This window comes from Rutidosis leptorrhynchoides, chromosome 5 (genome assembly GCF_046630445.1).
Source record: "Rutidosis leptorrhynchoides isolate AG116_Rl617_1_P2 chromosome 5, CSIRO_AGI_Rlap_v1, whole genome shotgun sequence".
Taxonomy (NCBI): domain Eukaryota; kingdom Viridiplantae; phylum Streptophyta; class Magnoliopsida; order Asterales; family Asteraceae; genus Rutidosis; species Rutidosis leptorrhynchoides.
Window position 1 is genome coordinate 83,428,945 of NC_092337.1, and position 72,089 is coordinate 83,501,033.

At 33.1% G+C, this 72,089-nt stretch overlaps 1 protein-coding gene across 1 annotated transcript; it reads right to left on the reverse strand.

The window, feature by feature from the left end:
- Positions 1-33,836: 33,836 nt before the first annotated feature.
- LOC139848791 (transcription factor bHLH148) lies at positions 33,837-36,952 on the reverse strand. Its single transcript, XM_071838486.1, is given in 3 exon segments — positions 33,837-33,873; positions 33,875-34,565; positions 36,856-36,952. Coding segments are annotated over 3 exon segments (825 nt in total).
- Positions 36,953-72,089: the final 35,137 nt, after the last annotated feature.

Consider the following 72,089-nt stretch of genomic DNA (forward strand, 5'->3'; position numbering starts at 1 on the left):
CCTAAGTTTTCAAAACGATAACCATACGTAACGTTATTTGACATAAATACTTATGACCTATAATGTTTATACATATATCGTATAAGTAATGTATTTAATCACTTTTAAGGACTTAAATACATAAAACAATATAAGTATATTCACAAAAGATAGCTATATTTGAATTCTCATTCCATTTTTCACAAGATTTCTATACGTATATCTAGAGTACATGTACTCGTATCATACCTAACCTCTATACGTATTTACTATTGGTATATACACATCAAATCACCACCAACCAGCCCTTGTTCAATGCCTTATGTATAAGGTAACTACTTTTGTTATCTAGTATGACAATTTCACATGATTAAAAGATTTTTTTCACAAAATTACAAACTTATACACCTTTTACACCACCATTTATACTCCATTCCATTTTTATTTCACTACACATTTCCTTTAACTAAAACACACTCTTAAGAAACTCCATAACCATTCAGCTAGTATCCATGAAGATCTAGCCATAAAAACATCACTTAAACACCATAAGAAAAACCTTACAAAAACACTTCAAGAATCCTTTCAAGAACACAAGTTTACTTCCAATCTTTCATCCAAACTCCACCACTCTTTTGGTTCTAGGTCTTTACTCCTCTTTTACAGCAATCTTGTCTAAGTAACTTGAGGTAGTAACTTTGTTCATAACCTTATTCAATTCATATATATATAGCTATCTTATTATATGGTATAAAATTTTAACAACAAGAACATAGTTTGAATGTTTTCAAACTTGTTTGCAAACTAAATAGATCCTTCTAACTTAACTTTTAAAATACTTCAAGACCTGTAATATATCATAAATATATGCTAATTTAACAAGGTATAACTTGGTTTTTCAAAGAACACCTTAAAAACTGAATTTACGACGGCGGAGTGCAACCGGGGGGCTGTTTTGGGTTGGATAATTAAAAACCATCTTAAACTTTGAATTGGAGGTTTATTTTTTGTAAAAATGATTTTTACTATGAATATGATAACACATAAAAATTTCATGATTTAACTCAAAGTATAAGTATTTTTAGAAAAATAATCATTTGAGGTTGTTTACATGATGGAAAATGATTAACTTCATAAGTTTCACTAAAGTTTGACCTATGACCTGTAATTTCGAATACAAACTAAGGTATTTACAGTTCATAGTCTTAAAGAGGGACTCGATACAAGGAAGTGGCAAGTTGAATCAACGAAAACGGAGTTGTAACGAAGAAACTATGACCAAAACGAGATCGGATATCTAAGACTAGTTTAGCTACGAAAATAATTGGAGAAAATTAAATAAATCACATCTTTTTAAAATAACATGATATTTTATATATATGTACTCATAATTTAATTTTATATGGTTCAGGATCACCCGTAAACAATACGAGAAGATTAATCATAAGATCCCATGATTGTACGCAACACGTCATTTGACAACACCGGTACTTTATGTACGCAACACGTCATTTGACAACACCGGTACCGTGGGTCAAGATTAATCTCGACCAATACATATACGATGGGGGTTTTTATTTATTTCATTGGGGGTTTATTAAACACCTAAAAATGAACTATTAAAATTGAATTACTAACATCGGACTGCTAACTACGGACTAAGGAATTATTAAAAGTATTAAAAGTATTATAAGTATATATATGTGACGTTTGTTTAAAAAGAAAAGGTATTGATATATTATATATGGATAGGTTCGTGATATCAATCGGAGACCAAGTCAAAATTACATATCTTCAAGACGAAAGTGAGTATATAGTCCCACTTTTAAACTCTAAGTATTTCGGGATGAGAATACATGTATTTTATGTTTTACGTTATGGACACAAGTAACTGAAAAATATATTCTACGTTGAGTTGTACCACTGGCATACTTCCCTGTAGCTTGGTAACTGTTATTTACAGCGGTATTGTAAATGCGAATCCTGTTGATAGATCTATCGGGCCTGACAACCCCAACCGGACTGGACGACCAGTATTCAACGGTTGCACAGTACTTCGTTTCGTGACTACACTTGGTACGGTGTAGTAAGATTTCATAATAAAGGGAATATGCGACGTGATTAAATGTTAAGTATGGTTACCAAGTGCTCAACCACTTAGGATATTTTTATTAAAATGTTTATATGTGAAATCTTGTGGTCTATATATATATTGCTGCCGGCATTAAACCTATATCTCACCAACTTTATGTTGACGTTTTAAACATGTCTATTCTCAGGTGATAACTAAAAGCTTCCGCTGCAACATGTTGAATTTAAACAAGATCTTGAGTATGCATATTTGTGTCAAAAATAAAACTGCATATCGGAGGATTTGTAATGTAAAATATGCTAGAAATCGTATTGTTATCATCACATGTAAAGTTTGTAAGTCTAAGATTATCGCTAAACGATAGTCATCTTTTTATTGTCTAAAGCTTGTATTAAAATAAGAGTTATGGTTTGTAATGTAAAATAAATGCAGTTGTTCTTTTAAAAATGTCGCATATAGAGGTCAATACCTCGCAATGAAATCATACGTTATCTAACTCGTTCTTATGGTTAAGGACGGGTTATGACATGTGGTATCAGAGCGGTGGTCTTAGCGAACCAGGTTTGCATTAGTGTGTCTAACCGATAAGTCGTTAGGATACATTAGTAAGTCTGGACTTTGACCGGGTCTGATTTAAAAACCATTGCTTATCATTGTTGGTTAAAATTTATATGTAAATATTATGTAGTACTAATGGGTTAGTTGTTGTGTGATAGATGTCGGGCTCAAAACTTGTTATCACATTCAGCGACTCCGAACCAGAATCTTCAGATGGTGTTCCAGTCATTAACCTATCCGATGACGAAAATGATATCTTTGGGGAAGACTCACAAATTCCGGATGAACCGACTATAGAGAACCCGGAAAGTGAACCCGAGGAGGAAAGTGAACCCGAGGAGGAAAGTGAACCCGAGGAAGAAATACAGGAAATTACAAAAGACAAGTTCGAACTAGGAAAGAAACGAAAGGCTAATGAATTAGAAAATTCAAATCCCGAGTTTAGTGAGGATGATGTGGCACCAACTCCACTAAACACTACCACCCCTATTCCCGCTATACCTATTCGTTCTATCCCGGCATCCAGTTCTTCAGCCCCACCGCCAAAATATAGGCAGACAGCTAGGATAAGCGTTAGGCCATTCCTTGAACCTAAACGTCCTAGAAAATAGACCAAACGATGCGCTGCCGTATTAAACCATGGGATCATATAATGTTTTGTATAATATTATTAGAGTGGTTTGCTTAATGTTCGATGTAAGATAAGCATATGTAAAAATAGTGAAGTATGAAATGCAATAATTTTCCATGGTTAAGTATTATTTAGATTGTAGTAATTGATTTTCGTACTAAGCTATTAAGTATGAACTTTAACGGGTAGGTACTACCCTAGATATAATTATAAAATGCTAATAAGAAGAAAAGGCTTTTATAATAATAACTGGTTCATATTATTAATAAGCTACGATGTACTGTAAATACATACTACATCTATAATATTCCATGTGAATAATTATTTTTTTTCTTATTGAAGATTATGGCGCGATTGAACCGAATGACGGAACAAGAAATCCAGGAACTCATCAATCAGCGAGTGAACGATAGAATGTTATGGGTCGAGGCTGCAAGAGCTGCTGCAGTTAACCCAAATCCTCATGTAGGATGTACCTACAAAACTTTTCAAGCTTGCAAGCCCTCATCATTCAGTGGAACGGAAGGACCAATCGGTTTAACCCGGTGGATAGAAAAGATGGAGACTGTGTTTAAAATAAGTGGTTGTGTTGAAAAGGACATGACCAAGTATGCATCGTGCACTTTACAAGATAGTTCACTCACGTGGTGGAAAAATTATGTGAAGGCTGTAGGAGGAGATGTAGCTTATGATACTCCTTGGGAAGAATTCAAAACAATGTTAATCAACGAGTATTGTCCAAGGAACGAGGTTAGGAAGTTGGAAGATGAATTACGAAGCCTGAAGGTTGTTGGTACTGAAATCACCAACTACAATCAGCGATTCATGGAATTAGTTTTGCTATGTCCTGAATTGGTTCCAACCGAAGAACGGAAGATTGAAATGTACAAAGATGGTTTGCCCAAAAAGGTCAAGGCAAATGTTACAGCATCGAAACCTAAGACAATTCATGAAGCTATAACCATGGCAAACGAGCTAATGGATCAGGTCATCTTGGATAAGAAAGCATCCAATACTGATGTGAAGGTATCAGGTAACAAAAGAAAGTGGAATGGAAGTTATGATCGAGGTAATCAACAACAATCTTTTAAGAAACAAGAAACCACGCAAGGTGCGGGTAGTGGTTCAGGCTTTGGTTACAAAGGACAAAATCCTTTATGCAACCGATGCCACAAACATCACTCTGGTTACTGTAATGTGGTATGCAACAAATGTAATCGAAAGGGTCATCTTGCTGAAGATTGTAGGGCTCTCGTTACAAATACAAACGGTACCAAGACTCCTGCCACCAATGCAAATAGAACTGCCTTGGCCACTGTTACTTGTTATGGGTGTGGGAAACAGGGTCATTATAAGAGCCAGTGTCCGAATCCAGAGAAGAATAATGGATCTGCACGTGGAAGAGCATTTGTTATTAATGCTAGAGAGGCGTGTGAAGACCCGGAGCTTGTTATGGGTACGTTTACCATTAATAACTTATCCGCATCTATTATATTTGATACTGGTGCTGATAGAAGTTACGTGTGTAGAGACTTTCACGCTAAATTGAATTGTTCATCATTACCTCTAGATGCTAAGTACATGATTGAGTTAGCTAATGGTAAACTAATTAAAGCCGATAAAATTTGCCGTGATTGTAAAATAAATTTAGCCGGAGAAACATTTAAGATTGATTTGATACCCGTAGAATTAGGAAGTTTTGATGTAATAGTCGGCATGGACTGGATGTCCAAAGTAGGAGCTGAAGTTGTGTGTGCCAAGAAGGCAATTCGCATTCCTTGCAAGGATAAAATGCCGGTGATGATTTATGGAGAGAAGGGTAACTCAAAGTTAAAACTCATTAGCTGTTTGAAAGCCAAGAAGTGTTTAGAAAAGGGATGTTATGCTATTCTAGCATATGTTAATAAAGTCGAAAAGAAAGAAAAAGAGAAGTGCATCAACGACGTGCCTGTGGCAAGAGATTATCCTGAAGTTTTTCCGGAAGAGTTGCCAAGATTACCTCCATTTAGATCTGTAGAATTTCAAATAGATTTAGTACCAGGAGCTGCACCAGTGGCTCGTGCGCCATATAGACTTGCACCGTCCGAATTAAAAGAACTTCAGAGTCAGTTAAAAGAATTACTAGACCGTGGATTCATACGACCAAGTACTTCACCGTGGGGAGCTCCAATTTTGTTTGTTAAGAAGAAAGATGGATCTTTTAGGATGTGTATAGATTATCGTGAATTAAATAAGTTAACTATCAAGAATCGGTATCCACTACCGAGAATTGACGACTTATTTGATCAACTGCAAGGATCATGTGTGTATTCAAAAATTGACCTAAGATCGGGCTATCATCAATTACGTGTCAAAGAAGAAGATATACCGAAAACTGCTTTTCGGACACGTTACGGTCATTACGAATTTTTGGTCATGCCGTTTGGATTGACGAATGCGCCAGCTGTATTCATGGACCTCATGAATCGAGTTTGTAGTCCATATCTAGATAAGTTTGTTATCGTTTTCATTGATGATATTCTTATCTATTCCAAGAGTGAGCAAGAGCATGAGCAGCATTTAAAGTTGATATTAGAGTTGTTGAGAAAAGAACAGCTATATGCTAAATTTTCTAAGTGTGCTTTTTGGTTGAAAGAAGTGCAATTTCTTGGCCACGTTGTTAGTAGCAAAGGAATTCAGGTTGATCCAGCAAAAATTGAAGCCATTGAAAAATGGGAGACTCCTAAGACACCAACGCAGATACGCCAATTTTTGGGTTTAGCCGGTTATTATAGAAGGTTTATTCAAGATTTTTCCCGAATAGCTAAGCCGTTGACAGCGTTAACGCAAAAAGGGAAGAAATATGAATGGACTTCTGAGCAGGAGAGTGCATTTCAATTACTGAAAAAGAAGTTGACTACGGCGCCTATTTTATCGTTACCAGAAGGGAACGATGATTTTGAAATATATTGTGACGCTTCGCGACAAGGTTTTGGTTGCGTTCTTATGCAACGGAAGAAAGTTATTGCATATGCATCCCGACAATTGAAGATTCACGAGCGAAATTATACGACGCATGATCTAGAATTGGGAGCAGTCGTGTTTGCATTGAAGATGTGGAGACACTACTTGTATGGGGTTAAATGCACTGTGTTTACTGATCATAAAAGCCTTCAACATATTTTTGATCAGAAACAGCTGAACATGAGGCAACGTAGGTGGGTCGAGTTAATAAACGACTATGATTGTGAAATTCGTTATCATCCCGGGAAAGCGAACGTGGTGGCTGACGCACTAAGCAGAAAGGAACGAGAACCAATTCGAGTACGAGCGATGAACATAAAAATTCGCATGAATCTCAACTCACAAATCAAAGAAGTTCAACGAGAAGCACTTACTAAATAAAATATAGGAAATGAAATAATGAAGAAGTATGAGAAGCAACTCGTTATACGGGAAGATGGAATTCGATATTTTGCAAATCGTATTTGGGTACCGAAGTTGGGTGGATTAAGGAAGTTGATATTGAACGAGGCACATAAGACAAGATACTCGATACATCCTGGAGTTGGAAAGATGTACCAAGATCTTAAGACACATTATTGGTGGCCTAATTTAAAGACAGACGTTGCAACATATGTTGGGGAGTGTTTAACTTGTTCCAAAGTCAAAGCAGAACACCAGAAGCCGTCAGGGTTACTTCAACAACCAGAAATCCCAGAATGGAAATGGGATGGTATTACCATGGATTTCATCACGAAGTTACCAAAGACTGCCTGGGGATACGACACCATTTGGGTGATTGTTGATCGTCTCACCAATCTGCACATTTCTTGCCTATAAAGGAAACGGATAGGATGGAGAAACTATTACGATTGTATATAAAGGAAATTGTTTCAAGGCATGGAATACCTATTTCCATTATATCTGATCGTGATAGTAGATTTACCTCAAAGTTCTGGCAATCACTACAGGAGGCACTAGGAACTCGTTTGGATATGAGTACCGCATATCATCCGCAATCTGACGGGCAGAGTGAAAGAACAATTCAGACTCTTGAAGACATGCTCAGGGCATGTGTGATCGATTTTGGAAACGGATGGGATAAGTATTTACCATTAGCAGAATTCTCGTATAATAATAGTTATCATGCGAGCATTAAAGCTGCACCATTCGAAGCACTGTATGGAAGGAAGTGTAGATCTCCTATCTGTTGGAATGAAGTAGGAGATCGACAATTAACTGGTCCCGAGATCATACATGAAACTACTAAAAAGATAGTACAAATCAAGGAGAGATTGAGAACGGCCCGTAGTCGCCAAAAGAGCTACGCCGATGTTCGAAGGAAACCATTAGAGTTTCAGATCGGTGACATGGTTATGCTAAAGGTGTCACCTTGGAAAGGTGTAATACGTTTCGGTAAAAGAGGTAAACTGAACCCAAGATATGTAGGCCCGTTCAAGATCATCGAACGCATTGGACCGGTAGCTTATCGACTCGAGTTACCGCAACAACTCGCCGGAGTACATAATACCTTTCACGTCTCGAACCTTAAGAAGTGTCTTGCAAAGGAAGACCTCACCATTCCTCTTGAAGAAATCCATGTCGACGAATAACTACAATTCATCGAAGAACCAATCGAAATCATGGACCGTGAAGTTAAACAGCTCAAGCAGAGCAACATACCGATCGTTAAGGTACGTTGGAATGCTCGAAGAGGTCCTGAGTTTACTTGGGAACGGGAAGATCAGATGAAACAAAAGTATCCACACTTGTTTCTCGATGACGCAAAATAGGTACAATCTTAAAATTTCGGGACGAAATTTATTTAACGGGTAGGTACTGTAATGACCCGCACTTTTTCGATCGTTCTATACTTATAAGATTAATATTTACATAAATTAAACCTTACCAACATGATAAGCAATCCAAATTGTTGAGACTTATGCCTTCGAAAAGAGTTTTACACAACGTTTGACCGTCTAGTTTGACCGACGATATCACGAACTATATAACATATGATAATTATACGTTTGTGTATATATATGTATATATACATATTTAACATGATCTAAGAATGTTTTAATACCTCATTTTGTATTAATAACAATAAGTTACAAGTATATTTTGAAACTACTAACCTAAGTTTTCAAAACGATAACCATACGTAACGTTATTTGACATAAATACTTATGACCTATAATGTTTATACATATATCGTATAAGTAATGTATTTAATCACTTTTAAGGACTTAAATACATAAAACAATATAAGTATATTCACAAAAGATAGCTATATTTGAATTCTCATTCCATTTTTCACAAGATTTCTATACGTATATCTAGAGTACATGTACTTGTATCATACCTAACCTCTATACGTATTTACTATTGGTATATACACATCAAATCACCACCAACCAGAACTTGTTCAATGCCTTATGTATAAGGTAACTACTTTTGTTATCTAGTATGACAATTTCACATGATTAAAAGATTTTTTTCACAAAATTACAAACTTATACACCTTTTACACCACCATTTATACTCCATTCCATTTTCATTTCACTACACATTTCCTTTAACTAAAACACACTCTTAAGAAACTCCATAACCATTCAGCTAGTATCCATGAAGATCTAGCCATAAAAACATCACTTAAACACCATAAGAAAAACCTTACAAAAACACTTCAAGAATCCTTTCAAGAACACAAGTTTACTTCCAATCTTTCATCCAAACTCCACCACTCTTTTGGTTCTAGGTCTTTACTCCTCTTTTACAGCAATCTTGTCCAAGTAACTTGAGGTAGTAACTTTGTTCATAACCTTATTCGATTCATATATATATAGCTATCTTATTATATGGTATAAAATTTTAACAACAAGAACATAGTTTGAATGTTTTCAAACTTGTTTGCAAACTAAATAGATCCTTCTAACTTAACTTTTAAAATACTTCAAGACCTGTAATATATCATAAATATATGCTAATTTAACAAGGTATAACTTGGTTTTTCAAAGAACACCTTAAAAACTGAATTTACGACGTCGGAGTGCAACCGGGGGCTGTTTTGGGTTGGATAATTAAAAACCATCTTAAACTTTGAATTGGAGGTTTATTTTCTGGAAAAATGATTTTTACTATGAATATGATAACACATAAAAATTTCATGATTTAACTCAAAGTATAAGTATTTTTAGAAAAATAATCATTTAAGGTTGTTTACATGATGGAAAATGATTAACTTCATAAGTTTCACTAAAGTTTGACCTATGACCTGTGATTTTGAATACAAACTAAGGTATTTACAGTTCATAGTCTTAAAGAGGGACTCGATCCAAGGAAGTGGCAAGTTGAATCAACGAAAACGGAGTTGTAACGAAGAAACTATGACCAAAACGAGATCGGATATCTAAGACTAGTTTAGCTACGAAAATAATTGGAGAAAATTAAATAAATCACATCTTTTTAAAATAACATGATATTTTATATATATGTACTCATAATTTAATTTTATATGGTTCAGGATCACCCGTAAACAATACGAGAAGATTAATCATAAGATCCCATGATTGTACGCAACACGTCATTTGACAACACCGGTACTTTATGTACGCAACACGTCATTTGACAACACCGGTACCGTGGGTCAAGATTAATCTCGACCAATACATATACGATGGGGGTTTTTATTTATTTCATTGGGGGTTTATTAAACACCTAAAAATGAACTATTAAAATTGAATTACTAACATCGGACTGCTAACTACGGACTAAGGAATTATTAAAAGTATTAAAAGTATTATAAGTATATATATGTGACGTTTGTTTAAAAAGAAAAGGTATTGATATATTATATATGGATAGGTTCGTGATATCAATCGGAGACCAAGTCAAAATTACATATCTTCAAGACGAAAGTGAGTATATAGTCCCACTTTTAAACTCTAAGTATTTCGGGATGAGAATACATGTATTTTATGTTTTACGTTATGGACACAAGTAACTGAAAAATATATTCTACGTTGAGTTGTACCACTGGCATACTTCCCTGTAGCTTGGTAACTGTTATTTACAGCGGTATTGTAAACGCGAATCCTGTTGATAGATCTATCGGGCCTGACAACCCCAACCGGACTGGACGACCAGTATTCAACGGTTGCACAGTACTTCGTTTCGTGACTACACTTGGTACGGTGTAGTAAGATTTCATAATAAAGGGAATATGCGACGTGATTAAATGTTAAGTATGGTTACCAAGTGCTCAACCACTTAGAATATTTTTATTAAAATGTTTATATGTGAAATCTTGTGGTCTATATATATATTGCTGCCGGCATTAAACCTATATCTCACCAACTTTATGTTGACGTTTTAAACATGTCTATTCTCAGGTGATAACTAAAAGCTTCCGCTGCAACATGTTGAATTTAAACAAGATCTTGAGTATGCATATTTGTGTCAAAAATAAAACTGCATATCGGAGGATTTGTAATGTAAAATATGCTAGAAATCGTATTGTTATCATCACATGTAAAGTTTGTAAGTCTAAGATTATCGCTAAACGATAGTCATCTTTTTATTGTCTAAAGCTTGTATTAAAATAAGAGTTATGGTTTGTAATGTAAAATAAATGCAGTTGTTCTTTTAAAAATGTCGCATATAGAGGTCAATACCTCGCAATGAAATCATACGTTATCTAACTCGTTCTTATGGTTAAGGACGGGTTATGACATAATACCATGATAATAATAATGATAATTATACTAATTATAATTATAATTATAATCATAGTAGTAACCATAATAATAATCATAATAATTAATAATAATGATAATAATAATACTAGAAATTAAAATAGGAGTGTATACCCTTGTAAAAGCTTTTCTAAAAAGAAATTGTCCCAAACCGGAATCAAACCCAAGACCTCTAGTTCCATGCCAACACCCCTAAACCATTACTTCGTCTCTCCATTTCCGTTTTAATTCACAGAAATAAATTATATAACGTATAATTCTAATCGTTTCTTTTTCTTCATTACCCTAATTCGACCAACTCCATTACCATCGCTAAACATCATCAAATCATTATCTTAATCATCTTATCGTTAACTATAATCATCTTCATTATATTTCGCGTAACATCATCATAATATCATCGTCTTTATGATCTTTTAATATCACCATCATTACAACGAACATCTCCAATATCATATACTTCACTTCTCATCATAAAACATTATCTTTTTCATGATCATCATCACTTCATCCTCATAACCTTTATCATGATTATCATGGAATTATAACATCACATAGGTTTCGAAACAGGTATAGTCATCGAACCAGTTAACAGCTCAATGGGCTGGCAATTCGTGGCCCAACATGTTAACAGTTTAACAAGCTCAGAAAATATGTGGATGTATGGTTTTCTTTGTAGCCCAGCAAGAAATGGAAGTCACGGCCCAAAATTTCCTCACAAGCCCAACAGGAAATAGAGTAAGCCCGAGAAAAAAATAACAGCCGAATAGAATATAGGGAAAAACTGTCGGTCACTAGTTTTCGAATGGTCGAAGCATAAAATAACAACGCATGCATCAACACTCAATATGGTTGGCCACGATGTATTATTAAGTCCCACTTGCACTTGATAATGAGTCTTGTAATATACTATATATATTTACAAGTTGATGAACTCCAAACAAATAGTGGTTGTATTCAATTCTAACCAGAAAACACACAAAAAAAAATATAACAGCAGTGAGTTTGAAGATGTTTGTCAATGATGATGGTGAGGGGTGGTCGATGGTTTTACGGTGGTCGTGGATTGGATCAAAGAGAGAAAAGAAGGCAGTAGGTTATGGTTTTTATTGGGCGGGTTTCAAGATGATGTTAATTATGGTGGCTTTGGTTACTCAGAATACAGAAACAGGAACACGAAGGTACTTTTCGTGTTGGTAATTAAAGAAATAGAAATGACAATACTAGATGATTGTGGTTCGATGGTGTTGCAACCCAAAAGAGTGAAGATAGCGATTTTGGTTTGTGATGATTTACGAGGTTTAGAAATCATAAAGTGAACGATTCGTATTGGGAAGCTTCAGAAGTAAATTTGTGATTTTTTTTTTGGGTCTTTAGAATGAGTAAGGATCGTGAATTGTAGTTTTGATGTTTCATGAATATGAAATTCTTGAGTTGAATATGATCATTGAATATGTAATCGTAATCAGGCTAGTCTTTGGTTTTGTGGAATTGTGTTTCTATTTGTTATAATGATGAACGATGAAAGTTGAAGATGGTGATCGAATATGGTTACTTATGGTTGTGGGTTGATGATAGTGGAGTTGTGTTGAAGTAGATGGGCAGTAGTAAATCATGATATGGTAACCATATTTGCTTGTTGAATACAGATCAGTAATTGAATGAATTCAACTCAAGGACAGAAAGAAATATATAAAAATATAAACTTGATAAAGATGGCTAATAGATTTTGGAAGATACTAAATGGATCGAATCTTAATTGTACGAGCTGAATGTGATGTTTAACAAAATAGAAGACATAAACAAAATCAAATAAAGCAGAATCGTACTATTTATCTGATTTGAATAAAATACACAAACTTTATTCTATAATTAATATTAATAATTAATATTAATTAATATTAATAAAAATAATAATATTACTTTTAATATTTTTAAGAATATAAATATAATAATTAATAATAATTATACTAATAATAATAATAATCATAGTATTATTTATAGATTAATAACAATGATACATAAAAAAAGAAATAATGATAATAATAATAAAAATGTTGATTTTTAATAATAATAATAATAATAATAATAATAATAATAATAATAATAATAATAATAATAATAATAATAATAATAATAATAATAATAATAATAATAATAATAATAACTATCATTATAATCCAATAATAATATTAGTAAAGATATCAATTTAAATGTACTAGTTTTCATATTTATATATCATTTATCGAAAATAACAATATAATTACCACTGGTATTAATATTAATAATAATATTATCAAATTAGTAATCTTAATAATAAATGTAATAATAATATAATATGATAATAAGTTGTATCTTAATAATAATAATAAATTTTAATAATAATGATTCTTAATGGTATTGGTAATAATAAAGATATAACAATTACTTGTTTTAAATTTTATGTCAAAATATTATATATTAAGATAATTGATATTATTATAACTATTGATATTTATTTTAAATGATAATAATAAAAGTAATAATGGCAAACATTAACATAATAACTAACTCACTTAATTTTTCATTAATATATTTAATTTATAATATATAAGTAATTACATGTATAGTTATTTACATCTACATTTCTATTTACGATTTAAGGTTCGTGAATCGTCGAGAATGGTCAAAAGGGTAATTGATTTCATGAATATAATTTCAAAACTTTCAAGACTCAATATTACAGACTTTGCTTATCGTGTCGAGATCATATAAGAATAAAGTTTAAATTTGGTCGGAAACTTCCGGGTCGTCACAGTACCTACCCGTTAAAGAAATTTCGTCCTCGAAATTTGATCGAGATCGTCATGGATAACAATAAGTATGTTTTCATGACTCATATGAGTTGATAAATAGAGTTTTATTACCATTGAGTAATAATGATAAAATAATTCGATTATTCGAAAAATACAAGTGAAGCTATCACAAAAGTGTGAAATGAGTAAATGTAGATTCGTCTTAACCAGTGACGTAGTCATGGTTGATTTCTCGAATTCAAGGGGTTTAGAGAAAATCTTTGTAATAAGATTTGATTTTTCGGTAATTAAGGAAGTTAGGATCCTCTTTGGTTTAATGCAATAATCTGTTTTGATTGCTCTGTAGGATATTTCACTATAAATCCACCTCTTCCGTTTTCTTTATTTTCACCACTCTTAAAACTTTCTTCCACAATTTCTACTTTTATTTTCTCATCTCGACTTTAAGTAGCAAATAATGATCCAGAATTCGTAGATATGAACATAGTTAATATTCTAAGGAAGAAATGGAAGTAGCACGATCTTGATTTATCAATTTACTAGAAGTCACGGGAAAGATAGAACTATCAAGAAAATATGTTCTTGATATATTTGGAGATTAGGTAAGATGTAAGAGTCGTGTAGCATGGCACATGATGACGTTATGGTCTGTGAATCATCACGTTCCATTAGAAACTCAGCATGACTTACTGTAATATAATCACGTTGATCAAGTGTCATTATATTATACTAACTCATGCATCAGTTCCCAACACTACTTAAAAAACATTCATATTTTAAACTCAAAGGTTTCAGAATTTAGAAATTATAATAGTTTCTTTTATGATGTAACACAGATAGCGCGAAAAGATAAATGATTTCGGATAACAATAGTTATGAAGATATCTTCAGAAATATCGAGGATATTTATAATGAAAGATACGATGATATCTTAGAATTTCTAATATCGATGGATGATGGATAAGTTTTGTCCATAAAAATGTAGAGTCATGAGTAAGGTATTCGTTAATGATTACATCAGAAATAGAATCATCAGGATTCCTTATAGGCAAGTTTAGTCCTTGTGATTTGTTCAGAGTCTCCTTCATGGGTTGCTCAATCCATTTTTCCAGTACAAATTTTTCATTGAGTGTTTCCAACACTCCATTCTTTATAATTAACTTTTGACTGTTAAGGCAGTCTTCAGTTTTCACTGCTTCATCAGCTTTTTCAAAGTTCAATGTATTGATTCGTAGGCTGGGTGCTTTTCAGAATTTTTAGAATGGAAGATCATAATTCTAAGAGATAAATGTTATATGTATTCGTATAATCGTTGATGTAGAAATGTCGCGAGATTCAAAATACTTATTGCCGACTTTCAGTAATTGTTATGGCAATTCTTGTTACAAGATGCGGGTGAGTATATGATATGGTTTCAATGAATATAATAATTTTTCGAAAAGTCGAAGATCAATGAAGTTGCTGGTGATTTTACTGCTATTGTGGTGGAATGTAATACGGTTTCCATTATCGATGATGAAAGGCAACTTATATATCGAGGTTATAATAAAGCAATTTCGAATGAAAGTCGAAGTTGATTTACTGGAGCTGTGACAAAATTGGCTAATTTGGAAAGGAATTGTAAAGTTAATTTCGGTAATAACAACACCAAAGGAATTAGCACAGCTGCGTGTTAAACGTTTACTCAGGTTCTGAGAGTTTTTTTTTTAGGTGCATAACTATATGCATAAATCTTTCCTTCCGTAGATGAAGTGCGGTTGGTTCATCCTCTCGGTTGAGGTGTTTTCAAGAATCATGAAAGGTTTGAACGTAGATTGTAATCATCATGATACGAATGAGGTTTAAGATGGAATCAAGTGGCAAACTTGAAGAAATGTTTAGTTTCATATGTTATAATCAACATTTTAATTCATTTTAATTGTCCAATGTTGGTAGTCCACAACTAGTAGTTCACAATTCATATATAGTTTAATATATTATATTCAAATTAATTAATACATGTCGTGACCCGTTATATACATGTCTCAGACTCGATCACAACTCAAAGTATATATATTATTATAGAATCAACCTCAACCCTGTATAGCGAACTCGAGCATTACAGCATATAGAGTGTCTATGGTTATTTTAAATAATATATATAGATGCATCGATATGATATGTCAAAACCTTGTATACGTGTCCAAGTATTTATAGTGCGTAAAATAAATAACAGAAATTAAATGACGATAAATAAAATTGCGAGAATATAAATCGCGATAAATAAATTGCGATAAATAAAATATAATCAGTTAGCTAAGATTTTGTTAGCGTGGATTCTTAATAAAATTTCTCATACTTAATTGGTTTGTTTCTAACAAATCTTATTTCGTCCGATGTTTTCTTCATTATGCCACTTGTTGGATTCTGATAAGTCAAAATCCAATATGAAATTGAATGAAAATGGTTATTCTGTGGTGAACGGATTCGTATATCTGTGGATGTGAGTAGGATAGTAAATGACTTTTGAATTAGATTTGAAGAATGTACATTGTAACTCATTAATGTGAAATCTAAATATTCCTCGGGTATTACCTACCCGTTAAAATATTTTTACCATTAACGGTTTATACAAAAGAACTTTTAATAACAGTCTTTATGAAAATATACTTACATATATATTTTCTTCAGATGTAGTAATGGATTTAATGAGTTAATATGATATTAAACTCATATGATTTTCGGTTTGAGCTAGAATAAGTAATCTCTAAAACTATTAGGAGCCACATATTCTTCGCAGAATATTTCTTCAATGAAGTTATGGATCAATACTTCATCGTTAACTATTAGGAACTACATATTCTTCGCAGAATATTTCTTCAATGAAGTTATGGATCAATACTTCATCGTTAACTATTAGGAACCACATATTCTTCGCAAAATATTTCTTCAATGAAGTTATGGATCAATACTTCATCGTTCATTGTTGTTGGTACTCCTTGGTATCTATGGTGCGTATGATATTGATGTTCGTGGGACAGATTGTGAAATTGAGGCTTGGGATGCGGATGTTGTTGTTAGTGGTACTGGTGCTGCCGGTACTGACGTTGGTGGTACTGTTGGTGTTGCTGATGTTGCTAAAGCTGGTACATTTTGCACCATATTTTCCAAATTTATTACTCGAGCGCGAAGTTCGTTGACTTCTTCCATTATTCCGGGATGATTGTCGGTTGGAACAAGCGGATGAATAAGGTTTAGAGTTTGGGATATCATATAATTGTTGTGAAATATCCTGGCAATGAGGGTGAGTATGGTGTTTCGGACAGGTTCGCCGGTAAGTGCTTCAGGTTCTTCACCATGAGGTGAATTCGGTTGGTGGAAAGGATCGCCTTCTTCGCGTCTTCATTGATTAAGTCGACTACAAACTCAGCCCCAATTCATCCAGAATTGATGATGGCTAATTGGCTGATCCATACCGGATATACTGCTTTCGGAGCTCAAGTGTGTATCCATATCGGAATAGCTGTCGGAATCCGAGGAATTTGAACTAGTTGAGAGTTCTGTCTTGTACGGTTAGATAAAGGGTTTTCGATATGAAATAATTTTTAGATATTGGATGATATTCTAATTACATAGAATACCTATATATAGTGCAGGAGTCCCCGTAGATTACGAAGGAATTTCCGGAAGCTGACAGGCAAAGTTTACAGTAACAGATACGCTAAGGTACGAATTTATCTATACACTATCTATGCAATAGAGGCAGTAAGATGTGTCTAGACTTTAAGATGATAAGCAAATAATTTTCGACACGAAATGATAAGCAAAACTTTTGACATGCAGACACGGTCGAAGTCCAGACCCACTAATGCATCTAAACAACTATCAGTTAGACACACTAATGCAAGACCTGGTTCGCTAAGACCACCGCTCTGATACCAACTTTCATGACCCGTCCTAATCCATCCAGACGAAGTCTATATCGATTATAAACGATTTACAATAGTTGGTTACATCGCGAGGTATTTGACCTCTATATGATACATTTTACAAACATTGCATTCGTTTTTAAAAGACAAACTTTCTTTTCATCAAAAGTTGATAGTATGCATACCATTTCATAATACATCCAACTATAATTGACTTAATAATAATCTTGATGAACTCAACGACTCGAACCAACGTCTTTTGAAATATATCATGAATGACTCCAAGTAATATCCTTAAGATTAGCTAATGCACAGCGGAAGATTTCTTTAATACCTGAGAATAAACATGCTTTAAAGTGTCAACCAAAAGGTTGGTGAGTTCATAGGTTTATCGTAAACAATAAATTTTATCATTTTAATAGACCACCAGATTTAATATTCCCATTTCCCATAACCATTATGCATAAAATTCATTCATATGGATTGAACACCTGGTAATCGACCTTAACAAATTGCATATAGAATATCCTCATCATTCCGGGATAACTTCGGACATGATAAATTGGCCATCATTCCGAGAAAACTTCGGACATGATAAATTCGCCATCATTCCGGGAAAACTTCGGACATGATAAATTCGCCATCATTCCGGGAAAGCTTCGGACATGATAAATTCGCCATCATTCCGGGAAACCTTCGGACATGATAATTTCGCCATCATTCCGGGAAAACTTCGGACATGATAAATTCGCCATCATTCCGGGAAAACATCGGACATGATAAATTCGCCATCATTCCGGGAAAACATTGGACATGATAAAAAGGGCACATTCGATTTCGATAATTCAACCATAGAATGTAGTTTCAATTACTTGTGTCTATTTTGTAAAACAGTTATAAAAGTATTACATGTATTCGCAGTTCAAAATATATTTCAAAAGCATTTAACAAAACAGTTATAAAAACAACGCATGTATTCTCAGTCCCAAAAATGTAAAGAGTAAAAGGGAATCAAATGAACTCACCATAATGTATTTTGTAGTAAAAATACATATGACGATATTGAATAATGCAGGGTTGGCCTCGAATTCACGAACCTATATCATTTGCATATTTATTAATATACATATTTGTAATCGAACAATATAAATTTATTAGTTATATACTTTTTATATTAATAATATATATGTTTCATATATTTATTTTGTTATAAAATAATACTTTTCGTTATGTTATATGTATTAAATATATATTTTTATATATGTGTATATCATTTGTTTGTCAAAAATAGTAATTTTAGTAATACTATGATAAAAATGATAATAATAATTTTGTTAATAATAACAATAATAGTATATAAAAAAATGATATTAATGCTAATATTTATAATAATAATAAATTGTAATTGTATTATTTTGATAGTAGTTATAATAATAGTAATAATCATAATCATAAAAATGATAATAATACTAAAATGGTAAAATTAATAATAATTATATAAATAATACTTATAATAATACCATGATAATAATAATGATAATTATAATTATAATAATTATAATCATAATAATAACCATAATAATAATCATAATAATTAATAATAATGATAATAATAATAGTGGAAATTAAAATAGAGTGTATACCCTTGTAAAAGCTTTTCTAAAAAGAAATTGTCCCAAACCGGAATCAAACCCAAGACCTCTAGTTCCATGCCAACACCCCTAAACCATTACTCCGTCTCTCCATTTCCGTTTTAATTCACAGAAATAAATTATATAACGTATAATTCTAATCGTTTCTTTTTTTTTCATTACCCTAATTCGACCAACTCCATTACCATCGCTAAACATCATCAAATCATTATCTTAATCATCTTATCGTTAACTATAATCATCTTCATTATATTTCGCGTAACATCATCATAATATCATCGTCTTTATGATCTTTTAATATCACCATCATTACAACGAACATCTCCAATATCATATACTTCACTTCTCATCATAAAACATTATCTTTTTCATGATCATCATCACTTCATCCTCATAACCTTTATCATGATTATCATGGAATTATAACATCACATAGGTTTCGAAACAGGTATAGTCATCGAACCAGTTAACAGCTCAATAGGCTGGCAATTCGTGGCCCAACATGTTAACAGTTTAACAAGCTCGGAAAATATGTGGCTGTATGGTTTTCTTTGTAACCCAGGAAGAAATTGAAGTCACGGCCCAAAATTTCCTCACAAGCCTAACAGGAAATAGAGTAAGCCCGAGAAAAAAATAACAGCCGAATAGAATATAGGGAAAAACTGTTGGTCACTAGTTTTTGAATGGTTGAAGCATAAAATATCAACGCATGCATCAACACTCAATATGGTCGGCCACGATGTATTATTAAGTCCCACTTGCACTTGATAATGAGTCTTGTAATATACTATATATATATATATATATATATATATATATATATATATATATATATATATATATATATTTACAAGTTGATGAACTCCAAACAAATAGTGGTTGTATTCGAGTCTAACCTTAAAACACACAAAAAAATATAACAATAGCGAGTTTGAAGATGTTTGTCAATGATGATGGTGAGGGGTGGTCGATGGTTTTAAGGTAGTCATGGATTAGATCAAAGAGAGAAAAGAAGGCAGTAGGTTATGGTTTTTATTGGGCGGGTTTCAAGATGATGTTAATTGTGGTGGCTTTGGTTACTCAGAATACAGAAACAGGAAAACGAAGGTACTTGTGGTGGTTTTTGTGTTGGTAATTAAAGAAACAGAAACGACAATACTAGATGATTGTGGTTCGATGGTGTTGCAACCCAAAAGAGTGAAGATGGCGGTTTGGGTTTGTGATGATTTATGAGGTTTAGAAATCATAAAGTGAACGATTCGTATTGGGAAGCTTCAGAAGTAAACTTGTGATTTTTTTTGGGTCTTTAGAATGAGTAAAGATCATGAATTGTAGTTTTGATATTTCATGAATATGAAATTCTTGAGTTGAATAAGATCATTGAATATGTAATCGTAATCAGGCTAGTCTTTGGTTTTGTGGAATTGTGTTTCTATTTGTTATAATGATGAACGATGAAAGTTGAAGATGGTGATCGAATATGGTTACTTATGGTTGTGGGTTGATGATAGTGGAGTTTTGTTGAAGTAGATGGGCAGTAGTAAATGAAAGGACCCGTTCATATACATTATAAACGATTCACAATAGTTGATTACATCGCGAGGTATTTGACCTCTATATGATACATTTTACAAACATTGCATTCGTTTTTAAAAGACAAACTTTCTTTACAACGAAAGTTGATGGCATGCACACCATTTCATAATACATCCAACTATAATTGACATAATAATAATCTTGATGAACTCAATGACTCGAATGCAACGTCTTTCAAAATATGCCATGAATGACTCCAAGTAATATCCTTAAAATGAGCTAATGCACAGCGGAAGATTTCTTTAATACCTGAGAATAAACATGCTTTAAAGTGTCAACCAAAAGGTTGGTGAGTTCATAGGTTTATCATAACAATCATTTCAATATATTAATAGACCACAAGATTTCCGTTTATAAATATATGTACACTCGCAATTGTATAAAAGTATTCTATAAATTGTAGGCACCCGGTAACAAGCCTTAACGTTCATGTTTTACCCTCTGAAGTACACCAGATCAGGTGTGTTTAAAATAACCTCGAAGTACTAAAGCATCCCATAGTCAGGATGAGGTTTGTCAGGCCCAATAGATCTATCTTTAGGATTCGCGCCTACCGTACATAGACAAGTAGTTTAATGTTACCAAGCTAAGGGTATATTTCTGGTTTAAACCCACGTAGAATTAGTTTTAGTACTTGTGCCTATTTCGTAAAACATTTATAAAAAACAACGCATGTATTCTCAGTCCCAAAAATATATATAAAAGGGAGCAAATGAAACTCACCATACTGTATTTCGTAGTAAAAATACATATAACGTCATTTAACAAGTGCAAGGTTGGCCTCGGATTCACGAACCTATATTAATTATATATATTTATATGTTGGTCAATATTTGTCTAACAATTTTTGGTCAAGTCATAGTGTACCACAATCCTAATGCTCGAGACTAATATGCAAAAGTCAACAAAAGTCAACTTGACCCAAAATGACTTCTAAAATTTATACGTGTTTATTATATAACTTAACTATAGTTGTTTTATATATTTAAATATATTTATTAGATTTTATAATAATAAAATTCATTTATTAATAAAAATTTATATTAACGTTTATATATGATAAAATATACTTTTATATATCTTAAGTAGTAAAATTTATAAAGTTCACTTAATATCGTAAAACTATAGTGGTAAGTATTATTAATGTAATTATATTACGCGTGGTGAAAAATATCTTTGTATCCCCTATTTATTTGATAAAATAATATTGATCATAATAATAATAAGTAAAAGTTGTATTATTTTATAATAATAATTATTATTATTCTATAAAAAAATAACAATATTTATATTTACTAAAAATGGTATTATGATAAAATGATAATACTAACATAATAGTAATAATGATATTTTATAATAACAATGATATTTCTATTAAAATAATAACGACGATAGTAATAATAATCATTTTAACAATAATACTAAAATTCAGTTGACTATAACTTCTAATCCGTTCATCGAAACCATTCGATATCTAAATGAAAAGTTCTTAATTTTTCGCTAGCTTTCCAATGACATGCATATCATATACCTTATCTTAGTAGCATATGTATCTAATTCAGGATTCAACAAACCTATCTAAGGACAATATCGAATGTACAAGCATGCATAATCCTATATACTCGAGCACTAGTCAGAGATACACTATTGATATATAAAAGTAAAGTTATGAGTGCTCACGTATCAATATTGAGATTCAATATTGTAGGAAAGTACGTAGTCGCAACAGAGATGATAAACACTAGATTGACCTCACGAGCATACCCATGAACCATACCCATCACCTCCATAGCTATAACCCATAATTTCCTTAGCTTCGACTCATTCAAAAAAACTATTTTGAAATCACTCGGACATCACTCTGTCGTAATATTTTATGTATACTAATAATATCTTGAAATAATACAGAGCAAATATATATATATATATATATATATATATATATATATATATATATATATATATATATATATATATATATATATATATTTAAATCGATTGAGAGAGTTTAGCGAAATATATTTTCAAGTTTCTATGAAATAATGAAACCTATTGAATTCTATTTATAATAGATTTTTGAATTATTAAAGTGAATTATTAAAATATGAATTATTAAAGTGAATTATTAAAGTATGAATTATTAAAGTGAATTATTAAAGTATGAATTATTAAAGTGAATTATTAAAGTATGAATTATTAAAGTGAATTATTAAAGTATGAATTATTAAAGTGAATTATTAAAGTATGAATTATTAAAGTGAATTATTAAAGTATGAATTATTAAAGTGAATTATTAAAGTTAAAGTAAAGTAAAAGTAAAGTAAAGGTAAAGTTAAAGTATAGTAAAAGTATAAAAACTTTGTATGTATAATACGCGTATAAATATATATAATATTAATTTAAATCGTTATATATATTTAATGAAATAAAATATAAATATCGTTATATTTATTATACTGGTTAAGTAATGAGTTGTCAAAAGTGAGTCTAGATATTTAGAAAAGTTATATACGTTTTAATAATAAAGTTCTTTTTAAACTGAAAACGTTTTTGTACGTTTGAAAATAGATTAATAGAATATTATGGAAACCAATTCTCCACTAGCTTTTGTCTAACTTTCGTAAATGACACTTTTTATTTTTATTTATAAATAGCTTTACAAATTATTCCGAATATCGTTAAGAGGAATAGATTTTCTCAAATCATAGTGCACCTCTCAACAGAGACTTGTAATCATAATTCAATGTTTCTGATAATCCAATCATTTAATATATTATTTTTTTTTAATTTCATCGATAATCATATTGAAACAAATACGTTCATATAAAGCATTATACGTTTAAATACTTTGTTGATATTTTCAATTTATAACATATACACATATACATACATATTCATATATGTTCATTTAATGGTTCGTGAATCATTGGAATTTGGTCGAGGTTTAAATGAATGTATAAACATAGTTAAAATCCTTGAGATTTAACTTAACAAACATTGCTTATCGTGTCAGAATAATATAAAGATAAAGTTTAAATTTAGTCGGAAATTTCCGGGTCGTCACAGTACCTACCCGTTAAAGAAATTTCGTCCCCGAAATTTGATAGAGGTCGTTATGGCTAACAATGAGAATGTTATTATGACGATTATGAAGTTTTATCATGTCTAAGAAGTATGGATAAAATAATTCGATTACTCAAAGCGTATGAGGGAAGTTATCGCAAATGAAGGAAATAAGATTATAGTGATTCGTCATATCTTTTGACGTCATCACAATTGATCTCCGAATTTAAAGAAAATCTTTGTAATCTATGTTGGATTTGATGCTTCGGTGATTAAGGAGATTATGATTCTCTTCGAATTAATACGATAATCCATCTTAATTTCTCTGTCGGGTATTTCACTATAAATCCACCTCCTTCGTTTCCTTACAACTCACACCTTCTATTCTTTCTCCCTCAACTCATATTTTAAAGTATTTGTCAATATGCTTCATCCAGTACTGATTTTCGATATACTCCTCACTTTCATATATGTTGTTCTTCTTTTTCATCTGCCTCCGGAAGAATCTATTTACTTCTACTATACTCTCGATTTTATAGTGTTTTTAGTTCTTCCGTGTCTTTATATTGCTATATGCATCGATATATACGGTTTATAATTTTTGGGTGATTGTTGGGTTTTATATCTTCCCTTATATTTCAAAGCCCCTGCTTTTGTCTTCTATAATCATTGACATCCACAGTTAATGCTCCCTTCTATTTGCTGCAATTTATACTCCAATTTCTATTTTGGAGTTTTGTCCTTTCGTTTCTTCTTCTTGCGATTAAGCAACGTTTGTGATGGTCCAGTATTCGCAGATATGAATTTCAGAATGAACATAGTTAATGTTCTAAGAAGGAAATGGTAATGGCACGATCTTGATTTGTTAATTTACCAGAATTCCCTGAAAAGACCGAATCATCAAGAAAATATATTCTTGATATTTTTAGAGATTAAATAGAATACAAGAGTCGTGTAACATGGAACATGATGACGGCATGGTCTGTGAATCGTCATGTCCCATTAGAAACTCAGCATGACTTATTGTAATATAATCAAGTTGATCAAGTGTCATTATATTATACTAACTCATGCTTCAGTTCCCAACACTACTTCAAAACATTTATAATTTAAACTCGAAAGTTTATAGAATATAGAAACTAATAGTTTCTTATATGATGTAACACTGATAGCGCAAAGAGATAAATGACTTCAGATAAGATTAGTTGTGAAAATATCTTCAGAAATATCGCAGATATTTATAATGAAAGATATGATAATATCTTCGAATTTTTAATATTGATGGATGATGATGAAGATTTTTCTGTAAAGGTTTAGAATAAAGAGTAAGGTATTCGTTAATGACTTTAGCAGGCACTGAATCATTTGGATTCTTTGAAGGCAGATTTAGTCTTTGTAATTTGTCCACAGCCTCCTTCATAGTCTGTTCAATTCGTTTTCCAGTTCCAAACCTTCTCTTTTTCTCAGCTTTACCACCTTACTATTCTTTGTCATCAAACTTTTTAGTGTAAAGATCGTTTACAGTTTTTGATGCTTCGTCAGCATTTCAAGAACTAGTTTGCAGTTCAAAATATTTTTCAGAACTTCACATTCAAAGTATGTAAGTCCAGGAGATAGACGTTTTACATACACATATAACTGTTGGCGTAGACATGCTGCGAGATTTCAAAATACTGGTTACTGTTTTTCGATGATTCGTATGACAATTCTCGTTACAAGATGCGAATGAGTAAATGATGTGATTTCAATAAATATAATGATTTTTCGAAAAGTCAAAGATAACTGAAGTTGTTGGTAAGTTTATTGCTAAGGTGGCGAGATATGAAAGGTCCCCAGTAACGATGATGAAAGGGCAACGTATCTATCGAGGTTATAATAAGACTAGTCCAACTGAAAAGTCAAAGTTGACTTGCTGGAGCTGTGACAAAACTGTCTACTTTGAAAAGGAATTGAAAAGTCATTTTAGCTAATAAATGCCAAAGGGTCTGACACGGATACGCGTCGAAATATGACTTTGGCTTCGAGAGCTTTTTAGGTACATAAATGTGGTAATATGTGGTTGGATCATCATCTCGATTGTTCATTGTTTGAAGTGTCTTCGAAAACTTCGGAGAGTTTGAACACAGTTTGTAATCGTTAATATACATATGATGTTACACAGTTTTGAAGTCAAAGTATAGCTTTGAAAGATGTAGGAATCTAAGAGTGATGTCTTCTGTTAAATCATGACTTGGATTTTGATTTGTCAAAATCAGAATGCGTAATCAAATTTGGGTGAGAATGGTTGTTTTGATTACTATACAAGAATGTATATTGTTCTGAGATTTTGGGAGTATAGTTGATGATTTGCTTAATCAGATTCGAAAAATGTAACATATTAATTGTGAATTTATATATCTCTCGGGTATTACCTACCCGTTAAAAAAAATTTCACAATTAATATTTTGTACAACAGAATTTTATTACAGTCTTTATGAAAATATATATGTGCATATTTTCTTCAGATGTAACATAGATTTAATGAGTTAATATTAAATTAAACTCATTTAATTTACGGTTGAAACTAGAACTGAATAATCCCTAAAGACTTTAGAAATTACATAACTTTTACGGAGTATTTATTCAATAAAATTGAAATTATGAATTAATACTTCGTTATTTGTTGGTGTTTGTAACCTTCGCACCATATTCTCTAAAGCCACTACTCGAACACGAAGCGCGTTGACTTCTTCTATTACACTGGGGTGATTGTCGGTTCGAACGAGCGGATAAATAAAATCTAGAATTTGATGTAGTATATAATCGTGACGAGATACTCTGGAAATGAGAGAGAAAATGGTGTTTCGAACCAATTCACTGGTAAGTGCTTCAGGTTCATCGCCAAGAGGGCAATGTGGTGGATGGAAGGAATTACCTTCTTCTTGTCTCCAATTATTGAAGAGACTACGAACCTATCCCCAATTCATCCAGAATAGATGATGGCTAATTGGTTAATCCATTCCGGTCACACTACTTTCGGAGCTTGAGTGGGATTCCATATCGGAATTCGAGGGACTTGAACTAATGACGAATTCCATTTCGTTCGAGTGAATAAAGGATTTTTCGATATGAAATGATTTTTTGGCTATCGGGTGGTATTCTAATTACATAGAATATCTATATATATAGTGCAAAAGATTTCGTAGATTACGGAGGAATTTACGGGATATGTCAGGCAAAGTTTACAGTAACAGATACGCTAAGATATGGATTAGCAGATACGCTAAGATATGAATTTTGTCTATACACTATTCATGAAATCAATGCAGTAAGACGTGTCTAGACTAAGAATGATAAGCAGGCAGTTTACGACAAAAATTATAAGCAAAACTTTTGACATGCAGTCACGGTCGAAGTCCAGGCTCACTAATGCATCCTAACAATTATCAGTTAGACACACTAATGCAGACCTGGTTCGCTAAGACCACCGCTCTGATACCAACTGAAAGGACCCGTTCATATACATTATAAACGATTCACAATAGTTGATTACATCGCGAGGTATTTGACCTCTATATGATACATTTTACAAACATTGCATTCATTTTTAAAAGACAAACTTTCTTTACAACGAAAGTTGACGGCATGCACATCATTTCATAATACATCCAACTATAATTGACATAATAATAATCTTGATGAACTCAATGACTCGAATGCAACGTCTTTCAAAATATGCCATGAATGACTCCAAGTAATATCCTTAAAATGAGCTAATGCACATCGGAAGATTTCTTTAATACATGAGAATAAACATGCTTTAAAGTGTCAACCAAAAGGTTGGTGAGTTCATAGGTTTATCATAACAATCATTTCAATATATTAATAGACCACAAGATTTCCGTTTATAAATATATGTACACTCGCAATTGTATAAAAGTATTCTATAAATTGTAGGCACCCGGTAACAAGCCTTAACGTTCATGTTTTACCCTCTGAAGTACACCAGATCAGGTGTGTTTAAAATAACCTCGAAGTACTAAAGCATCCCATAGTCAGGATGGGGTTTGTCAGGCCCAATAGATCTATCTTTAGGATTCGCGCCTACCGTACATAGACAAGTAGTTTAATGTTACCAAGCTAAGGGTACATTTCTGGTTTAAACCCACGTAGAATTAGTTTTAGTACTTGTGCCTATTTCGTAAAACATTTATAAAAAACAGCGCATGTATCCTCAGTCCCAAAAATATATATAAAAGGGAGCAAATGAAACTCACCATACTGTATTTCGTAGTAAAAATACATATAACGTCATTTAACAAGTGCAAGGTTGGCCTCAGATTCACGAACCTATATTAATTATATATATTTATATGTTGGTCAATATTTGTCTAACAATTTTTGGTCAAGTCATAGTGTACCACAATCCTAATGCTCGAGACTAATATGCAAAAGTCAACAAAAGTCAACTTGACCCAAAATGACTTCTAAAATTTTTACGTGTTTATTATATAACTTAACTATAGTCGTTTTATATATTTAAATATATTTATTAGATTTTATAATAATAAAATTCATTTATTAATAAAAATTTATATTAACGTTTATATATGATAAAATATACTTTTATATATCTTAAGTAGTAAAATTTATAAAGTTCACTTAATATCGTAAAACTATAGTGGTAAGCATTATTAATGTAATTATATTACGCGTGGTGAAAAATATCTTTGTATCCCCTATTTATTTGATAAAATAATATTGATCATAATAATAATAAGTAAAAGTTGTATTATTTTGTAATAATAATTATTATTATTCTATAAAAAAAATAACAATATTTATATTTACTAAAAATGGTATTATGATAAAATGATAATACTAACATAATAGTAATAATGATATTTTATAATAACAATGATATTTCTATTAAAATAATAACGACGATAGTAACAATAATCATTTTAACAATAATACTAAAATTCAGTTGACTATAACTTCTAATCCGTTCATCGAAACCATTCGATATCTAAATGAAAAGTTCTTAATTTTTCGCTAGCTTTCCAATGACATGCATATCGTATACCTTATCTTAGTAGCATATGTATCTAATTCAGGATTCAACAAACCTATCTAAGGACAATATCGAATGTACAAGCATGCATAATCCTATATACTCGAGCACTAGTCAGAGATACACTATTGATATATAAAAGTAAAGTTATGAGTGCTCACGTATCAATATTGAGATTCAATATTGTAGGAAAGTACGTAGATGCAACGGAGATGATAAACACTAGATTGACCTCACGAGCATACCCATGAACCATACCCATCACCTCCATAGCTATAACCCATAATTTCCTTAGCTTCGACTCATTCAAAAAAACTATTTTGAAATCACTCGGACATCACTCTGTCGTAATATTTTATGTATACTAATAATATCTTGAAATAATACAGAGCAAATATATATATATATATATATATATATATATATATATATATATATATATATATATATATATATATATATATATGTAAATCGATTGAGAGAGTTTAGAGAAATATATTTTCAAGTTTCTATGAAATAATGAAACATATTGAATTCTATTTATAATAGATTTTTGAATTATTAAAGTATGAATTATTAAAGTGAATTATTAAAGTATGAATTATTAAAGTGAATTATTAAAGTATGAATTATTAAAGTGAATTATTAAAGTATGAATTATTAAAGTGAATTATTAAAGTATGAATTATTAAAGTGAATTATTAAAGTATGAATTATTAAAGTATGAATTATTAAAGTGAATTATTAAAGTATGAATTATTAAAGTGAATTATTAAAGTTAAAGTAAAGTAAAAGTAAAGTAAAGGTAAAGTTAAAGTATAGTAAAAGTATAAAAACTATGTATGTATAATACGCGTATAAATATATATAATATTAATTTAAATCGTTATATATATTTAATGAAATAAAATATAAATATCGTTATATTTATTATACTGGTTAAGTAATGAGTTGTCAAAAGTGATTCTAGATATTTAGAAAAGTTATATACGTTTTAATAATAAAGTTATTTTTAAACTGAAAATGTTTTTGTACGTTTGAAAATAGATTAATAGAATATTATGGAAACCAATTCTCCACTAGCTTTTGTCTAACTTTCGTAAATGTCACTTTTTATTTTTATTTATAAATAGCTTTACAAATTATTCCGAATATCGTTAAGAGGAATAGATTTTCTCAAATCATAGTGGACCTCTCAACAGAGACTTGTAATCATAATTCAATATTTCTGATAATCCAATCATTTAATATATTATTTATTTAATTTCGTCGATAATCATATTGAAACAAATACGTTCATATAAAGCATTATACGTTTAAATACTTTGTTGACATTTTCAATTTATAACATATACACATATACATACATATTCATATATGTTCATTTAATGGTTCGTGAATCATTGGAATTTGGTCGAGGTTTAAATGAATGTATAAACATAGTTAAAATCCTTGAGATTTAACTTAACAAACATTGCTTATCGTGTCAGAATAATATAAAGATAAAGTTTAAATTTAGTCGGAAATTTCCGGGTCATCACAGTACCTACCCGTTAAAGAAATTTCGTCCCCGAAATTTGATAGAGGTCGTTATGGCTAACAATGAGAATGTTATTATGACGATTATGAAGTTTTATCATGTCTAAGAAGTATGGATAAAATAATTCGATTACTCAAAGCGTATGAGGGAAGTTATCGCAAATGAAGGAAATAAGATTATAGTGATTCGTCATATCTTTTGACGTCATCACAATTGATCTCCGAATTTAAAGAAAATCTTTGTAATCTATGTTGGATTTGATGCTTCGGTGATTAAGGAGATTATGATTCTCTTCGAATTAATACGATAATCCATCTTGATTTCTCTGTCGGGTATTTCACTATAAATCCACCTCCTTCGTTTCCTTACAACTCATGACAGAATTGATAAATCGTATAGTGTAACAACATGTACAACATATAAGTCCAAGAGTCCATCCTTTTCTAAAACTAATTGGTGATAGAGGGACTTCCCCTTTGACTTATATGCATACATTTGTTTTTGTCCATGACCGATGTGAGATAACTTCCCAACACGCCCCCTCACATCGAGGCGTGGAACGGTTGTAGAGATGGCGGCAAGAGAAGAAGAAGAAGAAAGCCTGACTCAATCTCTTTGTAGCGACGGTGGCACACTCATGGGGGCCTGACTCGGACTCGCTGTAGAACAAACCATTCACCTTAGCTCTGATACCATGACATAATTGATAAATCGTATAGTGTAACAACATGTACAACATATAAGTCCAAGAGTTCATCCTTTTCTAAAATCAATTGGTGGTAGAGGGACTTTCACTTTGACTTATATGCATACATTTGTTTTTGTCCTTGACTGATGTGGGATAACTTCCCAACACGCCCCCTCACATCGAGGCGTGGAACGGTTGTAGAGATGGCGGCAAGAGAAGAAGAAGAAGAAAGCCTGACTCAATCTCTTTGTAGCAACGGCGTCACACTCATGGGGGCCTGACTCGGACTCGCTATAGAACAAACCATTCACCTTAGCTCTGATACCATGACAGAATTGATAAATCGTATAGTGTAACAACATGTATAACATATAAGTCCAAGAGTCCATCCTTTTCTAAAACCAATTGGTGATAGAGGGACTTCCCCTTTGACTTATATGCATACATTTGTTTTTGTCCATGATCGATGTGGGATAACTTCCCAACAATAACAATCGAAAACGAATGTAATGCTCATTGTATAATCGCTAAACAAACATTCACATAGAGTTGAACAGACAATTGAAGCAAACAATACTAGCATCTTCGGATGAAACGAACCGAGAAACTCACTAGAAAATAAATCGTAAACTTGTAATTTATGGCGTTAAAATTTGTGACAATCTGATGAGAACGTAGGTAGGGGTGTTCAATTTTTGATTTGAAACCCTTTAAAACAAATACCATCAAAATCAAATAAAAAAATAAAATCGGATTTGTTATATGGTTTTCGGATCGGAGCAAAACCGATACCGAATTTGAATTTGGTTTTTAGATTTTGAAAATTCTGAATTTGATTAACCGAAAAACGAATATCATATCAAACCAAATTCAAATTATACGATATTAAAAACATATACTAAGTTATAAGTTATTAATATTATTGTATATATGTACAAGATATGATTTTGAGTATATATTTTAACTTTTCCAGTCAAATTATGTTTATTCGGATTGATTTAAAATCCTATTTGAATATTTAGTTTTATATTTCCCCTAATTTCTTTCACTTCATATCTTTGAAACCGTAAGCATTTCAACTTGACTTTCCTGATCAAGTCAATATATGTGGGTATGTATGCTGAATCATTAAAATTTATATACAACTTCTTTTAAATTTTTTTTTATTAGAAACATCTATATCTATCTATATAGTCATATAAAACTTTAAAATGATAATGCCATCATTAAACTAATTACCCTTTAATTTTCATAATAATGATGTCATAATTATTATATATTAATTTAATTAAAAAAATAATATGAAATCTTCTATAAAAGGAAATACTAATCTCTCCTAAATTGTAAATTTAATTTTCTAAAAAAAATTTAAAACCCATTTATTATTACTAATAATTATTATTATTATTATTAAAATATAAATACTCAACTTTGAGCGCACTTTATTATTATTATTTACTTTTAATATAATAATTATAATTATTATATTATTAATATTCAAATCTGTATTCTTTTTACGAAATTAATTACGTTACATATGTATGCGAAAATACATGTCTCTATATATTTGTAAAAATAACGTCAAGTTTCTTAGTCAAACGGGTCATTAAAATAAATGACTTTAGCATTTACATTCACTTAATACCTAAAACATATCATTAAATTGTTTCGTTTAAACAAACCCGTGATTTCACGGGTTATTTCACTAGTATACAAAATAAATACTAAGATAGAGATAGTTTTAGTTTTTCTCTTGATTATTAATTTTCTTTTATTTTCTTGATATATGCATTGTATTATACTATGATATTCCACATTCTATTTTATTATATTCAATAAAGTTATTAGGTTTTGTAAATTTGTATATGTTCAATAATGTATATTAGTTTGGGATGCTATTTTACAAAGTTAATACTCTTAAGTTTGTTCATCTCGTATTGAAATGTAAAAAATTGATTTGGGAATCGAACTCAGTTTTAAACGAAATCGAACATAATTCAAATTTAGTTTTAGTTTTTTTTATTGTTCTTTTGTATTTAAAACAACATTATAGCTATTAGAACGATTTTCCATTAAAAAAGGGTTAACGTAAGATGTTTTCGACGTTTTTTATGTTGATGAGAAACATCGAACGAAACTCTAGATAAGAGTGGTGGAACATTGGGAATCAGGTCGTTCCACTAGGGAAATGTCCATGCCGACGAGCCACTTCCTATGCGCTTAGCGCAACATAGTTTTTAGAAAAGTGTAAGGTGGTTAACTAATTGTAGAAACCAGTACAATAAAATTATTTATGTTTAGCGAAGTGGAAGATATCCGTATTCAATGTCTTTATGGTTAGTGTTGTATAAAAGTGTTTGTGCTTGTAAAATAGCATTAACTGGGAAAATTTATGTAATGAAACTAATGTATAGTAACCCAAAAATATTTAAAAATAAATACTCCGAAATAACTAGACTAGAAACAATTCCTCTACTACCAATACCAATCCCAACTACTAATACGGAGTAATACAAATAAATAACCAAAAACATACACAAGATCATGGTCTCGGTGGTGGCTGGCTAATATTGAGCCGATCGACTTACACTCGCGGCTCCCGAGCCAGAATTAAACCGGCTGGAAAAAATCTCGGCTAGAGCAGCCATGGCTTTAACCTGCATTTCAAGAGCATGAATATAATCAGTAGCTTCTTCTAGCACAACCGGCATCGAAACTTTCCGGCAACCAGGAACTAACCGCCCGAGATAGCGTCTTCTTTTATCTAAATTCGTCGATTTCATCTTCACCACTCTCGGCTTCATTAACCGGCTTTTACTAACAACTCTTCGTCTCAACTTCTTCCTCACAAATTTACTCTTCAATTTGTTACTAAGAATTGCGCGACCCCATCGACGCCTTCCTTTATCCATCATTGCCAAAACACGATCAGCGGCTTCATGAACAGCTTGTCCACGAAGCCGAGCCGAGCCAGATTCTGAGCCGAGCCGAATTTTGCTTAAAGCTTGCATAAGTTTCGAGCTGTATACTTCCCGTCGAGTCCCCGACTTCCATGACATTTTATCGTCACGGTTGTTGTTGCTGTTAGTGTTGCTGTTTCGCGTGTTTTTACATTTATCGTTACTAGATTGCTTTTGCATTTTCTTCTGAATTCGCTTCATCGAGTCGTGTGATCTCTCGGTGTTACTAGTGACTAGATTCGATGTTAATGGCGCTATTCGATATCCGTTGACAGATGGATCATGAAATTTGAGAACTTTGATGTGTGTTTCTAAGAGAAGATATGGAGGGAAATTGTGGGATATAAAGTGTGAGAATAATACAGGGTGGCATTGTAATTTGCAGAAGCCCGTTCTTGTGTGTCTTTTAAATTCGATCTAAATTTCACTTTTGGTCCTTCAAGTTTCGAACAAGTAGTTGTTAGTCCATCTTTTGTTTGTTTTGCATTATTGTGGAAATGATTGGATTCTATTGCCCCATTTGGTGGCCTAAATTTCTTGTCTTTTTTAGTTTGTCTCCATGACTTGTTAAGGACATTAATGGAATTTAGGGCATGTATTTGAGTTTATTTTTATTGGTTGGTTCTAAAATTTTTGTTGAGCTCGTGAAGTATATATGATCATGCTTGAATCATAATGAAGCATCTTGAGATTATATATATTGTTTGTAAGCTCTTTATTATAAGAAAATTGTGTGGTGTGTTGGTGATCAAAACTACTCGGGATAAGTCTTTTATGGTTGAACACTTTCAAAAGTATTTTGACTCAACTATATATATTGACTCAAGTAATCGAGTTACCTAAGGTCTTCTGGCACAACGATATCACATTAGCTCATCGCCTTTGAAATTGCGAGTTCGAGTTCCATCGTGAACGAAAAGGGTGTGTATGTTAAAAGAGAAAGGAAAAAAAAAAAAAAAAAACTATGGACTCGAGTTATACATCTTCTAGATCTAGACTACAAAGTCATTCATGCGTTTAAGTAATGAAAAAGTTTAAAAATTCTTACAATCATATATTTGAATATTCATCATGGTAATGTATAAGGGTATTATTGGGTAGAAGTAACCATTCTTGTTGAAAAGACCAAGAATAGTTACTTTTATTCAATAATACCCTTACAACTACAATATGAATATATGAAAACGGTTAGAGGATAATCTGGTTATATTGCGTACATTTAACTAACAATACCTACATTTCTCAAGTATCCTAAAGAAACCTAATATGGATGATCAAAGTACACATACATTTTATGGTTAGTTTTCATAACCGTTGTTGATTGCACCCTTCAATTATTATGTACGTATTAGCATTAGTCAAATGATTATATAATTATGATTGGGTATATAAGTTAAATACAATACCGAAATAACTGCTTTCATCATTTCATAATTGTTGGTGAGACCATTTGTTTAGGATACTTTGTTATGTGGTGGTGTAGATTCCATTTGCATCATTTTATACTTGTTGATTTCGAATCTATATAATGTTACTATTATGTTTTTTCGGAAAAAAATAAATACTAGAATAGCAACTTTCATCATTTCACGTTTCAAGGAATCGAAGTGCACCCATACAAATGTTTGGCTATGAGAAAAGGTAGTCTATATTCATTTCAAGTTTTATGACATGTATAAATCATAGATATGGATATTTTAAGTATCTACCAACATAATACGACTTAAATATTAAAAAGTTAATGGAAATGTTTTAGCTATTTATCAAGGAGAGAGCAAACTGAATATAGGACCTATGGCTTAAGGCTTTTGTGTGTATACTCAAGGGTGAGTCACAAGATTGGAAGCCTAGCAACCAATTTGTAGCCTTTATTTATAGATACACTGCTCCTTCTTAACAATTGATCATCAGAAAATAACATTAAAATAATTTAGTCAGAAAGTACTAACAATAAGTGTTCTAAAATAAAACTTAATTAATTGTTATCCATTTTTATGTCTAAAATGAAATTCACGTGTATGTGTCATATATGAGACCATGAGTCTATGAGTTACGGAGTATCATATTATTATCCAACGAATATTTCACTATATATTTGAGGTTAATTTTAATTTCTAAACACTATTCTCTCAAGTTTTTAAGAAATATAATACTAAAAATTGTTATTAATAAAATTTTTTTTTCTCTCTCTCTCAACTTTCGGCTAACAACCCCGCACCTTTAATTTGAATAACTTTCACCCAACAACCACCCACCATACACCACCATAATCCACCACCAACCCACCATCTTCATCATCAATATTCATTTTTTTAATTTATTTTTTTCCAGAAACCACCAACAAACATCACCATAATCCACCATCCAACCATTACCTTCACCAAAAATCGGTAACCACGAACGTACATAACCTTCTGGCGAGTCGTGTGTCTCACAAAATAGGAGGTTCGGGCACCACTACTTGGTATATGGTTGGTCAAATTGGTTATTCTTGTTGTGTTTGCTGCATTATCGTTGGAAAACCTTGTAATTGTAAGGTATCTTATATATTAGAGGTTAATTAATTATTAAGTTAGTCCGTACTATTCTACCATCGGTAACCAAACCTCCGGTGGCTTCCAAACTCTCCCTCATAGTCTCCACTGTTAAACTTCATCGTTCCGGCCAGGCTCCTGGCTGATGATGATTTGATCTTCATGTCGAAGCCAAGTGGCTTTTCGTGTAATAAGTCGTGCGATAATCGAGTAATTTCGTTTTTGATTTTCAACTTTCCGGACACATGGACTCGAGTCGAGTGCCGGAGAGTCTTCGAGAACTACGGTGATCTTCAAGATGTGTATTTTGCACGAAAGAGATTGTCGAGTGGCCAACGCTTCGGATACGTTCGATATGTTGGCGTCACTAATATCGAATCTTTCACAAAAATCTTGAACACCATTCAAGTTAATGGAAAATGGATTCGAGCATACAAGGCTATGGAGAGGAGTGTGGCTAACCGTCCTTCGAGTAAAGACTATGAGAACAACCTGAATGTAGATGACTTTCCGCCTGCCCCTTGGAACCGTGGTACGTCTATTCCAACTAAATGGGAAGGAAAAAGCTTCAAGGATTCGCTTGCAGGTCTTAAAATCAAATCCAAGGAGTTTCAGTGTCACATGGCTAATCGCATTGAGATTAAAGTCGGGGGCAAATTTTTCGAAATTAATCTTCCTAATTCGGTGAACAATCACAATCTCGTTTTTAGCTTTGATAACGATCGATTATCTTGGTCTTTGGTCGAAGTGAATAAGACTCGGGTTGAAGAGGACGACGGAGATGTTTTGGAAAAATACCATGGCATCTCCAGTAACCTTTCGAACATATCAGATCCTGCAAATGAGTCGTGTATGCGAGAAAATGATCAGTCAAGTTTGGATGAGAATCAGGGTACCTGTGATGGAATTATAAACGATTCTGCTAACGATGACTCATTTGTTTGTGAGTCTGCAGATGCTGCAGATGTTACTGAAGATGGGGAGTTTATTTCGGATTCAGCCGATGTGCAGGTTAATTCAGGCGATGATGAGTCTCCTGCTGCCATACCGGAAAGTATTTCTGGTGATGCTCATGTGTCGGGTGAAGAACAAAGGTCGAGGGTTTCTGATTGGTTTGAAAAGTCCAATGAAAGCTGTACAGGAATCGAGGGATGTGTCGATAGGGTTGGAGACAAAAACTCGAGGGTTTCTGATTCGGTTTCTGATTCTGACGGCTCGCGTGACAATGAAAAGTCCATCCGTGACAAAAGAGATATATTGATAGACCCAATGAAAATTCAAATTGCTGATGGGCCTGACTCTAACTCTTTTAGTGTGCATGTTCCAAATGACATAGTGATGGGCTTTGGCTCCTCAAATGGGTTGGGCTCCATTCCTGATGGACTTGATCGTGATATTGATCATCCTACAACTTATACCGCGGTAGCCCGTTTTCGTGTTAAAGATAGTAATGTACATCCGTTGATTAAAAGTCATTTCATTAAACATGTTTGGGGTCGGAGATATATGAAGCGTAGCCGTCGTCGGGATAACTTTCGTTGGCATGAAAGATTCTTTATCGAGAATGTGATGAAAGATTCGGAAAAGGAGGACGATGAAGTTGCTTCTTGCTCATGTTGCTCTTCCTGTGCGTCTTCGGATTCGGAAACATAGCTCCTACATAGTCGCGGTGTTTCGAGCTATTGTGATCCCTTTTATTTCGAGTATTTGGTTGTTGTGTATCTTAATTGTGTGTTTGGGTTGGGATCTAGGATTTTTGTTTGATGTGAGTTTTATTATTTGTGTGTTGGGGTGTGGTTTTCTAGCTTCTTGCTAGTGCTTCGTGTATCTTTTATTTATTTATAATACTACTTGCCTTTCAAAAAAAAAAAATTGTTATTAATGAACATATGTTTAAGGCATAAATTGAAATGTCCCGTTCTTATTGATTAAAAACGTTCCATATTAATTGATTTCGTTGCGAGGTTTTGACCTCTATATGAGACGTTTTTCAAAGACTGCATTCATTTTAAAACAAACCATAACCTTTATTTCATCAATAAAGGTTTAAAAAGCTTTACGTAGATTATCAAATAATGATAATCTAAAATATCCTGTTTACACACGACCATTACATAATGGTTTACAATACAAATATGTTACAACAAAATAAGTTTCTTGAATGCAGTTTTTACACAATATCATACAAGCATGGACTCCAAATCTCGTCCTTGTTTAAGTATGCGACAGCGGAAGCTCTTAATAATCACCTGAGAATAAACATGCTTAAAACGTCAACAAAAATGTTGGTGAGTTATAGGTTTAACCTATATATATCAAATCGTAACAATAGACCACAAGATTTCATATTTCAATACACATCCCATACATAGAGATAAAAATCATTCATATGGTGAACACCTGGTAACCGACATTAACAAGATGCATATATAAGAATATCCCCATCATTCCGGGACACCCTTCGGATATGATATAAATTTCAAAGTACTAAAGCATCCGGTACTTTGGATGGGGCTTGTTGGGCCCGATAGATCTATCTTTAGGATTCGCGTCAATTAGGGTGTCTGTTCCCTAATTCTTAGATTACCAGACTTAATAAAAAAGGGGCATATTCGATTTTGATAATTCAACCATAGAATGTAGTTTCACGTACTTGTGTCTATTTTGTAAATCATTTATAAAACCTGCATGTATTCTCATCCCAAAAATATTAGATTTTAAAAGTGGGACTATAACTCACTTTCACAGATTTTTACTTCGTCGGGAAGTAAGACTTGGCCACTGGTTGATTCACGAACCTATAACAATATATACATATATATCAAAGTATGTTCAAAATATATTTACAACACTTTTAATATATTTTGATGTTTTAAGTTTATTAAGTCAGCTGTCCTCGTTAGTAACCTACAACTAGTTGTCCACAGTTAGATGTACAGAAATAAATCGATAAATATTATCTTGAATCAATCCACGACCCAGTGTATACGTATCTCAGTATTGATCACAACTCAAACTATATATATTTTGGAATCAACCTCAACCCTGTATAGCTAACTCCAACATTCACATATAGAGTGTCTATGGTTGTTCCGAAATATATATAGATGTGTCGACATGATAGGTCGAAACATTGTATACGTGTCTATGGTATCTCAAGATTACATAATATACAATACAAGTTGATTAAGTTATGGTTGGAATAGATTTGTTACCAATTTTCACGTAGCTAAAATGAGAAAAATTATCCAATCTTGTTTTACCCATAACTTCTTCATTTTAAATCCGTTTTGAGTGAATCAAATTGCTATGGTTTTATATTGAACTCTATTTTATGAATCTAAACAGAAAAGTATAGGTTTTTAGTCGGAAAAGTAAGTTACAAGTCGTTTTTGTAAAGGTAGTCATTTCAGTCGAAAGAACGACGTCTAGATGACCATTTTAGAAAACATACTTCCACTTTGAGTTTAACCATAATTTTTGGATATAGTTTCATGTTCATAATAAGAATCATTTTCTCAGAATAAAAACTTTTAAATCAAAGTTTATCATAGTTTTTAATTAACTAACCCAAAACAGCCCGCGGTGTTACTACGACGGCGTAAATCCGGTTTTACGGTGTTTTTCGTGTTTCCAGGTTTTAAATCATTAAGTTAGCATATCATATAGATATAGAACATGTGTTTAGTTGATTTTAAAAGTCAAGTTAGAAGGATTAACTTTTGTTTGCGAACAAGTTTAGAATTAACTAAACTATGTTCTAGTGATTACAAGTTTAAACCTTCGAATAAGATAGCTTTATATGTATGAATCGAATGATGTTATGAACATCATTACTACCTTAAGTTCCTTGGATAAACCTACTGGAAAAGAGAAAAATGGATCTAGCTTCAATGGATCCTTGGATGGCTCGAAGTTCTTGAAGCAGAATCATGACACGAAAACAAGTTCAAGTAAGATCATCACTTGAAATAAGATTGTTATAGTTATAGAAATTGAACCAAAGTTTGAATATGATTATTACCTTGTATTAGAATGATAACCTACTGTAAGAAACAAAGATTTCTTGAGGTTGGATGATCACCTTACAAGATTGGAAGTGAGCTAGCAAACTTGAAAGTATTCTTGATTTTATGAAACTAGAACTTTTGGAATTTATGAAGAACACTTAGAACTTGAAGATAGAACTTGAGAGAGATCAATTAGATGAAGAAAATTGAAGAATGAAAGTGTTTGTAGGTGTTTTTGGTCGTTGGTGTATGGATTAGATATAAAGGATATGTAATTTTGTTTTTATGTAAATAAGTCATGAATGATTACTCATATTTTTGTAATTTTATGAGATATTTCATGCTAGTTGCCAAATGATGGTTCCCACATGTGTTAGGTGACTCACATGGGCTGCTAAGAGCTGATCATTGGAGTGTATATACCAATAGTACATACATCTAAAAGCTGTGTATTGTACGAGTACGAATACGGGTGCATACGAGTAGAATTGTTGATGAAACTGAACGAGGATGTAATTGTAAGCATTTTTGTTAAGTAGAAGTATTTTGATAAGTGTATTGAAGTCTTTCAAAAGTGTATAAATACATATTAAAACTCTACATGTATATACATTTTAACTGAGTCGTTAAGTCATCGTTAGTCGTTACATGTAAGTGTTGTTTTGAAACCTTTAGGTTAACGATCTTGTTAAATGTTGTTAACCCAATGTTTATAATATCAAATGAGATTTTAAATTATTATATTATCATGATATTATCATGTATGAATATCTCTTAATATGATATATATACATTAAATGTCTTTACAACGATAATCGTTACATATATGTCTCGTTTAAAAATCATTAAGTTAGTAGTCTTGTTTTTACATATGTAGTTCATTGTTAATATACTTAATGATATGTTTACTTATCATAGTATCATGTTAACTATATATATATCCATATATGTCATCATATAGTTTTTACAAGTTTTAACGTTCGTGAATCACCGGTCAACTTGGGTGGTCAATTGTCTATATGAAACATATTTCAATTAATCAAGTCTTAACAAGTTTGATTGCTTAACATGTTGGAAACATTTAATCATGTAAATATCAATCTCAATTAATATATATAAACATGGAAAAGTTCGGGTCACTACATAAATGTCATTTGCATCTATGCCCCGAGATCAGAGACCAATATAATGTTTATTTGGAGTCAACTTGTTGAGATGGCTCAAAATTGGTCGGGCCCCATGTGTGTTATTGTCGACTTTTGTAGACAAAATTGTTACGAAACTGAAAATAATATATAAAGATATCAAAACATATATATATATATATACATATTATAACATTTACATAAAATCAAATAATCAGATTAAGAACGGAAAGTAAAACAATCTAACCGATAATAAGTTGAACTGGGCCGGTGTTTGACACAATTCCCTTAAACAACCGGCTCGAAGCAGCGTATTGCCAAACTTGAACACTTGTCCGAAAAATAACTGGTACGTGGAGACCATCTTGCGGCTGAGAGGTAAACGAAATCTTTATGTGTGTGTATAGCTACACAACTTGTGGTATGTGTTGTCATACGTTTTTTGTGTGCATCTTCTACAAAGCCTAAAGGCCTTTATTTATAGTGTAGACTTTGAGACTTGATATATCATTCACGTTTAATCCGTTTTAGACACACTTTCGCTCGTTGAAAAGCCCCATGAGAGGCTACAAAATCCACTAACTATTCATTAATATGTAACACTCCATCACATATTTAAGTATGTCCTGATATTGGTGAATTCGTCTCTTCTTCATGTCTTTTTGATCAAGTTTTGTCAAATGAAGAGTTTACCGTCTTCTCTAGATGAATTTATTTCGGACTGGTTTCATGGTATGAACATCAACGCCTCGAAGGCTGCTATTTGAGTTATTTGCTCGGCAATAAACAAGGTGTTATGGCAATTTGCCTAGCGCACACACACTAGCGGAAGCGAGGATATAATTTGTTTGAGACAAACTTGTGAGAAATAATAGAAAGCAAATAAAGTAACTGATAACACGACGATTTAACGTGGTTCGGCAAAACCCTGCCTACGTCCACCCCAAGAGTTCCTGTTATTCTTATAATATAAAAGAACCCGATACAAGAAAAAAGTACACTATGAGTTAAACCTAAACCCAAGCCCCTTAGATTTTAGTATAAAATCTAAGTTTCCCGTACACTCTTTTACAATCCTTACAAGAATAAACTCTCGGCCTTACAAATAAACACACTCCGTTGATAAACCTATCAACTATGTTTTTCTTTCTCTTTGTGATATTGTGATACTCAAATGAGCTCTACATGTCCATCTATTTATACATGATTCTTACACATATGAAAGCTATATGTGAAAAGAATCAATAACCAACTAGCACACCTTTGACTTGTAAACATGCAAAATCAAACTTTTCCTTGTCTTGTAAACTTGCACATGTATGTTAGAATGCAAATACCAAAATGACTTTGTCATCCATGTGAAAACAAATACCAATCAAACCCACTTTCTATGACTTCTTTATACATACAAAAGACAATTTGTCTTTGTCTACTAAATGATTTGTCAAATATTTGGACTAGTGTCCAACAATCTCCACCTTGACAAACATTTATCTTTATTCGTCACCGAAAATGCTATAGCCTAGTATTTTCACCATTGGCCTCCTTATCACCGCTGCACACACCTTGAATCACGTCGGTCCTGAACCCCGATTCAAATAAAACGACCAAAAATTATGTGCTGCTGACCCCGTCAACTTACATAGTTGACTTCGGAGAGGAGTCTCGAATCACCTCTCCTTCAGTAGGATTTCCTTTCTCACCATCGCCTAACTTGATCAAACATGTCGTCACATGTTCCCGATCAATTTTCCGTGTGCACACTTTCCAAACCTTTGAGACACGAGTACATTTGGTACTCGCCACCAGACGATATAAACCCTCATACTTCTCTCCCTTCATCAGGACCTTCGCGCCATGTGTGATTTTCATAACTCCACCTACGGCTGAATAGCCGTATCCTTGAGAATCTAACTGGCTTAAGGAAATTAGATTTTTGCACATCTTTGGTGCATACGCCACGCCACCAAGTGTGTAAGCAGCTCCGTGAAACAATTTTATTTTCACCATGCCAACACCCTCAACATCACATGTTGAACCATCACCTAAAGTCAGCACCCCCGCCTTCTTGAATATTAGCTTATCAAAATAAGCTTTCCTGGAACACACATGCATTGTACAACCCGAATCTAAAATCCTTTCATCTTGAGCAGAAGTAGAACTTTTGGAGATTGTGAGAACATCTCCCAAATTAACCGACTCATTAACTGCTACTGCAGCTGATGAACCCCCAGATTTATCTTCACCATTCTTCCAGAGTGGACAATCTTTCTTGTAGTGATCCCACTTTTGACATTTGAAGCACTGGACACCCTTCATTCGGTCTCTTGATCTGGACCTACTTTTATCACCAGATCTTTTTCCGGAAAACCTTCCCTTTCCATGACCAACCATAGCAAATTCATGCTCAAAACGGTCATCGGATCTTCGTCTCTTATCCTGAGATAAGAGTGCCGGTACTACCTCCTCCATCTTTACAGTAGCTTTTCCGTAAAGAACAGTAGTAACCAAAGTATCATACGAACTGGGAAGAGAGGTAAGAAGAATAAGGGCCTTATCTTCTTCCTCAATATTAACCTCAACTTTTGCAAGTTGATCCACCAGACCATTAAACACGTTCATGTGTTCAATGATATTCCCGCCTTCCTCCATCTTCAACCGATAAAGATCACGCTTCAAGTTCAGCTTTGTGGTCATATTCTTCCCGAGATATAACTTCTCGAGGGCCACCCACAACCCCATTGCGGTTGTCTCGCCACTGACATTATTAATGATCTTATCACTGATGGATAGGCGAATAGTACTGACACATCTTTCTTCGATGTCATTCCAATCGTCATCCGTCATCTTTTCTGGCTTTCCGTCCTTTTTACCCTTCAACGGCTTTGCCAAGCCCTGTTGAACCAGAACATCCTTCACCCTTGCTTGCCACAAGGTGAAATTCCTGGTTCCATCAAATGGCTCCACCTTAAACTGCATACCGCTATTTCCCGCCATCTCAAACCAAAAAATATCCGTTAAACCTGGATACGCTCTGATACCACTTGTTATGGCAATTTGCCTAGCGCACCCACACTAGCGGAAGCAAGGATATAATTTGTTTGAGACAAACTTGCGAGAAATAATAGAAAGCAAATAAAGTAACTGATAACACGACGATTTAACGTGGTTCGGAAAAACCCTGCCTACGTCCACCCCAAGAGTTCCCTTTATTCTTATAATATAAAAGAACCCGATACAAGAAAAAAGTACAGTATGAGTTAAACCTAAACCCAAGCCCCTTAGATTTTAGTATAAAATCTAAGTTTCCCGTACACTCTTTTACAATCCTTACAAGAATAAACTCTCGGCCTCACAAATAAACACACTCCTTTGATAAACCTATCAACTATGTTTTTCTTTCTCTTTGTGACCTTGTGATACTCAAATGAGCTCTACATGTCCATCTATTTATACATGATTCTTACACATATGAAAGCTATATGTGAAAAGAATCAATAACCAACTAGCACACCTTTGACTTGTAAACATGCAAAATCAAAATTTTCCTTGTCTTGTAAACTTGCACATGTATGTTAGAATGCAAATACCAAAATGACTTTGTCATCCATGTGAAAACAAATACCAATCAAACCCACTTTCTATGACTTCTTTATACATGCAAAAGACAATTTATCTTTGTCTACTAAATGATTTGTCAAATATTTGGACTAGTGTCCAACACAAGGCAATCTTCGAGCATCAATGTTTGTCCATGTCCTACAATTGCTATAGTATCAAGATGAAGGTTTTTCATTAGGCTCCCTTTTACAACTTAAGCTCAAGTTATCAATTTTATGGATAACAATCTTTAAGTTCTCATTCGCAAGGCTTAGTTTAGTTTTATTTGGCTTTTTAGGTTTCATGCTTATTATATGCCTTGCTTTGTAGTGCTTGCTTCAAGCTGTTTTATATCTCTTGCTTTATTCGGATTCTTCATCATTTTGATGATGTTTCCTTGTTTAATGAATTTCTTTTATTTTCGAAAAAAAAAGAAAAATTGGCAGGATAAGGGGGATATTACAAACTTCAAAAAGGCCCAAAATGTGTATCAATAAAGGTTGAAGAACTCGGTACTCGGTGAGTTCTCGGCGGGATAATTTTTAGGAGTTCTCGGAGAACTCGGGGAGAACTAAGGAGAACTCGGTGCTTGACTTTCGTTGACTTTTAATATAAATTTATATTCTTGAATAAATATATATTTAAATATTAGACTTTTAAGATAATTTCCGAGATTTGACCGATTTTTCCGAGAAGTTGACCGATTTTTTCGAGAAATCGGTCGTTGACCGATAAATTAAGCGTTGACCGATTTTTTTGCCGATTCACAAACGAGTTCTCGCCAAGATCGAGTTTCCAAATTCTCGCCGAGTTCTCGACGATTTTTTCTGATTTTTGCAACCATGGTATCAATAGTTACTTGCACAAAGGTAGATGCTTGTATATGACTTTTGGGTTAGATCGTCCCTTGTGACGTGCTCTTGATACATTATGTTGAGTTTGATCTTTTGATTTTCAACTTTGTTGTTCATATGGGTTGTATGTGTGGATTTCGGTCAAGTTAAATTATTAAATTTTTATAGGAAATTTAGTATGATGAATGGTTTTGAACTATGGTTATAGTAATATCCGTGTTGTTTTAACTTCGAATTTGGTTACTGGTTTTGTAAATTCGTTTGATGAAGTTATCATTTGGTAAAGTTTAATTTTTATGTGTAAGGTTGAATTTGCACTTCTCTGGGTCTTTTCGAGTCATGAATGTAGTCAAGAAGTTGAGCGGGTCAAAAAATATAAGATTGGACAAAAGTCATATCGTTTTAACCAAAATTTTCATTCTTTTAGGAATTTGAGAAGTCATTTCTAGTTGGTATCAAATTATTATGTCATCCATTGTGTTTAGTCAATAAAAGAGACGATACTGTAGTTGTTAATATTCAAATTTTTTGTTGTTAAGTTGAAGTGGACATTTTTTAATAGACCTCTATAGCTTAAACATTAAGAGTTGAAGGGCTTTTTTGGCCTTTCGACTTCCAGAACGCCAAAGTCCTACGCTACCGCACTCACTGCTCGGCGTTTCAGTTTCGTTGTCTACCAGACGAGTCTGAAGTTCACACATCCTTAATCTTTTCTATTCCTATATTCCCATTGGTTGATACATGTAATTGAAGACTTTTTTTTTAACTCCTAAACACTTTGACAATTTTTATTTCAGTGTTTCATAAAAACATTGAACTAAGCATAATTTATATCCGTCACTACTTGTAATACTCTAACTAAAAAAATTTAATTACATGTTTGATAAAAAGTAATCATAGGTTGTTGACTTGTCTTTTTACATCATTGGTCAAAGTGCCTTTTAACATAATCTATTTGTGGATATGTTAACAAATAATGAGTTTTCGGACATATCAGATATAGGAGTATGATTTTAGCCCATGGTTAAATCGACGTCTCACACGGAAGATCTACATGTATTGTCTTGTAGAATTGAATGGTTAGGTACGAAATTATGAGCCATGTAGCTCAATTGGACATGTGCTATCACTAAAATTTGTTTGACATAGATTATTACATCAACATCTTACACCACGAAATATGTTTTAAAAGAAATATGTTTTGAAGTATTGTGATATATAAAACTTTCAAGACACAATTAATAGTTATGATTAAAATGATGATGCATTGATGCAATCATGCAAGAATGAACATTGATTTTTTTAAAGGTACTTAATTTTCATTATTTATATTTATATAACTTTTACTTGTAATAACATTCTACTATTAATAAAATATCAATCGTAGAAAATCTCATTCATGACGTATAAACCGTGTCAACATCCAAGTCAAGTACAAAAGTCAACAAATATCAAGGAATAAAGACGAAGCAGAAGTTGAAGGTTCAGAATGTAAATATGTAATTTATTAGGGACTATTGTTGTATATTGGGATATGAGGTCTGTTGTGTCTGTTAGGTCTGTTAGTTAGTTACATACGAGCTAGGGTTATATAATTTGGGGGTTTTCTGTACCTAGTTTGAGAGAGTACAAATTGTAAAAACTCAGTGATGATTAGTCAATTCATGACAACTATGATATGATAATTTTGTTGTTCTCATGGTATCAGAGCTCAAGAACTACACAATTGATCGATTGTCTTCTTCAAATTTTAATTAGCTTCCGTGCATTTTCGCTCATGGATCCTCAAGTTTTCCAAAATCCGCTGTTTTACATCCATCTGATGGTTTTGGTTCACTGCCAATTCAGAAAAAGTTAATCAGAGCTTCAAATTACCGTTCGTGGCGAAGATCAATTGAAATTGCTTTGTCAACGAAGAGGAAGCTTAGATTTGTTACTGGAACTGTGGTCAGATCAACTACATTAAGCTTGTATGCTAGTGAATAACAAGGCATCACAATTAGCGAATACTACACTAAGATGAAGTGTATTTGGGAAGAAATATATTCCATGAATGCATTACCAGCAATTGTGAATGTTACTCCTGAAATTGTCAATTTCTTGACTGCTCTAAATTTGCAAAAAGAGGAGCAACATTTGTTTCAGTTTCTCAATGGATTAGATGAACATTTCAGTGCATTGAGAAGTCAATTGCTGCTTATAAATCCTTTGCCTAGTGTTAAAATGGCATGTTCAATGCTACAACAGGAAGAGTCACAAAGGGAGATCTTTTTTACTGTGAATGTTGAAACTACTGCTTTGTACAACATATCTAATTTAATGAAAAGTCTATTTTGTACAACATATCTGATACAAATGAAAAGTGTGCTACTTGTGGAAATAAAGGGCATACTTCTGATAAATGTTGGGAAAAAATTGGTTATCCTGCTTGGCATTATAAGAATAGATTTGCAGCCAAACAGAGTTTAAGCAGCAAATCTAAAGCAGCTTGGTTCAACACCACTAAAAGGACTGCTGCTAATGTTCAAGGAAACAATGTGATTTTCACCTCTGAACAATATGAACAACTGTTGAAATGCTTGCCTCAAATGACTCAAAACGAACAAAGTGCTGGAGATGAGTTTAATGATGAACTTGATCATCATTTTGTTGCAGGTATAATCTTTAGTAATTATGCTTCTAGTACACAGTGGATATTAGACACATGTGCCACAGATCACATTACACCTTTTACTACAAAATTATAAGGGTTATTTTCAAAAAAAAAAAAAAATTAAAAGGATTAAAAACTTTGTTACTCAGACCACACATAAGGTTACCAGATGAAAATACATCAGTCATTTCTCAGATTGGTCAAGCTAAGTTGAATAACCAAATGGAACTAAAAGACGTGCTTGTTGTTCCATCATCCAGATTCAGTCTTCTATCTATGCCTAAGTTAACCATGGATAAACCTTATGTTATTATTTTCTTTTCATAATTCTGAGTGATTTAGGACTTAACAACAATGAAGGTGATAGGGCTGGATGAAAGAAGAGAGGATATGTACTACTTGGTGAATGATTCACTTCATCAAGTTGATAAGGAACTTGTTATTTCTAGGCCTGGTAAACTGTCTAATTTGTTTACAATAAATGAAAGGTGTAGTGTGAATTCTAGTAAGCTTGTGATGTATTATAGTTTGTGGCATCATAGACTAGGACATGTGTCTGATACAAAGCTTAAATGCATACCTTCTGTTTCTTCAAAGTTAATTCAAGATAATCAAAAAGTTTGTTTGTCATGTCCAATGGCAAAGTTTACCAAATTACCTTACAAGTTAAGTGAATCTCATAGTAAAGAAATATTTCAAGTTGTGCATATGGATATTTGGGGTCCTTACAAAGTTCCAGCACAGGGTAAATATAGATATTTTTTTAACTCTTGTGGATGACTGTAGTAGAACTACATGGATTTATTTGCTTGTGAACAAAAATGAATGTTATGAAATTGTCAAAGTCATCATGAAGTTTGTTGAAAATCAATTTCAAAAGATCATAAAGATTCTTAGATCAGGTAATGCCCTGGAATTCATCAAAGGATTGGGAACTTTATTGTCTGCAGAAGGTGTAGTTCAGCAGACATCATGTCCAGATAGACCTCAACAAAATGGAAGAGTTGAAAGGAAACACAGGCATATTTTAGAGATAACAAGAGCTTTGAGAATTCAATCACACTTACCATTAAAGTTCCGAGGTGATTGTGTAATGATAGCTGTTTATCTTATCAATAGAATACCTTCATCTATGTTAAAGAATAAGACACCATATGAAGTCATGTTAAAAGCACCTCCTTCATATGATCATTTAAGAGTTTTTGGTGTTTGGTAGTGGCTACTAATCCAGAAAAATGTCAAGAAATTTTCTAAGAAAGGGGTGTTCCTTGTGTTTTTCTAGGATATCCTCCTCATCAAAAAGGGTAAAAACTTTGTAATCTACTCACTAGAAATGCATTTGTTTCTAGAGATGTAGTCTTTCATAAACACATTTTTCCATACTCAATTGACTTTGTAAGTCAAATTCAGAAACATGTGCCTTCTACTGTTGTTAAGTCACCTGTTGATTATGATTTAGCATTGGTAACTGAGATGAATACTAGTGCGTAAAAAAAGATCAACAATTAGTTAATATTGAAACTGGTCAAACAAGTAGTTCAAATGAGTTGAGAAGATCTTTGATATCGGCCAAAAAGTCACGTTTTTACCCTCGATATTAAGCCCTAAATCATTAAAGTTCCAAACTTTATCGCCAAAATAATCGTTTTGTATATTAAGTAATTACAAAGTCGATGCAAAAAGAATCAAGTAATTATCGGACACCGAGCACCGGCTTAATAAAGTTCTAAACTTTATCGCCAAAATATTCGCTTTGTAGATTAAGTAATTATCGCCAAAATACACCGGCTTGCCACGCCGGCTTACCAGTGTGGCACCAGCTTGCCATCTGATTCGAACACCGGGCACCAAGAACGGGCATGGAAACCGGCTTGCCTCGCACCGGCCTCCCACGCCGGCCTGTGGCGCCAACTTGCCAGCCATTCCCATCCAACTTTTTCCTATAAAGTGGGACTTTTGAGCTCAATTTTACATACACTCAATTTTCTACTTCAATTTAGATTTAAATATTATTAGTTAGTTATTAGTAGTAGCTAGCTTATCTTTTATTTTTCGAAGGATATCCCGGCGAGTCACTGCGATCTTGGGCAGATTTCGTCGGCCTATTCAGGTTTTTATTCGAAATGCTTGTCTTGTTAATTAAACATGTATTGTTATCATTTATGTTTAAAGATGTTTTTTGATATTATCATATTAGCTTAATTAAGCTGTATGTTGCCATGATAGAAGTTTGGGTTGGCGTAGTTATGTTAAATTAGTACGATTACTATTTTTATACTGAATTTGTGACCCCGATAGATTTGTATGCTAGTGTGATGACCCGGAAATTTCTGACCAAATTTAAACTTAATCTTTGTATGATTAACATTTCCGACACGATAAGCAAAGTCTATGAAGTTGAATCTCAAAAATTTGAACTATTCAATTACCCTTCGATTGTTCTCAACGATTCGTGAACAATTATATGTAAATAGATACATATACTATAACTTCAAAACGTAACAAAGTGTTGAGTATATGATACTGTGAATTAAAATTTATTGGTTTGATTACCTGATCGATATATTTAACTACGGAGATAAAAGATTATGCAAAACGATTGAATTAAAAGATATTTATTGAATTCCTTAAGGATTATAATATTATTACGAGTCTCTGTTGTGAGGTCCACGTTGATTTAAGAAATCGTTCATTTTTAACGATATTCGAAATAAATATTAAAGTGTTTGTTTAAATAACGTAATTTGGACACATACAATAATAAAGAATATTAACTGTTGGAATTAGATATGAATAAACTTGCGATATGTATTTTAAAACGTTGTTTATTAATATTGAAAATATATATTTAACAATACGATAAAATATAATATTAACTTGGTCATAAAACGAATTGTTATTATATATATATTAACAAATAACGAGAAGATGATTTATAGAAATAAATGACCAAAACACTCAAAAGTATAAGTTATATCTCGAGTGGTATAGTTTATGGACAATTTAAGACTATATTTTGACAAAGGTACGAGTCGCGAAACGTAATGTACAAGTTTTCTCAGCGTACGAAAGGACGTTCGAAAAATCGGAACCGGGACATAAGTCGAGTGATGACGTACGACTTATCGGAACAAAAATTACAAGTCAACTATGCATGTGAATTTAATATAATATATAATTAATTATTTAAATTAAATATATTATATATATTATATTAAATTATGTCGACAAACAAAATTACAAAAAATATGTGAGCTGGATCTGACGGCCATGCGATCGCATGGCAAATAGGCATAAAACCCATGCGATCGCATGGGCATCAGAATCAGGCCACATCTATAAATTCGAGCGATTTCATTTCATTTCAGCACACATATCTACTATCTATCTCTGTATTATTATTATTTATATTATTATTATTATTATTATTATTATTATTATTATTATTATTATTAAGATTAATATTATTATTAATATTATTAATTAGTATTATACATAAAATACTACGACGAGGTTATGAGCGTGTCACTTTCAAAATGGTTTTCAAGCGGGATAGAGCTAAGGAAATTATGGGTTATTGCCAAGGAGGTTATGGGTAATGTTCGGGGGTATATTTGTGAGTCAAACCTAGTGTTTATCATCTCTGTTGCGTCTACGTACTTTTCTGAAATATTGTATCACAATATTGATACGTTGAGATCTACGATTATTTGGTAATCCGAGTTTCGGTCACATTACGATGAACAACTTTATGTACTGCTAAGGTGAGTTTCATAAGATCCCTTTTATTCTCTACATTTTTGGGCTGAGAATACATGCGCTGTTTTATAAAATGAATACAAAAACTAAAACTAATATGCGTGAGTTCATTTGATTCCCTTTTACTCTTTACATTTTTGGGACTGAGAATACATGCGCTATTTTTACAACTGCTTTATTAAATGCTTTTGAAATATATTTTGAACTACGAATACATGCAAATGCTTTATTAACCAATATACAATATTTATATACGTGAGTTTCATATGATCCCTTTTACTCAATATATTTTTGGGCTGAGAATACATGCGACTGTTTATAAATACTGAAAATACTAGATTTATATGCGTGAGTTTCATTTGCTCCCTTTTTAATTGCTTTTGCAATCTATATTTTTGGGCTGAGAATACATGCACTTTATTTTAAACGCAATGGATACAAGTACATACTAAATTCTACACTGAGTTTGAACCGAAAATCCCTTAGCTTTGGTAACTAGTAACTGCCAGTTATAAGAACTGGTGGGCGCGAGTAGTAGTATATGGATCCATAGGGCTTGATATCCCCGTCCGAGCTAGAGCACTAGCCTTTTAACGGACGTATGCTATTTGAGAAGCATACACGTTGGTTTGCGTGTATTATTAAGATGATTATACAAAGGGTATAAATTATATATACGTTAAGTTTAGTTACCAGGGTGCTCAATTTCGTAGAATATTTTGATAAACGTTTCTGGATGAAACAACTGAAATCTTGTTATCCACTTTTATATGCAGATTATGCGAAACACTAAAACTATGAACTCACCAACCTTTGTGTTGACACTTGTTAGCATGTTTATTCTCAGGTTCCCTAGAAGTCTTCCGCTGTTTGCTTATATGATAGACAAGCTATGTGCATGGAATCTTACATGGCATATTTTTCAAGAAAACGTTGCATTCACCAATTCATCACCATGTACCTTATTTAGACTACATTCTCAATGGAAGTACTATTGTAAACTATTATATAAGGTGATTGTTTATATGTAGAAATCATCAGATGTCGAAAACCTTTGATTTAATATTCATTTATGGTGTGCCTTTTCAAAAGAATGCAATGTTTATAAAACGTATCATATAGAGGTCAAATACCTCGCAATGAAATCAATGAATGACGTATTCGGCCAAATGGATTTGGAGCGATCGTCACAGTTGGTATCAGAGCATTGGTCCTAGTGAACCAGGTCTTGCAGAAGTGTGTCTAACTGATAGTTGTTAGGATGCATTAGTAAGTCTGGACTTCGACCGTGTCTGCATGTCAAAAGTTTTGCTTATCATTTTTTGTTGGAAATTACCTGCTTATCATTCCTAGTCTAGACACGTTTTACTGCATTGATTGCATGAATAGTGTATAGACAAAATTCATATCTTAGCGTATCTGTTACTGTAAACTTTTCCTGACATCTTCCAAAAATTTCTCCGTGATTTATGGAATTTGGTATTATATATACATATGTAAATTATGTATTGAAGAATACCAAACTAAATTCTATAATCTAATTCATATAAAAAAAATCATCTCCCTAATTATACAAGATGGATCCCGTATCTAGTTCAAATTCCTTAAACTCTGACAGCTATTCCGATATGGATATTCACCTGAACTCTGAAGAAAGTGTAACCGGAATGGATCAACCAATTAGCCATCATCTATTCTGGATGAATTGGGGATGGGTTCGTAGCCTACTTAATTATTGGAGACAAGAAGAAGGCGATCCCTTCCATCCACCACATTGCCCTCTTGGCGAAGAACCTGAAGCACTTACCGGCGAACCTGTTCGTAATACCATTTTCTCTCTCATCTCCAGAATATCTCGTCATGATCATATACTCTCTCAAATTCTGGATCTTATTCATCCGCTCGTCCGAACCGCCAATCATCCCGGTATAGTAGAAGAAGTCAACGAGCTTCGCGCTCGGGTAGTGGCTTTGGAGAATATGGTGCAAAGGTTACAAGCACCAGCAGAATCTCCGGCAACAACAGTACCACCGACAACAACACCAACAGTACCATTACTACCACCAACAACATCCGCATCGCAAACCTCAACTTCACAATCTGTTCCACGAGCATCAACGTCATACGCACCGTAGTTACCAAGAAATACCAGCAACAATAACCGATGAAGTATTAACTCATTTCCCCTGAAGAAATTTTATGTATATTTAATATATATGAATTTTGAAATCAAAATAAATCTTTTCGTACTAAGCTATTACATGTGAATCTTAACTGGTAGGTACTACTCGGTTAGTTCATATTACTAATATGCAATGATGTACATCCTTCCTTAACAACTTAACCATTTTTAACTACAATATCTGTTTCAACTCAATGAATTCCATTTCATAATAAAACAAGTGTATTAATCAATTACATAATTGATTTTACATTTTCAATTTCGATATACTCGAAACCTTCCAGAAAACATCATCTGTACCTTGTAAGGTTCACAAAAATTCCACGAGCATCAACATTCTTCACCGAGGAATATCAACAAGAATAAATAATGAAGTATTGATTTCACTAGTGAAAAACTCCGCAAAGATTATGTAATCTTTAATGTTTTAGAGATTAATCATTTCTAAGTCAAGCCGAAAATCAAATGAGCTTAATATGATATTAACTCATCAAATCTGTATTACATCTGAAGAAAATATACATACATATATTTTCATAAAGACGGTAATAAAAATTCTTTTGTACAAAATATTACTTGTGAAATCTTTAACGGGTAGGTAATTCTCGGGAAATATTTAAGTTCACAATTAATATGTTACACTGTACATTCTTCAACTTTGATTCAAAAATTATTAACTATGCTTATAGCGATATACAATCGTTTCCATACAAATTCAATTACATATTCTGATATTGACGGATCAGAATCCAAGTCAAGATTTAACGGGAGACATCATTCTTAGATCTCTACATCTTTCAAAGCTATACTTTGACTTCAAAAATGTGAAAGATCCTTTAGCATTGTTATTACTGAAAATAACCTTGCAATTCCTTTCCAAAAGTATCCAGTATTATCAACCGTTCAACCAGTCAACGACGACCTTTCAGACTTGTAACTTTGGCATATACGTTTTTGTTACTGGGGAACCTTTCATGTTCCACCACATTAGCAGTAAATTTACCAACAACTTCATTAATCTTTGACCTTCCGAAAAATCCTTATACTCATTGAAACCGTATCATGTACTCATCCACATCTTGTAACGGCAATTGCCATACCAACTATCGGGAATTAGCAATCAGTATTTTGAAATCTTGTAGCACGTCTACGCCAACAGTTATATGTGTACATATAACGTCTACCTCCTGGACTTACATACTTCGAATGTGAAGTTTCCAAAAAAAAAAACACCCCAAACTATGAAACTAGTTCTCCGAATTTTGGAAAAATATTGATAAAGCAGCAAAAACTGTAAACGACCTTAACAGTCAAAAGTTTGATGATAAAGAATAGTATGGTGGTAAAGCTGAGAAAAAGAGAAAGTTTAGAACTGGAAAACGGATTGAGCAAAGTATGAAAGAGGTTGTGGATAAATCACAAGGAAGAAACCTGTCTTCAAAGAATCCAAATGATTCAGTATCTGCTAAATCCATTAACGAATACCTTGCTTCCGAATCTAAACCCTTGCGGACAATATTCTTCATCATCCTCTGATATTAGAAATTCTAAGATATCATCGTATCTTTCATTATAAATATCCTCCATATTTCTGGAGATAATTTCATAATCATTCTTATCGAAAATCAATTTTCTCTTTACGATATATGTGTTACACCATAAAAGAAACTATTTTAGTTTCTAAATTCTGAAACTTTCAAGTTTAAAATATAAATGTTTTGAAGTAATGTTGGGAATTGAAGCATGAGTTAATATAATATAATGACACTTGATCAACGTGATTATATTACAGTAAGTCATGCTGAGTTTCTAATGGAACGTGATAAAGGTTCACATATCATACCCTCATCATGAACCATGTTACATAACTCTTTCATTCTATATAATCTCTAAAAATATCAAGAAAATATTTTCTTAATGATTCGGTCTTTTTCGAGGTATTCTGGTAATTTGACAAGTCAGATTGTGCTATTACCATTTCTTTCTTAGAACATTAGTTATGTTCATCTGAAACTTCATACCTACGAATTCTGGACCATTATCCGCTTGACTTAAGGTCGGAAAGAGAAAACGAAAGCATGAAGCTCCGAAATATAATGGAGAATATAAAGCCCGATAACAACCCCGAAATTACAAACTGTGTATATCAATGCTTATAGCAATATAAAGACACGAGAGAATGAAAAACACTATAACCCCAAGGTAATAGTAGAAGAAAATAACTTCCTCTGGTGGCAGATGAAAAAGAAGAATGAAGGATACGATAGCCAGAAAAATATCAAGAATCAGAACTGGATGAAGCATTTCACAATCTTTTGAAAGTATGAAATGAGGAAGAAGATGTAGGAGTAGTGAAAATAATGAAACGGAAGAGGTCAATTTATAGCAAAATATCGGACGCAGCAATAGAGGTAGATTACGCATTTAATCAAAGAAAATCCTAATTTCCGCAAATTCCGAAAAATCAAATCTTATTTAAATTATGAAGATTTTCTATTCCTTAAAATCCGGAAATCAATCGTTACTACATCAAGAGATAAGACGCATCTATATTCTCCATTTCACTTGATTACGATAACTTCTCTCATACGCTTCGAGTAATTGGATTATTTTATCCATATTATTCAAACATAGATAAAACTCTATTATCAACTCATATTCGTCATTAAAACATTTTTATTGTTAGCCATGACGACCTCACTCAAATTTCGGGACGAAATTTATTTAACGGGTAGGTACTGTGATGACCCGGAAATTTCTGACCAAATTTAAACTTAATCTTTGTATGATTAACATTTCCGACACGATAAGCAAAGTCTATGAAGTTGAATCTCAAAAATTTGAACTATTCAATTACCCTTCGATTGTTCTCAACGATTCGTGAACAATTATATGTAAATAGATACATATACTATAACTTGAAAACGTAACAAAGTGTTGAGTATATGATACTGTGAATTAAAATTTATTGGTTTGATTACCTGATCGATATATTTAACTACGGAGATAAAAGATTATACAAAACGATTGAATTAAAAGATATTTATTGAATTCCTTAAGGATTATAATATTATTACGAGTCTCTGTTGTGAGGTCCACGTTGATTTAAGAAATCGTTCATTTTTAACGATATTCGAAATAAATATTAAAGTGTTTGTTTAAATAACGTAATTTGGACACATACAATAATAAAGAATATTAACTGTTGGAATTAGATATGAATAAACTTGCGATATGTATTTTAAAATGTTGTTTATTAATATTGAAAATATATATTTAACAATACGATAAAATATAATATTAACTTGGTCATAAAACGAATTGTTATTATATATATATTAACAAATAACGAGAAGATGATTTATAGAAATAAATGACCAAAACACTCAAAAGTATAAGTTATATCTCGAGTGGTATAGTTTATGGACAATTTAAGACTATATTTTGACAAAGGTACGAGTCGCGAAACGTAATGTACAAGTTTTCTCAGCGTACGAAAGGACGTTCGAAAAACCGGAACCGGGACATAAGTCGAGTGATGACGTACGACTTATCGGAACAAAAATTACAAGTCAACTATGCATGTGAATTTAATATAATATATAATTAATTATTTAAATTAAATATATTATATATATTATATTAAATTATGTCGACAAACAAAATTACAAAAAATATGTGAGCTGGATCTGACGGCCATGCGATCGCATGGCAAATAGGCATAAAACCCATGCGATCGCATGGGCATCAGAATCAGGCCACATCTATAAATTCGAGCGATTTCATTTCATTTCAGCACACATATCTACTATCTATCTCTGTATTATTATTATTATTTATATTATTATTATTATTATTATTATTATTATTATTATTATTATTATTATTAAGATTAATATTATTATTAATATTATTAATTAGTATTATACATAAAATACTACGACGAGGTTATGAGCGTGTCACTTTCAAAATGGTTTTCAAGCGGGATAGAGCTAAGAAAATTATGGGTTAATGCCAAGGAGGTTATGGGTAATGTTCGGGGGTATATTTGTGAGTCAAACCTAGTGTTTATCATCTCTGTTGCGTCTACGTACTTTTCTGAAATATTGTATCACAATATTGATACGTTGAGATCTACGATTATTTGGTAATCCGAGTTTCGGTCACATTACGATGAACAACTTTATGTGCTGCTAAGGTGAGTTTCATAAGATCCCTTTTACTCTCTACATTTTTGGGCTGAGAATACATGCGCTGTTTTATAAAATGAATACAAAAACTAAAACTAATATGCGTGAGTTCATTTGATTCCCTTTTACTCTTTACATTTTTGGGACTGAGAATACATGCGCTATTTTTACAACTGCTTTATTAAATGCTTTTGAAATATATTTTGAACTACGAATACATGCAAATTCTTTATTAACCAATATACAATATTTATATACGTGAGTTTCATATGATCCCTTTTACTCAATATATTTTTGGGCTGAGAATACATGCGACTGTTTATAAATACTGAAAATACTAGATTTATATGCGTGAGTTTCATTTGCTCCCTTTTTAATTGCTTTTGCAATCTATATTTTTGGGCTGAGAATACATGCACTTTATTTTAAACGCAATGGATACAAGTACATACTAAATTCTACACTGAGTTTGAACCGAAAATCCCTTAGCTTTGGTAACTAGTAACTGCCAGTTATAAGAACTGGTGGGCGCGAGTAGTAGTATATGGATCCATAGGGCTTGATATCCCCGTCCGAGCTAGAGCACTAGCCTTTTAACGGACGTATGCTATTTGAGAAGCATACACGTTGGTTTGCGTGTATTATTAAGATGATTATACAAAGGGTATAAATTATATATACGTTAAGTTTAGTTACCAGGGTGCTCAATTTCGTAGAATATTTTGATAAACGTTTCTGGATGAAACAACTGAAATCTTGTTATCCACTTTTATATGCAGATTATGCGAAACACTAAAACTATGAACTCACCAACCTTTGTGTTGACACTTGTTAGCATGTTTATTCTCAGGTTCCCTAGAAGTCTTCCGCTGTTTGCTTATATGATAGACAAGCTATGTGCATGGAATCTTACATGGCATATTTTTCAAGAAAACGTTGCATTCACCAATTCATCACCATGTACCTTATTTAGACTGCATTCTCAATGGAAGTACTATTGTAAACTATTATATAAGGTGATTGTTTATATGTAGAAATCATCAGATGTCGAAAACCTTTGATTTAATATTCATTTATGGTGTGCCTTTTCAAAAGAATGCAATGTTTATAAAACGTATCATATAGAGGTCAAATACCTCGCAATGAAATCAATGAATGACGTATTCGGCCAAATGGATTTGGAGCGATCGTCACAGCTAGCATCTTAAGGATTTACCAACATAGGTTTTGATCAGGACTTATACACCTACATGAACTTAGCTACTTCATAGGACTAAGACCCCTGGTTATACTGTACCTGAAGATTCTATGAACTCGGTATGGCCGGTGTTCCCGAGAGGCATCTAATGCGCTTTTAGGACGCGGAACTTAGGAATTGAGACATGAATGACCTAGCATGCCTATCGATTGTTCCAAGGAGACCTCTTAGGAGCCATTAAGTTCTAAATAGTACATTAACTATGTGACCCAATCATATTGCATGTTCTTGTTTCATTGTTACCCTAAGATTAAGTCATATCAACTGTTTCAGGTATCTATTAGGTTTCTATCTGCTTTACTTTCAGTATATCAACTTTAATGTTGTATAATGTTTAGATTAGTATGACTCATTAGTATGATGGAATGGTTGTTAGTTTACATTAATGTTTTGTCAACTTTGACCCGACGGACTCCTTCCGTTTGTGATCATTGTTCACTCAACACGGCACGTTGTTATTCAGTTCCCTAAACTGATAACGAGGGTTAGGATTAGAACTCAACTCACTAATAAACCTATTACTTTACTAAGAATAACCTCCGAAGTATAGATACCCTTCAATTATACAACCAAGTGACATACTTCTCACTACTCAATGAGAACTCCGAGAGTCTAGAGATAAGTAAGTTTGTGTAATTGGCTCATCCAAATAGATCTACACTTTTCTAATCACAGCTTTAACATAAACATAATTACCTTTCCCTAGTCCAAACTGATATCTTGGTCAACATTTCCCTGATCTGCATACTTCGGATATCCCTCATTACCTTTACCTTTTCGTAGTTAGGATTATTAGCTTGAAACCAACTACTATCTTTCATCTAGATAATTTAACGAAAGACAATTATCCACTTGATTTTCAATTCGTTAGATCATTCAAAAACACGACCCTAGGTTAACTTACACCTTCTACTCTAGAAGTTAAAAGTGAATTTAGGCCCACTAAATATAAAAGAAAAGCCATCGTCTCTCTTCTGATAACTAATTCCGACGTTTGCGACCTAACGGCACCGCATAAATTAAACCGTCCAATTTAGACATATCAATCTTCTAGACAGTCAACTACACCAGTGTGGCACAAAGACTATATTATGAAACATGGTCAAGGTCATGCATTGTTGTCTTATGTTCCAGTTGTTAATCAAGTATCTTCTCCCTGTTTGGAACCTGAGTTCAAATATTATGTTGTTGTGTTAATGGAAAATGTTGACCCAAAGTTTTTTAAAGAAGCTATTAACCCTGGATGGAGTGAAGCCATGAACTCAGAAATTAAAAGCTTTAGAAGAAAATGGTACATGGGAAATTACTGAATTACCTCCATGAAAGAGAACAATTAATTGCTAATGGATTTATAAAACGAAGTTGAAGGATGATGGTTCAATTGATAGGAAAAAGGCAAGACTGGTTGTAAATGGAAATAGACGAAGACAAGGTATTGATTTTGATGAGACATTTGCGCAGTAGCTAAAATGGTGACAGTGAGATCTTTATTAGCTGTTACTGCTATGTTTAATTGGGAATTGTGTCAAATGGATGTGTCTAATGCATTTTTACATGGTGACTTGTTTGAAGAAGTGTACATGACAATGCAATGGGTTATGCTTGAAATGTCCCGTTCTTATTGATTAAAAACGTTCCATATTAATTGATTTCGTTGCGAGGTTTTGACCTCTATATGAGACGTTTTTCAAAGACTGCATTCATTTTTAAAACAAACCATAACCGTTATTTCATAGATAAAGGTTTTAAAAAGCTTTACGTAGATTATCAAATAATGATAATCTAAAATATCCTGTTTACACACGACCATTACATAATGGTTTACAATACAAATATGTTACAACAAAATAAGTTTCTTGAATGCAGTTTTTACACAATATCATACAAGTATGGACTCCAAATCTCGTCCTTATTTAAGTATGCGATAGCGGAAGCTCTTAATAATCACCTGAGAATAAACATGCTTAAAACGTCAACAAAAATGTTGGTGAGTTATAGGTTTAACCTATATATAACAAATCATAATAATAGACCACAAGATTTCATATTTCAATACACATCCCATACATAGAGATAAAAATCATTCATATGGTGAACACCTGGTAACCGACATTAACAAGATGCATATTTAAGAATATCCCCATCATTCCGGGACACCCTTCGGATATGATATAAATTTCGAAGTACTAAAGCATCCGGTACTTTGGATGGGGTTTGTTAGGCCCAATAGATCTATCTTTAGGATTCGCGTCAATTAGGGTGTCTGTTCCCTAATTCTTAGATTACCAGACTTAATAAAAAGGGGCATATTCGATTTCAATAATTCAACCATAGAATGTAGTTTCACGTACTTGTGTCTATTTTGTAAATCATTTATAAAACCTGCATGTATTCTCATCCCAAAAATATTAGATTTTAAAAGTGGGACTATAACTCACTTTCACAGATTTTTACTTCGTCGGGAAGTAAGACTTGGCCACTGGTTAATTCACGAACCTATAACAATATATACATATATATCAAAGTATGTTCAAAATATATTTACAACACTTTTAATATATTTTGATGTTTTTAAGTTTATTAAGTCAGCTGTCCTCGTTAGTAACCTACAACTAGTTGTCCACAGTTAGATGTACAGAAATAAATCGATAAATATTATCTTGAATCAATCCACGACCCAGTGTATACGTATCTCAGTATTGATCACAACTCAAACTATATATATTTTGGAATCAACCTCAACCCTGTATAGCTAACTCCAACATTCACATATAGAGTGTCTATGGTTGTTCCGAAATATATATAGATGTGTCGACATGATAGGTCGAAACATTGTATACGTGTCTATGGTATCTCAAGATTACATAATATACAATACAAGTTGATTAAGTTATGGTTGGAATAGATTTGTTACCAATTTTCACGTAGCTAAAATGAGAAAAATTATCCAATCTTGTTTTACCCATAACTTCTTCATTTTAAATTCGTTTTGAGTGAATCAAATTGCTATGGTTTCATATTGAACTCTATTTTATGAATCTAAACAGAAAAAGTATAGGTTTATAGTCGGAAAAATAAGTTACAAGTCGTTTTTGTAAAGGTAGTCATTTCAGTCGAAAGAACGACGTCTAGATGACCATTTTAGAAAACATACTTCCACTTTGAGTTTAATCATAATTTTTGGATATAGTTTCATGTTCATAATAAAAATCATTTTCTCAGAATAACAACTTTAAAATCAAAGTTTATCATAGTTTTTAATTAACTAACCCAAAACAGCCCGCGGTGTTACTACGACGGCGTAAATCCGGTTTTACGGTGTTTTTCGTGTTTCCAGGTTTTAAATCATTAAGTTAGCATATCATATAGATATAGAACATGTGTGTAGTTAATTTTTAAAGTCAAGTTAGAAGGATTAACTTTTGTTTGCGAAACAAGTTTAGAATTAACTAAACTATGTTCTAGTGATTACGAGTTTAAACCTTCGAATAAGATAGCTTTATATGTATGAATCGAATGATGTTATGAACATCATTACTACCTTAAGTTCCTTGGATAAACCTACTGGAAAATAGAAAAATGGATCTAGCTTCAACGGATCCTTGGATGGCTCGAAGTTCTTGAAGCAGAATCATGACACGAAAACAAGTTCAAGTAAGATCATCACTTGAATTAAGATTGTTATAGTTATAGAAATTGAACCAAAGTTTGAATATGATTATTACCTTGTATTAGAATGATAACCTACTGTAAGAAACAAAGATTTCTTGAGGTTGGATGATCACCTTACAAGATTGGAAGTGAGCTAGCAAACTTGAAAGTATTCTTGATTTTATGTAACTAGAACTTGTAAAATATATGAAGAACACTTAGAACTTGAAGGTAGAACTTGAGAGAGATCAATTAGATGAAGAAAATTGAAGAATGAAAGTGTTTGTAGGTGTTTTTGGTCGTTGGTGTATGGATTAGATATAAAGGATATGTAATTTTGTTTTCATGTAAATAAGTCATGAATGATTACTCATATTTTTGTAATTTTATGAGATATTTCATGCTAGTTGCCAAATGATGGTTCCCACATGTGTTAGGTGACTCACATGGGCTGCTAAGAGCTGATCATTGGAGTGTATATACCAATAGTACATACATCTAAAAGCTGTGTATTGTACGAGTACGAATACGGGTGCATACGAGTAGAATTGTTGATGAAACTGAACGAGGATGTAATTGTAAGCATTTATGTTAAGTAGAAGTATTTTGATAAGTGTCTTGAAGTCTTTCAAAAGTGTATAAATACATATTAAAACACTACATGTATATACATTTTAACTGAGTCGTTAAGTCATCGTTAGTCGTTACATGTAAATGTTGTTTTGAAACCTTTAGGTTAATGATCTTGTTGAATGTTGTTAACCCATTGTTTATTATAACAAATGAGATGTTAAATTGTTATATTATCATGATATTATGATATATAATATATCTCAGTATGATGTATATACAGTTAAATGTCGTTACAACGATAATCGTTACATATATGTCTCGTTTCGAAATCATTAAGTTAGTAGTCTTATTTTTACATATGTATTTCATTGTTAATACACTTAATAATATATTTACTTATCATTTAACATAATTAACCAAGTGTATCAATATCTTAATATGATTCATATGTACCTAGTAAGACATTGTTATAACGATAATCGTTATATATATCGTTTTCGAGTTTCTTAAATTAATAGTCTCATTTTTATGTATATAACTCATTGTTAAAATACCTAATGAGATACATACTTATAATAAAAACATGTTAACTATATATATAACCATATATATGTCATCGTATAGTTTTTACAAGTTTTAACGTTCGTGAATCACCGGTCAACTTGGGTGGTCAATTGTCTATATGAAACACATTTCAATTAATCAAGTCTTAACAAGTTTGATTGCTTAACATGTTGGAAACATTTAATCATGTAAATATCAATCTCAATTAATATATATAAACATGGAAAAGTTCGGGTCACTACAGTACCTACCCGTTAAATAAATTTCGTCCAGAAATTTTAAGCTGTTGAAGGTGTTGACGAATCTTCTGGAAATAGATGCGGGTATTTCTTCTTCATCTGATCTTCACGCTCCCAGGTGAACTCGGGTCCTCTACGAGCATTCCATCGAACCTTAACAATTGGTATCTTGTTTTGCTTAAGTCTTTTAACCTCACGATCCATTATTTCGACGGGTTCTTCGATGAATTGAAGTTTTTCGTTGATTTGGATTTCATCTAACGGAATAGTGAGATCTTCTTTAGCAAAACATTTCTTCAAATTCGAGACGTGGAAAGTGTTATGTACAGCCGCGAGTTGTTGAGGTAACTCAAGTCGGTAAGCTACTGGTCCGACACGATCAATAATCTTGAATGGTCCAATATACCTTGGATTTAATTTCCCTCGTTTACCAAATCGAACAACGCCTTTCCAAGGTGCAACTTTAAGCATGACCATCTCTCCAATTTCAAATTCTATATCTTTTCTTTTAATGTCAGCGTAGCTCTTTTGTCGACTTTGGGCGGTTTTCAACCGTTGTTGAATTTGGATGATCTTCTCGGTAGTTTCTTGTATAATCTCTGGACCCGTAATCTGTCTATCCCCCACTTCACTCCAACAAATCGGAGACCTGCACTTTCTACCATAAAGTGCTTCAAACGGCGCCATCTCAATGCTTGAATGGTAGCTGTTGTTGTAGGAAAATTCTGCTAACGGTAGATGTCGATCCCAACTGTTTCCGAAATCAATAACACATGCTCGTAGCATGTCTTCAAGCGTTTGTATCGTCCTTTCGCTCTGACCATCAGTTTGTGGATGATAGGCAGTACTCATGTCTAGACGAGTTCCTAATGCTTGCTGTAATGTCTGCCAGAATTTTGAAATAAATCTGCCATCCCTATCAGAGATAATAGAGATTGTTATTCCATGTCTGGATATGACTTCCTTCAAATAAAGTCGTGCTAACTTCTCCATCTTGTCATCTTCTCTTATTGGCAGGAAGTGTGCTGATTTGGTGAGACGATCAACTATTACCCAAATAGTATCAAAACCACTTGCAGTCCTTGGCAATTTAGTGATGAAATCCATGGTAATGTTTTCCCATTTCCATTCTGGGATTTCGGGTTGTTGAAGTAGACCTGATGGTTTCTGATGCTCAGCTTTGACCTTAGAACACGTCAAACATTCTCCTACGTATTTAGCAACATCGGCTTTCATACCCGGCCACCAAAAATATTTCCTGAGATCCTTGTACATCTTCCCCGTTCCAGGATGTATTGAGTATCTGGTTTTATGAGCTTCTCTAAGTACCATTTCTCTCATATCTCCAAATTTTGGTACCCAAATCCTTTCAGCCCTATACCGGGTTCCGTCTTCCCGAATATTAAGATGCTTCTCCGATCCTTTGGGTATTTCATCCTTTAAATTTCCCTCTTTTAAAACTCCTTGTTGCACCTCCTTTATTTGAGTAGTAAGGTTATTATGAATCATTATATTCATAGATTTTACTCGAATGGGTTCTCTGTCCTTCCTGCTCAAGGCATCGGCTACCACATTTGCCTTCCCTGGGTGGTAACGAATCTCAAAGTCGTAATCATTCAATAATTCAATCCACCTACGCTGCCTCATATTCAGTTGTTTCTGATTAAATATGTGTTGAAGACTTTTGTGGTCGGTATATATAATACTTTTGACCCCATATAAGTAGTGCCTCCAAGTCTTTAATGCAAAAACAACCGCGCCTAATTCCAAATCATGCGTCGTATAATTTTGTTCGTGAATCTTCAATTGTCTAGACGCATAAGCAATCACCTTCGTTCGTTGCATTAATACACAACCGAGACCTTGCTTTGATGCGTCATAATAAATCACAAAATCATCATTCCCTTCAGGCAATGACAATATAGGTGCCGTAGTTAGCTTTTTCTTCAATAACTGAAACGCTTTCTCTTGTTCATCATTCCATTCAAATTTCTTCCCTTTATGCGTTAATGCAGTCAAGGGTTTTGCTATTCTGGAAAAGTCTTGGATGAACCTTCTATAGTAACCAGCTAGTCCTAAAAACTGGCGTATGTGTTTCGGAGTTTTTGGGGTTTCCCACTTTTCAACAGTTTCTATCTTTACCGGATCCACCTTAATACCTTCTTTGTTCACTATGTGACCGAGGAATTGAACTTCTTCCAACCAAAATGCACACTTTGAAAACTTAGCGTACAATTCTTCCTTCCTCAATACTTCTAACACCTTTCTCAAATGTTCACCGTGTTCTTGGTCATTCTTTGAGTAAATAAGTATGTCATCAATGAAAACAATGACAAACTTGTCAAGGTATGGTCCACACACTCGGTTCATAAGGTCCATGAACACAGCTGGTGCATTAGTTAAACCAAACGGCATGACCATAAACTCGTAATGACCGTAACGTGTCCTGAAAGCAGTCTTTGGAATATCATCTTCTTTCACCCGCATTTGATGATACCCGGAACGTAAGTCAATCTTTGAATAAACAGACGAGCCTTGTAGTTGATCAAATAAGTCGTCGATTCTCGGTAGTGGGTAGCGGTTCTTGATGGTAAGTTTGTTCAACTCTCGGTAGTCGATACACAACCTGAATGTACCATCTTTCTTCTTGACAAACAAAACAGGAGCTCCCCACGGTGATGTGCTTGGTCGAATGAAACCACGCTCTAAAAGTTCTTGTAATTGGCTTTGCAGTTCTTTCATCTCGCTGGGTGCGAGTCTGTAAGGAGCACGAGCTATTGGTGCAGCTCCTGGTACAAGATCTATTTGAAATTCAACGGATCGATGTGGGGGTAATCCCGGTAATTCTTTCGGAAATACATCGGGAAATTCTTTTGCAATGGGAACATCATTGATGCTCTTTTCTTCAGTTTGTACTTTCTCGACGTGTGCTAGAACAGCATAGCAACCTTTTCTTATTAGTTTTTGTGCCTTCAAATTACTAATAAGATGTAGCTTCGTGTTGCCCTTTTCCCCGTACACCATTAAGGGTTTTCCTTTTTCTCGTATAATGCGAATTGCATTTTTGTAACAAACGATCTCTGCTTTCACTTCTTTCAACCAGTCCATACCGATTATCACATCAAAACTCCCTAACTCTACTGGTATCAAATCAATCTTAAATGTTTCGCTAACCAGTTTAATTTCTCGATTCCGACATATATTATCTGCTGAAATTAATTTATCATTTGCTAATTCGAGTAAAAATTTACTATCCAAAGGCGTCAATGGACAACTTAATTTAGCACAAAAATCTCTACTCATATAGCTTCTATCCGCACCCGAATCAAATAAAACGTAAGCAGATTTATTGTCAATAAGAAACGTACCCGTAACAAGCTCCGGGTCTTCCTGTGCCTCTGCCGCATTAATATTGAAAACTCTTCCGCGGCCTTGTCCATTCGTGTTCTCCTGGTTCGGGCAATTTCTAATAATGTGGCCCGGTTTTCCACATTTATAACAAACTACATTGGCATAACTTGCTCCGACACTACTTGCTCCGCCATTACTCATTCCGACACCATTTGTTCCTTTCGTTCTATTAACCCCTGGTCCGTAGACTTCACACTTCGCCGCGCTATGACCATTTCTTTTACACTTGTTGCAAAATTTGGTGCAGAACCCCGAGTGATACTTTTCACACCTTTGGCATAGCTGCTTCTGATTGTTGTTGTTGTTGTTGTTGCGGTTATTATTGTTATTGGGATGATTGTTGTAGTTGCTGTTGTTGTTGTTGTTGTTGTTGGGCCGTTTGTTGTAGTTGCGATTGATGTTTCGATTGTTGGGATAATTGTTGCGATTATTGTTGTAATTGCTGTTGTTGTTGTATTGGTGATTCTTATCACCGTTTTCCTCCCACTTTCTTTTGACTTGCTTCACATTGGCCTCTTCAGCAGTCTGTTCTTTAATTCTTTCTTCAATCTGGTTCACTAGTTTTTGAGCCATTCTACATGCCTGTTGTATGGAGGCGGGCTCGTGTGAACTTATATCTTCTTGGATTCTTTCCTGTAATCCTTTCACAAACGCGTCGATCTTCTCTTCCTCATCTTCGAATGCTCCCGGACACAATAGGCACAATTCTGTGAATCGTCTTTCGTACGTGGTAATATCAAATCCTTGGGTTCGTAACCCTCTAAGTTCTGTCTTGAGCTTATTGACCTCGGTTCTGGGACGGTACTTCTCGTTCATCAAGTGCTTGAATGCTGACCACGGTAGTGCGTAAGCATCATCTTGTCCCACTTGCTCTAGATAGGTATTCCACCATGTTAACGCAGAACCTGTGAAGGTATGCGTAGCGTACTTCACTTTGTCCTCTTCAGTACACTTACTTATGGCAAACACCGATTCGACCTTCTCGGTCTACCGTTTCAATCCGATCGGTCCTTCGGTTCCATCAAATTCCAAAGGTTTGCAGGCAGTGAATTCTTTGTAGGTGCATCCTACACGATTTCCTGTACTGCTAGATCCAAGGTTATTGTTGGTATGTAGCGCAGCCTGTACTGCGGCTATGTTTGAAGCTAGAAAAGTACGGAATTCCTCTTCATTCATATTCACGGTGTGTCGAGTAGTCGGTGCCATTTCCTTCAAAATAGTCAAATGGAACAAGTTAATCATACAGAATATTAAGAGTAGTTAATAGTATATCGTAGCATAATATGAACTCATTTATAAAAGCTTTTTCTTCATATTAGCGTTTTATAAGTTTAAATTCGGGTAGTACCTACCCGTTAAGTTCATACTTAGTAGCTAATATACAATTCAACTACTACAATTCTATATGAAAAACTGATTATAATAATATTTCGCGTTCAAACTTTTATACAATATTTTACAAACTTACAATACCGCTTATTTTACATAAAGCATGAAATATAGCACACAATAACTTTGATACAAGATAGTTGTGAAGATAATTCTAGCTAGTACACAAGTCGTTCAGCAAAGGCAATAAAGACACGTAATTCATACGTCCAGAAACAAGTCATGCATTCTGGTTTTACTAGGACTACTTCCCATCCTTGGTCTTGTGCAACATAACCGTTATGGCCGTTGATAAGACAGCGTGTTGTAACGTCGTCAAAGGGACGTGGGTTACGTAATGTCCAACAGTCCTGTAATAATCTAAAAACCTCATTTCTTACCCCAATTACCGACTCCGTCACTTGTGGAAACGTTTTGTTTAATAGTTGTAGCCCGATGTTCTTGTTCTCACTTTGGTGAGAAGCGAACATTACTAATCCGTAAGTATAACATGCTTCTTTATGTTGCATGTTAGCCGCTTTTTCTAAATCACGAAGTCCAATATTCGGATATATTGAGTCAAAATAATTTCTTAACCCGTTGCGTAAAATAGCATTTGGGTTCCCCGCAATATATGCGTCAAAGTAAACACATCGTAACTTATGGGTTTCCCAATGTGATATCCCCCATCTTTCAAACGAAAGTCTCTTATAAACCAAGACATTCTTGGAACGTTCTTCGAATGTCTTACAAACTGATCTCGCCTTAAATAGTTGTGCCGAGGAATTCTGGCCGACTCTAGACAAGATTTCATCAATCATGTCTCCGGGTAGGTCTCTTAAAATATTGGGTTGTCTATCCATTTTGTGTTTTTAAACTGTAAAATAGACAAGAGTTAGATTCATAAAAAAAATACTTATTAATACAAGCAATTTTTACATATATCATAAAGCATAAGAACACTATATTACATATATTACACCACACGAATACAACTATCTTATTCCGACTCGCTCGTTTCTTCTTCTTCGGTTTTGGTTCGTTTTGCCAAGTTTCTAGGGATATATGATGTTCCCCTAATACGAGCCGTCGTTGTCCACATTGGTTTAGAAAAACCTGGTGGTTTAGAGGTTCCCGGGTCATTGTTACAACTTAAGAACTTCGGGGGTTGACGATACATATAAAGTTCATCGGGGTTGGAATTAGATTTCTCTATTTTTATGCCCTTTCCCTTATTATTTTCTTTTGCCTTTTTAAATTCAGTTGGGGTAATTTCTATAACATCATTGGAATTCTCGTCGGAATCCGATATATCGGAGAATTGGTAATCCTCCCAATATTTTGCTTCCTTGGCGGAAACACCATTGACCATAATTAACCTTGGTCGGTTGGTTGAGGATTCTCTTTTACTTAACCGTTTTATTATTTCCCCCACCGGTTCCGATTCTTCTTCCGGTTCCGATTCTTCGTCCGGTTCCGATTCTTCTTCCGGTTCCGACTCTTCTTCCGGTTCCTCTTCGGGAACTTGTGAATCAGTCCATGAATCATTCCAATTTACATTTGACTCTTCATTATTATTAGGTGAGTCAATGGGACTTGTTCTAGAGGTAGACATCTATCACATAATATCAAACACGTTAAGAGATTAATATATCACATAATATTCATATGTTAAAAATATATAGTTTCCAACAAAAATGTTAAGCAATCATTTTTAAAGAAAACACGGTCGAAGTCCAGAATCACTAATGCATCCTAACAAACTCGATAAGACACACTAATGCAAATTTTCTGGTTCTCTAAGACCAACGCTCTGATACCAACTGAAATGTCCCGTTCTTATT